Source organism: Pezoporus occidentalis, unplaced genomic scaffold (assembly GCF_034315485.1).
Source record: "Pezoporus occidentalis ecotype Australia unplaced genomic scaffold, CSIRO_AGI_Poc_V1 ctg13, whole genome shotgun sequence".
In the NCBI taxonomy this organism is placed as follows: domain Eukaryota; kingdom Metazoa; phylum Chordata; class Aves; order Psittaciformes; family Psittacidae; genus Pezoporus; species Pezoporus occidentalis.
In genome coordinates, this window is record NW_026913103.1 from 8613212 (window position 1) to 8685300 (window position 72089).

Below are 72089 nucleotides of genomic sequence, written 5' to 3' on the forward strand. Positions count from 1 at the left end.
CCTGGCACTCCTTACCACAGAATTGGAGCCCAAGCATATGTCTTGAAACTTGGGCATTACCTCCAATGTTTCGAAAGGCCACAAAGCAAAAATCTGAAAATAGATCTAGCTTCTGGAGGTTTAGTGTTGATTCTGATGGACTGAAAGATGTGAGATATCAATTATTTAAGGGTCACAAACCTCTGAACATTAGACAACAGGCAAATCAATTTCAGGAGAGTTGTATTTTCTTTATAGCAGTACTGATCTTTTGACTTACTGATGATTCTTAAAAATGTTTACTTTACGGATTCCACATTCTAAAATTGATATAAATACCATGGCTGACATCTAGTAGGGTTATTTACTTCTCTGTGGGTAATGAGTCTTTGCTGTAGAAGTATACTTCAGGGTAATAACTATCAGTGGAGTAAGCAATGACCTCTTCCCATGCAACCTGTCTAGTACTTTTGCATGCACAGAGCCTAAAAGAGGGGAGCAACTGAAGAAGTGATATTTCAAGAAGGGACAGGCTTTCAACCAGCCTGCAGCAGGGTAAGTTTGGCAAGGAAAGACCTAGAAAATTCCTGTCTAAAGCTTCAATATTAGCCTTTTCAGATTAAGAGGATTCAGATCTAATATTTAAAATAGATAAAACTATCCCTATTTGAGGGCTGTATCTTTCTCCACATCCATGAGATTCAGACTCTCATTTGCTGGAACCGCTGTCAGGGCTCTGGGCATCAAATTCTCTGAAATAGTTTTATAGCAAATTCAACACTGCTTTGAAAAAGTGGTGACTTCATAGGTCTTACGTGTTTTTGGGTAACAAACATCTTTTCAAAGCATGGATAGGACACCACTGACAAAAAAGAACATTTAAACCAAGGTGAATTCTCTAGAAATGTTCACTTTTTACAAGAGTGTGTCATCTTGGTAGATGAGAACTTTGAATTAACTGGGTAGCTGAGGAATTTGGTGGAACATAAGGCAGAACATGAATTTTCCTGTAGTTTTGCATATATTAAATTAACATATCAAATTTGTGTTAAATAAAAGGCAAAATATTGAATCTGAGGCTAAAATTAATGAAGAGCTCAACTGACAAGTCAATATATTTTGTCAGCTGAAGTGCAGTCAGCCCTCAAAGACCATTAGCTCATCGTGATAAATAGCAGTTATTGAGATAAAAACTTGGTACTTTGAAGTAAATTTAAACCTGTGTAGTAAATTTAAACATTAATGCCATGAAAGTTTGACAGTGTATTCAAAAGAGTGCAACAAAATACTAATTCTGTATGTGAAGTTGGTACATGAACTTCTACAAGTAGCTACCCTTCAGCATTTTTAAACACATCTCTATACAAACTAATTAGATATATTATCTTTACAGGAAAAACATACCCACAGAATCTCTGAGCTACTTCTAACAATGATTTAAGTTCCTTCTGTTGAACTGCTCTTAGTACAGACTTGCTAGCATTGATGCCAACAATGTCCATGATTTTCAAGTTTTTCCTGTCGTCCTCTGTTGAAGCAGAAATGAGCTCTCTCAAGAGTCCGATTATGCTATTCCAAAAAAAAAAGAAAAGGCTCTTCTCTTATTAAAAACAGAAGCTTTCCTTCTCTCTTGAGGTCTGATATTTATGATCAAGCATTTCATGCCTACTTCTCTTGCCCTAATTCTGGTCATTTGCAACAATGCTGGTGTTAAGTGACTATGAAAGCCTAGTCTCTAAAGCAATCAGATTTTCAGGCTCTGTGCCCTACATCACATGGAAACATTTAGTACAGTACAATAGGAAATAAGACTACTATGCATAACAGTATTTCAGGGGTTGGGGGGGGGAGGGGGGGGGGGGAGGAAGAAGTGTTGCTCACTGTTACAGTGTACCCAGCTGATTAAAGGCTGTGAATTGCGCCTTTAGGAATCAGTGGATTTTTGTATTTAGAAGCAGCAGCACAGAGAGGGAATGACCAAAATAACAGCACAGAGAGAAAATATACAGGGTGGCTCAAGCGCCTGGTCACACGGAAGTACTAACTTCCCAGATCTGGTTGATATAGGGCAGCAACTGTCTTTGCAGCTGGGATAAGCTGGGCTATGAGCAATCAGCAAAGTTCCATTACTGGCTAATGAGCCTAGCAAGCTGCTCCATCTCCTCTTCCCACATAAAAACCTCAGGGCTCTGCTATCAGCCTCAGCATCTCCTTGTACCCAACATCTGTCATGACCTTTGCATACAAATAATAAAGAGGTTCAACGACATAAGGTTAAACTGAACCATGTAAAAATTGTGGACTAGCGAGATCCCTGCAGCTTCTTGTATCTGAAGTTCAGAGCTTACCTTAGAGTCATTTCCTTTGATCTTGCTGAAGTTGTAGAGGAAAGAAAAAAGGCTCAAGTCCCTCAGTTTTCCAAATGCAGTAAAAAGTGTTTGGATACACACTTTAATATATTTTCTGTGGCATTTTTGTAAAATACAGATACTTATAGATATAATGCATATATAGCATTTACTATATTGATAAAAAGATAGTCTTTTCACAATGACACACCAGTTAAGTATTTACAATATGATTCAAATTTAAAGGAACAAGTTTTTCAAACAATATTGTGTGGTTATATGATAAGAATAATTTGAGGAAAAATAAGAGACCAGTTCTAAAGAATTCCCAGGTGATGAAGCACATACTGTTGCCAGGAGTACCTCCATGAACATCCATGCACAAACTTCTTTTTTCCTTTGCAGGAACATGCATGATTTAGCTCTTCCACGTTTCTACCTAGTCACATCCTCTAGAATGACATGGAAAATTATCCTTTTTCAAGTACAGACTAATTGTACTGTGCCTCTCATTTGAAGATTTATCCAACTGCAACATTCAAAGTTTTGGCTAGAGCACACACATTTCTTGTTAATTTAAACCAACAGAGCTATGACAATTCACATAACTAAAATGTTGCTCATCTTCTACACATCTTAGAACCCTTCCACAGATCACAAGTGTGAGGTTTTTGAACAGCATTTTTAGCATCACATGGTTTTGCTAGAAGGTCTGCCTCAAATGACACTGCAATGCCAAAACTAGCAACAGACCTCTTTGTTACTCTCATATATGTACACTACCTAGGCATTCGTCTGCAATGTACTGTCCACAGTACAGTAGCTGTAAAGATGATCTCCATCTTCAATGTACTGTCACCCTTTCCTGTGAGGCAGAGAAGTGCTATTACCACATTTTACAAAAGAAAAAAGTTAGATACAGAGAGGCTGAGTGAATTGCCCAAGGTCACTTTGAGACAGCAAAGAAGCAAACCCACATATCAATTGCATCCTCCTGTCTTTCCAGCTTTGGATAAGAACTTCCTACGTGTCTTCTTTAACATAAACAAAAATGTAACTTATAGAAATAAAGCCTTCTCCTGGCACAGGCTTCAAGTACGCTGTGGTTTCTCTATTGTTCCCAAATACTAAAAGAAGATAGCGAGAGGACTGTTTCTGCATTCATTATCTCCTTCCCACTGAAGAAATATTAGCTGCAATGAGTCTTTCTTGAAGTGGGAGTGGTTGAGACCACTGTTTGCCAGAAAAGACATAGGAACTCTTGAGAAACATAATCCACCTTCACCAAAAAGAAAAAAAGAAAAATCTAACAGAGAAAGACATAAAATATGAAAGGCCTTATTCTCCTTCAATACTGACCTGGGAAGAATTTTCAACTACATTTGTACCCACTTTATAATGCCTTTACATCACCTGCACAACATAAAGGACTTAGCACACTGTTGAAGATGACTTGTTCTCTCAAGCATGAAAATCTGCTTCACAACCTCCGTGTTTCAGCTCTGACAGGAGGGTAGCTGAGAGGCAGCTTTTGCAGCAGGATGATACACACCAGGGCTGTGCAGGTGCAGATGAGGGCAGAAATTTCACCATGACAAGTGTCTACCCATGTCCTTGTCACTCTGGAGAAGCCTGGTCAGGAGCAGGTCAAGATCTCTGTTCTCACAAGCGCCACTGGGAAGTGAACCTTTCCAATTCCAGGGCAAAAACTTACTATGAAACAGAATAGCAGGGTGGCAGCTGCCACAAAGTTCTGCTTCCAGAAACACTTGCGAGAAAAGAAGATCATCTGCCTAATTGGTACAGGCAGTGTATTTATGAGATATTGGGGGTGGAGCACTTTTTGCCTTTATTAAAAAAAAAAACAAGCAACAAAAAACAAAACCAAACACAAAAAAAAAACAAACAAAACCAAACACAACACACACAGAGATGGGTAAAATCAATAATGAAACTTCTCATCCTCCTTGCCTTCCCCCCCCCCTCCAAGCAAACCTGCATTTTCCTTTAAAAAAAGTAAAAATACAAAACCAAAGATACATTAGATTATCCTACTGTCCAGTAAATGTCTTATAGGCAATATTTATTCAGGAAAAAAAATGCATCAAGCCCTTCCTTTGACAAAAATTAAGCACACCGAAGTTCATTCTGTACTAAGGAATGCCTCTTCTTCTGCTGTCGGTTTAAACTACTCCATTCACCACTATCTGAATACGCATTATTTATCTTCAAATACCTAATCATAAGTGTAGGCTAATGCTGAAAGAAAATCCTAGCAAGAATGATGTGCCATTGAAAAGCTGAAAACAGTGTATCATGAGAAGGCAAGCTAATCTTTCTGTTTACTTTGTAAATAATCCATTAGCTAAACTTCTATTTTAGGCTGGATGTTTGATTCTTAACACTTAAAAGTCCAAATACCCTTCATATCCCTTGTAACAGAGAAGAAACTTGTAAAATGCCTTTGGTGCATCAGCTTATCGTGTCAATGTTTTAAAAGAAACTCACTAGTACTCTAGGAAGTGTAAGTGGGCTTGTCTGTGTTGTTTAATACTCCAAGTGTTATTTCATTCTTTAAAGGGGTTAGAACAGAGGAGGGGGAAAGGGGAGGAAGTCTTACTTAATTTGTTGCATATGTCCCAACGTGTTATACAACTAAGGGTATTATACCAGAAAACTAAAGCAGTCTACGCCACAGAAAATTCTGTGTAACACAAAATAGGAGAATAATCTGGCCACAAACAAGTAAAAAATTCAGTGAAACTTCCTCTCATATTATATATATACACACACTTTACAAGCTACACCGAGTGTCCTTTCATATTGCGAAAGAAATATATTGTAGACACTAACATACTGTACTTTTACTTAAAGGTTTCATCAAACCATATGTGCAGACACTTGAGAAGACGAGAGTGTTAAGCTTCCTAGGGTCCTAGAGTCAAAGAAATTCTGCTGCCCCCCACTGCTAAGTAAGTGCACTCCTTCCACGGGGGGCAACATCTGCCGATCCGTCATGGTTCCACTTGGTGAGGACCCCAAGAAACTTCCTTGGGAAGAAACAATTTTCTCAGGACTGGCAGCCAGTTTAGGGGATGTGGAAAAGTTATATCCATAGAGCGCACAGGGACTGTGCAGTCTAAACGTGTTGTAGGAGCCTTGGTGGGTTTGATTAGTGGTAAAGGCATTGCTGGATGGGGATGGCATGATGTACTGGAGCTGTGGAGACATCCCTGAAATCTGCATAGATAAGCCAGTCTGCGGGCAGCTGAATGCATCCCCATCATTGCCACTCATAGACATATTCACAGTTGTGCTACTTGACACACCAACATAGGAGGGAGTCCTTGGGGGTGCAAATGTCTCACTGGTTTGGTTTGTGAGCCTGTTGTAAGTTTCAGCCAAAGAAGTGCTGTATCTGTTCAGGGTCAAGCCTGACCGGGCACAAGCTGTGTAGTCAGCTGGAGCAAGGCTACAGAGCTGGCTAGTGTTGGGACTGAGGTGGAAGGCTGGAGATGAGCAAGGGGAACCCGGTAAAAGGTGAGGGTGGGTAGATGGCACTCCAGTGCCAGATCCCTGGAGCAAAGTAGAGGAACCTGCATTTCCTGGAAAAGAACATTACAGAGTAAGAAGCATGTTGGGAAAGGTTCACTTCCTAGGTGACAGAACAAAACCTTTGCCTTCTATAACAACCCTTGACATGAAACATGACTCGCATTCATTCAAAAAATATTGTACACACATGGGGGGTGAGAGGGGATAGGGTGCATGGCACATGTGTATTTTTAAAGAAACAACCTGGCCAAGAAAGAGGACAGAAGTTATGCTTTTGCACCCATTGCTCAATACTGAGAGCTTCTGCCCAAAATATTAATTACTCATTGACACTGGAAGAGAATGGTATGGCAGTTAAGATGTAGCCAAGTTGAGTATCACACCCCAGGTAGCCTTCTTCAAGATGAAGACTTGTGTTGCTTATGCCCATGCTACACCCTGGAGTGCGTTTCAGGCACTATCACTGTCAGAGCACCAGCTAAGGAAGAGGATCCTTAGCTCAAGCTCCCACAGTTCAACAGCTTCAGGAAAGTTCACAACTTCGGAGTAGAACTTCAGAACAAAAAAAACTTCCAACTTCAGATGAAAAATACTTGAGAACAAAACTTCAGAACAACTTCAGGAAAAGCACAGGCTGAATACTGTGCACAGCTGCTTCATTTCTTGAACAGGTAGGTGAAGATTTAGGTTTGCAGCAAGCTGTTTGCAAGCTGTTCATTTACTGATATCAGAACTTGATATCAGAATATAACAAATACCAGTGCTGAATGCTCCTGAAAACACACTGCTTGCTACAGGTGAAGCCTTTTCTCACGACTGAAAGACTACCAACTACAAGAAATACTTTCTTTTCTTAGATATTTTATCTCCCAAAAAAAGAGCACAGAAAACTAATTTGGGCTTTTCACAGTCTCTGAGGCAGAAGGCACTTAACAAGGAAGACTCTCCACTTTGTGAACCACATTAACAATCAAACAATCAAAATCTTTGATGCTGCAAAGAGACACACACTGTTAGCAGGTTTTCGTGACAGCTGAGCTAATAAAAAGTGAAATACATCATAAGTGAACTCTGCCTCTGTTCTGTTGACAGGACACCACAAGCTCAAAGCACCATAAGACACTGCCACATTACAGAAATACTGGTGTACGGCATACTTATTATTCTTCTGATCTATGTCAGTGCCTCTACTACCTGAAAATGGCCACTTCCAGCACCAACAACCAGGACAAATTTCTAATGGGATCTTTCAGCAATTCTCTAAACCACCCTACTGTCCAAGGTATAGGTGACTAAAGATTTCACATCCTCTGAACATCAACAGCAACTTCAACAAGCTCCTTAATGTCAGGCGACAGCAGAAATGGAAGCAGGAAGTTTATGGCAGCAGTTCCTCTACTCTCAAATAGTGTTGCTACATACAAAGAGGGCAGTACAGCTGGTCTGTCTCCTAGATGGGTTAACTTCATAGGGAGTTGCATTTTAGTCTGACAAGGTATTTCAGGTCTGATGCTGACTTCTCACTACAGGCCTTTTTTATGAGGCTCATCTCACCCCCATGCTCTGCCCAAAATCCTGCCAATCTTCATCCAATGTATCTATGTCTTGGCACAAAATTTTGTAATTGCCCACATCAAGCACTGATGCTGAAGATTTCTCAAAGGAATAGGCTAAGGAGAAGTTGACAACAGCAATTTCTGTGTATTACTGTATTTTCTAGATTTTTGCTGCCAAGATATTTAGCGACTTTGCAATATATTATCAAGAAAGCAGGTAGGATGTTTGTAAATCTGATAGCAGAAAATGTGAAGAACCAGGAATAATGTGTCTGATTTAGTTGGGCAAAGGCCAAGAGATTTTCTGTATGCGTTGGGGTACTTTGGAAATAAAGGAATTGAGAAAAGAGTTCAGAGACTTATCTGTCTGTCTGAACAGGCTTCTTGCACAGCACTATCTCTATGATGGGGAAAGTGGAAACCAAGAGGTTACAAACTGGGGAGCAGGAAAAAGCAAAATGGAAGGAGGTCCAATTTTTCAAGCTCTAGGATGCAGCTAAAGTTTGTTTGGACTTTACTGAACAATTTTTAGGTCTTTAAGAATCAAGAAAGCTTTCCAAGAAAGAAACTCAATTAAGCTTGCTCCTATTTGCTACTATTACTTAAGAGGATATTTCTTCTCTCATTCTTTCTTTTCTCTTAAACACACAACTAGTTCCTTCATTGGAATGTGTACAATAGAAGTGATCTATAAATAAACTTTACTTTGTGTATCTAGCCACAGCATAACACTAAGGAATAGGTTATTCCATCATTAAATAACTGGAGCTCTCCTCCACAAGTGATTGATTTATCTTTAAAACCTAGTATTTTTATTGCCTCAGCTGGTAAGTTAGCATTAGTTTTCTACCTTAAAATAACTCATGAGAGGTGATGGCCTGCACTGGGGGTGGTTGACTGCTTTTTCTCTGCAAGAGACACAATTACCTAGAGTTTTGTATAGCATAATGGGCAAAGCTTTATCTTAATTTTTTTTTGTTTTGAAAGAATATGAAAAAGACAGTTACCTTGTTTGGGTATCCCAGGTATATCTTCAAAGGTCAGTGTTCTCAGTGAAGGTCTCCAGAACGCATAAGACTCTACCAAAGCTTCCAGTCCCATTCTATTTAGAATAAAAACATGATGGCATCAAGAAAGCAAACTATATTATGTCATGTGTCTCTGGATACTTTACCTCAGAAACACTGGTACCATTTCAGGATTATTTTGAAGATTATTTTGATTTTTAAAAAAGAGCCTTACATCCTTATCCGTGAGATCACTGTGATCTGCAGCTGCTGGGCTGGCAGCAGGCAAAGAGTTTTACAATTCCTCAAGTCTGGCTCTCTATTTCAACAGCTTTTGCCTTTTGGGGAGGGTTGTTTGAGCAGGGAGACTTGGCTAAAATGATGTTAGATGTTTTCCTAGTATGACATTTCCTTAAGAGCAACTGCTCTAACTGCCAGAGGGACGATCTCCTGTTTCTGCCTGGAACAAATGTGATCCACTAACAACTTCTATTAAAACAGGATTCTCAGTTTTACCAATGAGTGGGAAAAATCACACTTACAAGCATGGGTGTTCAGCTTTTTGCTATGAACATGTATAAAACTGTGTTGCGACTTGATTACTATGTGCCTTTGGAAACTAAGAATTTTCTGTCATTTTCTTTCAAAAGCATTGTGAAGAAACAGAAACAACTGGGCAGACAATCATGGCAGACAGTATTTAGAAAGATTTCTATTTCCTGAAGGTAAAGGCTCGTTTGTTTTCTGACATAATTTTATGAGTAATGCACCTCAGAGGTATAATTTTGCTGTTATTTTTGGCTCCTGGGGCCCAAAGGCTTGTTAAGTGTCAGCATCAGGCACACACCAAATACAAGTGCTTCCCTTTGAGCAGCAGCACTCTGTAAACTCGAATTATGCAAACAGTCCCATCTGAAACTACCAACATGTTCTTCTGATACTCCTTCTTACCCACTGCATTTCCAGCAGGATCACAAATGTATGTCAGGAAACATTTATAAAGTATTTATTAGCTGAACCTGGACTAAAAAGATAGCCTTCATTTTCAGCAGTAATGGTGAATTTTCATTTCTAGTTAAAGTGGAGATAAAAGCTACCTCCTGGAGGAGTGTAGCCAAGGCGATAATTTATACAAGATGCCTTCGAACAATTTCCACATTTTATCACCACCCTAATTTATGCTATCAAACGGCCAAGTTTATTTAAGAAAACAGTTATGTTTTTCCTGAAGTATTTAAAGGGAAAATTTCTGGTCCTTTCCCGAGTAAAAGTTTTTATAGGGTCAAACTTAAGGCCTAACTGAAGAATGAAACTATTCTCAGCACATAAATTCTGTTGCACTTTGCAAATGCACGGGGAATGCTTTTAAAAGGTGAAGCTACTGATTTCTGTAAAATAGCCTGTGGGACTGAACAAGAATGATCTGAAAGGGAATATTTTTAATTAAACAGAACTAGTGCATGCAGCAGTGCTGAGTAAGGTATCTGCCATAATTAAAGCAACATTAAAAAGTTGGATATAATGGTACCACAGCACTGTTTTTCCAGTTTTGTTGCTGACTAGAATGCCTCAGTAATAAATATACCAGCTAGAACAATGAAGAAAATGGAATCTTAGCATTTAATTTCAGTATTTTGTAATAGAGTAAAATAAAAATCAAATGAGTAAAACCTGTAATTTAAATTTAAAAATTAATTCTGCTTAACAATTAAAACTCTGGGCTGCATTCCCAAACACGCTTATTTAGAACCACAGAGACTATCAAATAAAACAGCAATACTGGCTGCAGTAACCCAACACCAATTTGCAACAGAGAAGAGTTTGCAGAGTCACTTCCATAACCAGTGTGTTTGTAAAATATTTCAGAACTGGCTTTAGATGAGGTCTTAATGCTTTTAGTGTAACAGAGGCTGTCCCTTCCTACAGGACTGGACATCTAATCCGTTGTCTCTCACTTAAAATATCCTGCTTTTTTTCTAATGCCCAAACCAAACTTATTCCTAGCAGACAAACAAAAAACCCTCTCTGGATATCCTTGCTAGGGAGCAGCAAATGCAGAGTGCAATCTGAAAAGATACTTACAGTGAATTCTTGTAAATCTTTATAACTACCCCACCCCTTCTATAACTGTTCATCCTCTAAAAAACTACTCTGATTTGCTGTCTAGTTTCAGCATTTATGTAACTCGGGTGGAAGCACAAAACAGGCTTTAATGCTGCAGTCTCTGCTAAAAGAGAAGATCATTAAAGCAGCTACCAAAAGATACTCTCTGAACATTCCTACCAGCTCCCTTCTCTGCAAAGCTAGGTCATAAATATAGCAGCTGTAGACACTAAACATGATGTGGTCACTGGAACTGATGTATAATAAGTACAACAATTAAATGCTGCTTTTTTTAGCTGAAATGATTTAGCATACAATTCATAACAAGCTTAAGTATTTTGCATTAAACAGGCTTTGGATAAAATAGCTCATGAGTGCTGCCAGCAGGGACTAGACGCAAGTCTCCACTTTGCACACTCAGATTCCCATTGCTATTGGAAGATTCATGAATCAAGAGAGAGCAAGCAATTAATCAGTCCAACTGCAATAGAAGAGGTGGAAACCAGGCTTATTTCAAGGCCAGCTATAGCCTCGTAGGAAAGGCATTCACCTAGGAAGTGGATTTAAAACTCCTTAGTCTAAGGAGATACTTGAACACAGGTGTCCCAGCTTCTAGACAAGTGTACTGAACATAAGGTTACTGCATGACAGAACTTGCTTTCTTCCCCTTGAAGAGAAAACAACAAGCCATTCATCCATTCTAAATGCCACTTACAAGCAAGGGAATCTGGGCTTACAGTTTGACACTGGTATCTGCAGTTTCTCTCTCCAGCCAGGAGAAAGAGGAGATTTCAGAAGCAGCCTGAAATCACAGAGCTGAGTATGTATTAATTTCACTTGCAGCCTTCACAGGATGCTGCCGCTGCCACCAAAAGGAAACTTGAGTACATGAGTCAAGCTGAGTGCCAACCCCTTCTTGACCTAGATGGTCAGAGGAGTAGGAGCAGGAGCCCACCACAGAGAACGTTACTGGGAAGCCTAAGCACTTCCTCAAGGAGTCTAAGTCCTCAGACAGATCTGCCTGTAAACACAGGTGCTCCCCTCAACCAGCCTTCACAAACCAACTGTGCCAGCAGTAACAAGGCCACCTCTTTCCCCAGCACCTACCTGTTACGTCCCGAATCTCTAAAGCCTTTGGCAAATGGATTCCTATCAATCTTCAGACGAGTTATCTGTGAAGATGAGTAGAGATATCATTACCTGCAAATTCATCTACATAATACACAAAATTACTTTCTTGACAGAATTAAGCTGGCAGTGGAATAGAAGCACCTTGACATTTGCATGGTTTAAGATGGTTGTCCTGAAACACAGCAGAATAAGGGCCAGCCTTCCCATCATTGTTTCTGCAAATCCCCAGAGAAACTAAGTATTTAATGCTACCGAATGGCAGGCTGGAATTGTTGAGATCTTCTAGCAAATGTCTTTCTTCACATAAGATAGTACACTGCTTAGTTGCAATAAAATTATATTAACTTTTATTTCTGTACAGGTCAAGACGGAAATCTGAAAGAGATATTATCTCTAGGCTATTATCCTCCACAAAAAAAAAAACAGCAACCCCCCCCCTCCAGCACTTGTAATTTAATTAAATAAATGGGATAGGTGTCAAATAATTATACTTCAGTATTTACATGTCTCTGTTCTCCTTGTAAAGACAGCATATTTCCTGAAATACATCTGCAATTACTTCCATGGAATTAATAAGATGTCACAATGCTAACTAACTAAGGTGTCACTATGTATGCTAGTACTTAAACAAGAGCTAATAAGGGACAAAGACTGGAGTGATACAACCTGTATTTTACTTTTGACTTAGAATCTCTGTGAACCGAGATAAACTGCAATTAACAAAAAATGCTGACTGCAACTTTCTTTAGACCTCAGCTTTTTTGTTAAGTTCCTGGGAGTTTTGAAATCACTGGAGTCAGGAGCAAAGGTGCTTTAAAAATTGTATCCAGATATGTATCCACACTTAAAGGTACAAAAAACACCTCTGAAAATTAGACTGCTCTTCACCTTGTGTTTCAATGTTGTATTTATAATTGAGACACTATGAACTATGTTTATGTATTAGACTGTGCAATCCCCATAACAAGAATGACTTTTCCAATGCAGCATCTAGCCCACATGGCCTCAAGTCTCAGCTATAGCCTCCAGGCACTGCTGCAATACTACTAGTGAAAGCTACTTCTAGCATAAAAAGTGTTTAGGCAATGCTTTTTAATAGGTGGTATAATAAAAGTATCCACTCGGTGAGCATGTCACATTAAAAGTGAGAATCTCTCACTTTTTACCTCTTACTTCCCTGGTCTACTCTGAAAAGCCTATAAAGTGTTAAGCAGAAAGTCAAAGTTACCTGTTGATTTTGGTATGCTGTGACAGTAGTGAAAACTGTCTCTGGAAAGGAGAAGGCTTTCACCCCTTCTCCTGAAGGGACAGGCTTGACGGGCGACAAATCATCTCCACAGTCTTTTCGGATGACATGGACACGAGGCTGATATTTATGCATAGAGTGTAGGATAATCTATGCCGTCATTAAAGAAAAGGGATAACACTTATTAGAAAGGAAACCCTGCTGTTTCAGGACTAATAGCTTTTTGGAACAGGTTATGGTATGTGTTTACCATGCCACTTACTGGAAATCAGATGTTTTCTTTAACCTCTGAAGGTTCTTATTACAGTAGTCTAATCCCTGTGCATTCATGTTATTGCCAACTCTAAGCATTTAAAAATTACGACTCAAGAGGTCCAAATTCAGGGACTGGCTCAATTGAGACTGGCTCAAAAGGAAAAAAAAAAAAAAAATCAGGAGTGAAGTCCTGATCCCACTGGAATTAGTAAAGTTTTGTCACTGTTTTCCACTGGAGCCTGGATTCGATTTAACAGGATTAACAGCAGCAGCATTTGCTTTATGGTTTTGGAACCTTCAGGATGTGCTTGAAGCATTTTTTTTTTTTCTCGATATACCAAAGAGATATCCTGGAAATGTCCCCTGTTCTAAACACAAGCTGAAACTCTCACACTCTGAAGCCGCAGAAACTTAGAGTAAAATAATACTTAAATCCAAAACTCTAAAGTGTTAATAACCCTAGATTTATAATACAGGCAATGAGTATCAATACACAAATTCTTCCAGGCATACATAAACTCAATTAAGAATAAACTATAAATGAACTCACAGTGTATAAAATTATACACAAAAATACCTCTTGGTGTTGCTCCGAAATTTTAGATGAGATTTAAAATACAGAATGTTTCCTCTGTTTTACTCCACCTCAGCTAACCACTACTAAAATAGAAGACTTCAAGGAAAAATAATAATTGAAAGCTCAACTATTATTGTTGGAAGGCCTGAGAAATTAGTAACTTGATAAATAAATAGTCTATGGCTACTGGCCTGTGGAACCACTAATCAACATTCAGGAGAAGCTTTTTAATTTCCTGCTCCTTGAGTAGCCTCAGAATGTGCATATACTCAGGCACTCGACAGAGCCCCTATGCCAGACACTGTGAAAGTTCATTCATCCAAATGACATAGAGGACATTACATTCATTTGAATAAACTAGAGTTTGGCTAGTTTAATACAGCTGGTGCTGGCCAGGTGACATGACCCCAGTATGGGTAAGCCAAGTTCCTGTATAATCACGGGGTTTATTAACCTGTAAGTAAGGTTTTGACAATGACATCACAGGCTCCAATTAATTTGCTCAGGGAGTGCCCTACGGATGTTCTCATATGAAGCCTTTTCCCAGTTTCTGAAATCTTGCACAGAGCAAGATTTTTATCATGCAAATGTGTATTCCCTTTTACAAAACTCCTTTCAGTTCTCTGCTGGCAAAGATCTACAAAATGAAAATGCAGAGAGGACAACACATTCCTGACACTGTTTTCCTGTGAACACCCAGTGATACCAGGGGATATACTGGTGTAACAGGAGGAAAAGTGATCAAGGAAAACTCTGTTCCACTGTCCAAACTCACCTCTGTTCTGTGCCTTACCATTTGCCTGGCTGCCACTGAGCGTGCCATGTTCTGCTCCCAGACAGATTATGTCACCCCATCAGCTCTGTGGTGCAAACTATCAGTTCCCTGCACAGCGGACTTAACTGGTACACAATGATAACCCAAGCAGCTATAAGCAACTCTGCTCATGTATCAGAACAAGTGAAGTCACAGCAGTACAGACATGAACACCTCCCGGTCCTTATCTGGGTGGCTATTACAGCTAAACTGATCCTTTTCACCTCCTAAGAGCAACCTGGTTTGGCTCTGTGCTACACTGAAATTTCTTGCACTGACACACCACTAGATGATTAGCAGATCTATAGCAAGAGTTTTTTGCTTCTTGATGTTGTACCACATCTTGTAGAATAATACCTTTGTTAACTATCAGGACTCTGAATTCTAAATAAGTAATACATAACCGTAGAGCCCTGGTGAATTAAAGAGCAACACTATGAAGACAGGACATAAAAGGAGAGGGAGATGCAACACCCTCTCCCAAAACTGTTTAGTTCTATTACTCTAAGCATCACCTAAAACTATGTGAAGAAAAAGCTAAGGAAAAGGAGATCATGGCTTTTCATTCTGTAGTGCTTGCTCATTTCACAGCACAAATGGGATTGAACAGTTTATTTGCAGAAGCAGCAATTTTCCCCCTTTACCCTTAGAAGCCAACAAAAGAAAACCCCCAACAGGTCCCACCAAACATTAACTGGAATTAGCTTCAACTCACAGTTGAAAAACCTGCCTCTCTCTACAAATCCCTAACAGGAAAAGACCAAAACATTTGTTCGGGAATAAACCTCTCCTGCCAAAGGTAAAATTACACTTTGATCACAGCACTTTGACCACAGCATCATTACTCAATGAAAGGCACAGGTAGGCCAGCAGAGCAAGGCAACAGCCTGACAGAGCAAAGGCAGCCAAAGTACCTGCAGACACACAGAGGTGGGATCACTTTCAAACCATGGCTTTTCAGAGGTGCTGCTGTGATGAGACCTCAGAGCTCACCCTGAGCTTGGGCACTGCTGTAGCACTGCCATCACAGCCAGAACAAGCAAGAGCCCAGTACTCTTTCATGGGGGAAATGCCAATCCCACAGCAGCTCATGGACCACAAAGTCACCTCCCCACCACCAGTCTGATCTTCACCTCAGTGCTGGTTTTGCCCAAAATCCTTCTTTACTCTCCCTGCAAAGCCCATGCATTCCTGCTTTCTGCAGTTAGGGGAGCGTGTAGGGCTAAGAAGCACAGATTCCCTCTTCATAAAAGACAAAAACTGCAAGTGCAAATGCTGATGTTTCCCAGCTTTTCATTGTGACAAAAACATATAACTACCCATTGACTGTAAGCAAAGCTCTCTACTTGGACCCAAGTCTGGGCAGAGTAACAGTCCGCCTCTTCTTCCAGCCTCACCCCACTTTCAAATGGGAAAAAAAAAAAACCATACCCAACCACCAAGGAACAATTAACAGGCTAACAGACTCATTTTCACTAAAAGTTAAAAGATGTTCTATTGCATCAAAAAATACTTAGTTGGCAAGCATGGAAAACAGCATCAAAAATACTGACTTTTCCTCTCTGCTGAAATTCAGATTAAAAACTGCATCGAAACAGAAGAATCAGCCAGCTCTAACCAGCTGGAGGGAAAGACAGCTTTTATAATGCAGCACTTACTCCACAGATGAGAGGGGAATGAGAGGCATTCACAAAAAGTGACCACAGCATTCACTCCTCAGTGTCAACTGCAAAATGCAGGTTTACTTTTCCTCACCATCACAACTCAAATGAATGACATAAATGCTACAGTATGTGTCTTAATGCCTTCATAAGCACACAATCTTTCCAAAGCAGGGAATTCACCCTGAGACTCCTTTTTGAGATCAAACACACACAAGGAAAACATATCCTTACAAAATTTGCTTGATCTCCTCAGCCTGCAAGTGGAACCCATGTATCAGAGAGTGTCCTACGTGCAGATGTACTTCAAAAATCTCTCTGCAGAACAGCTCTCTAAAATTACATCGTCACAAACTCCCACTCAAAATACTGATGAAAATAGCAGCAGGCAGCAAGGAGCCCAGAAAGCATTCAAGCAGCAAAAAAAGTCATCTTGGAGATGACTGATCTCCTTTCACCAGAAGCTAATCCCAGGGCAATGCAACGCAAGGGGAGCTGGCTGCCATGAACTACTATCACAGTATAAACACTGCACAGAAATACTACCTTAATGTCTATTTGCAAATACTGTCCCCATTCCCATGAACATGGGTCACTTCTCTCACCGATTCTGAAAGTTAGTACTCAGGAACCGAATCATCAAACAGGTAAAAGGGCTCCCGTGGAGCTCTCTGTGAGCTCCTTACCTCAGTGCCTGCAAGATCAAAACCTAGCCCTGGGATTTTAACACAAAAATTCTGCAAAACCTATCATGTTTGAGGAGCACAGGAAGAATAAAGGAACAATTTCAACATGGATTAAAGCCCCAGAACCAGACAGAACAGAAAGCACACCCCAAGAACAGCTAAAGCCCTACTGGAGGAGTGACGGCAAAGTGCAGAGACCCCACCGAGGTTTCTCTGAGCCGCTCTGCCTAAGTGGAAGAAGATGACAAAACCTACTTCCTAATAACCTAAAATACACTCCATCACCCATACAGGGTGGGAGAGTCAGAATACTTGATGTAAAAGCTAATATTCGAGGTACAGCCTTGACCCCTTGCTCTTCTAATCCCTCATCCCTTCCCTGGTACCCTCTTGAGAAAAATGGTTCCTTCCTGCTTATGAGAAACAATTGGGTTTCTTTATATTCATCGCAAAATATGATTATTCATTTTCCATTATTGCTAGAGGCATTCAGAGGCTACATAGCTCTTTCAATACAGCATTCCACACTACCATAGCTTTAAAAGAAAAAATGTACCCATTGGAAGAGACACTTTTCTGTTTTCTGCTTTTGCCTTTTCTGGTAATTTTGAATGACATGTTTGCAATTTCCAAGATCTGAGAAATATGAAATTATTTTACAGTCCTCCTTCTTTTGTCCTTTTATTTTAATACTTAAATTTCCATTCTGGGGAAGAGGGGCACTGCTGTAGCTCTGAATCAGTTCAATGTGTCTCAAATCATTGTACTAGGGCTTAGCATCACTAGTTTCCAAATCGAAACACTTAACTAAAGACCAGAAAATTTATATCCCCCCACATTATTAAATAATGGTGTGCTGTGTACACTACACAGGTTTCAGTTCAGAATGAAAACAAAGCTAAGATCTGGGATGGAAAAAACACAGCAATACCATTCTCTACATAGCTGAAATTTTATCACAGAGCAGTTTGGGACTGCAAGTGCATGGGTGGACCGCAGTAGCCACATATCGTCCCTCTGCAATGAATACAAAAATCAGCTGGCCTGGTCTATGTTGGAAAAGTGACATTTTACCCATTTGCATCTGCTTCACTTTTCAAAGCCCTTACAATAGACTCAGGACTCAGAGAAAGCAACTCCCACCCAAGAAGAGTCTCAAATAAATGAATTGTGGAGAAACTAAGGGAACTACGTGTGCTAACCTTAAGCTGAACAGATGCTGCCAAGTAAGACCCTGTAACTGTAATTCTGGAAAGAAATTGTATAAAAAGTCTTTCTTACAAGCCTAAAGAAAAACGAACTTAAGGTATGTAAATACCCCCATGTTTTTTTTAAGGAAGAACACAATAAAACTGTGAACAGTATTACACGAAAGAGAGACTTCTTATCCCCGTTATCTCATTTGTTAGCTCAGTTCAGCCAGTCTCCTCTATTCCTGCTGCTGTAACTTAAAAGTTGTAGCTCCTGCACAACTTGACCGGAGTCTCATGTTAATATCCTTTGCAAACACAAGCGAAGGAGAAAAAAATATCTCAAACTTGGACTACATATTGACAAAATACATGGCTTAATGTCACAGAATTACAACTACACTGAAAAATGGATGTAGTATCTCTGTGCTCTGTGCCAGGTATGTTTTTTTTTTCACTCCTTTCCACAAAGGGGAAAGTATCCTGGTTAAATCAGGCTACGCTAAGGACAATGGAATCCACATCCTGTCTCAAAACTTGCCTCCAACGTCTTAAAACTCTACCACTTGGAATTTGTTTCTCCTTCTAAAAGGAGGCAAACATTTGCCCTTTATTACAGGATTTTGCAAAATTAAAGACTTCAGTCTGACTAAAAACAATTCTCATTTTTTAATTATTTCCTAAGGTGTTGAGTAAAACTATTCTGGGGATTGCTGGAAAGATACTGGCTTACATCTGTCATGTTTCAACAGTTTTGAACAGAAAAGGAAATATTAACATAACACATTTTGTCACATTAGATAATGTCATAACTAAACAATTTAGAACTTGCAAACAGAACACTCATACTGCATACATCTTCGCCAGTTTTTTCCAAAGTAATGAGCCTCAGCTGTGAAAGGGTCTTGCTTCATAAGGTATGTAATAAATCATTATCAGAGCGAACCCAGCTCCCATGTTGTTCGTTTTTGACTGCAATTATTAACACCTCATGGGATTTCACACAAATGTTTAGGTTAAGAAAACAGTTAAGTGTATTTTTATTCACGTGAAGTTATTACACACTATTAATGTTTCTTCTAGCCACTTGTGAATTTAAGCGTCCTTTTTGCTTGAAGCAGAAGTCGCAACTAACACGCTCGGTGGGAAAACATGAGAGCAATTCTGCCCCTTCCTATTAGGCAATTTACCCTTGTAAACTCTTACTTTGCAGAAGGAGTTCTGTTTCTGAGGGGGGAGTAAAACAGCAGGCTCTAATAAGCAGTTAATTATCAGAGCAGAAAGTAAGCAGATTTTAGATCTGCATGGTAAAGTTCCAAAACAGCTTTGAAAAGTCAAGCTTATTTCTGGCACCCTGTAGCTGTATGTCAGAGTTAGGGCTGAGCAATGCGCCTACATATAATACTGCAGAAGAGAAAGTACTCACATGCCCTTGATCATCCAGCTCATTATTGGTAAGCTTCAGTTTGTCAAAGCTGATCACTTGTCTCATCCACGTCTCCCCGGAGGCAGGTGAATCAGGGTGAATATAAACACGAGGGGGTACTGGGGAGTCAGCATTACCAGCCACCATCCACTTGGAGCTATGATAAACATACCTATAAAAAGAAAACAAATACCTGTAACCCCAAATCTCAAAACAATTTAGCAGACCCATTCCATATTAATAATTTAGGGCCTATTCATACAGCAAGAACCCAGCAATTAATAAAACACGAAAGAACAATAAATTTGGGGGTTTTTGTAGTTTCAAGACATAGTTCTGTTATCTGCAAAAGTAAGGCTAAAACCCATGCTCTGATCGGACCTTAGTTTTCTTAATACCAGTAACAGTCTTAACACTATCATCCACACTGAGCTCTAAGCTGGTGTCAGTTCACTGACTGCTACAGCTGTGCTCTGAATAGGCATCATCAGCAAACAGCAAAGACTCCAGTCCTTCATTTATCAACTAAGAGTAGTAATTCTATATTTGGGAGATTTAACATGTTGAGTCTAATAGAAGAGTCTATAAATAAAGCTATTGAAGCAAAAGAATATTATGATTGAAAAAAATAATGAAACTATGTCAAACTATGCTCTTGCTGTTTCTGCAAGACCATATTAATTGTCTCAAATAGTACTGCAGAAAGGCTTAAAAATGAAAAAAACACAGCCCATATTTCATTTGCTAGGTCAACGCTGACAAACTCATTTTCTAATAAAAATAGTGCCTGCTTCAGTAGAAAACTTATTTTGAAGGCAGATACTTAACAGGGCAACTTAAAAAGCACTAATTGAAAACTTCAAGGTATTTTTTTCAAGTACAGTAAAATTTCAGTACTTCAGCTGTATTTTTCAATAAAAAAAGACCGACTTTATCAGATCATATGTTCGTATAATTCAGTTCCTTACTAGAAAAAGACTAACAACATCATTGGAAATGAAAACAAAATGATCCAATACATGCATCACTCTGTACAATTTATATCGACCTGTAAAACTAAGATGTGGAATAGTGGTGAAATTCTCTCCTGGAGACAAATTCACAACCCAAGGTCACACAGTCAACTGATGTAACATTTTTCATTTATTTTATATTTGTGGTCTATACAAAATACATGCATTCCCTACAGAAGTAAATAATGTCATAGATATATATAAAATATTTTGAGCTTTAGCCCGACAGCTCAAGCGCCACAGTTTAAGCTTCCAAATATTTACAGGTTCCAATTTTGCTAGAAATCTACATGTAATTTTCTTCATTTCCACACAGTTTTGCTATCCATTATGACAGCTGAAGACCAGGCTCCATGTGACTGCTGTTGTACCTTTCAACTTTAAAGATCTGCAAGACAGTCTGTGAAGCCACATCAACAGCTGAAGTTACAAAGCTGAAGTTACATTCAGCAGTAAAAAACAAAAAATATTTAAAAAACCCAACAGACTGCGCAGCAAAAAGCGAAAATTGGCAACAAGTAAAACACATAAAGCATCAATATTTAGTGGGAAGAGTAAAGCTGTGGAACTAATCATGATTAGAGAAGTTTAAGTTTGCCACTGAAAAATTACTGCCTTTCATACAGCTAGTGTTCAGTTACTTCAGTTATCTGGGCACCACGTACCATACTAAGCAGACAGCGCAGCTCAGCATGACTGTATTTTAAATCTAGTGAGGTTTAAAGAACTCATATTCAGTATACCTGGTTTTAATTTTTAATGTTAACATTTTTATTCAATTTGGGATAATTACCTTGCTTTTTCTGAGAATTAAGGAATTGCTCAGACCTTCTAGGAATTACATCTTTAGATTACTAAGGAAACACACATGTACAACACAAAGCTACAGGAGGGCTCTCGTTAGAGCTGCACTGCGCTGTTCTAAAGGAAAAAACATTTTTTCTCCACAGTGCAGTCAGAGTGCCTCCTTTAACTGTATGCACCAGACATTATCAGCACTGGTATCTGCACCTTGCCGAAAGCCACAACATCTAAAATGGTCCTAAGAAATATCTTATATACAACACGAGAAAAGGACAAAATTGTGGTCAATGAGGTAAGGACACATAAAAACCATCAAGCAGTGTTTGCTTAGGAAAGAAGGCAGCATTCCTGCAGAACCAACCTTTAAGTCTTAGTCTGTTATATTCCTCGTTCTGCAGTTAAATCCACAGCGGTTTTCCCTACATTATACTAAGTATAGGGTTGAAACAATCAAACCAGCAATTTGTGAGGACCTGATTCTTCCTCCACTGAACTACTTGGCCAGGCTTTTCTTGGCTCCTATGGAGCGTGGGACTGCATCCTCAACTCAAGACCTACCAAAAATCCACAACTCAATCCAATAACTGCTGTGGGCCCACTCCTGCAAACATTTCTACAGGTCCAGTGGCTGCAGCAAGAGTTGAAACATGATTGCCTTCAAAACAGTGAGAGTTTCAGCACATAATTCCTGTTCTTAAATATTTGAAGAACAAATACGTTTGCTCCTCACATTATCCTCCAGACAATAATGCCATTAATTCTTTAAAATACAGTAATTAGAAGTATCACCCTTTGTGAATCTAAGCAACCAAAACATAGGAGTGATAACCAGCTTTTAAATTAAATTATATAGCCAATTTGAAACGAGGAAGAAAACTTGTATGTCATTAAATCAGACATAATTCCCATTAACGTTATTAATGTTGTTTAGTGCTAGATAAATGTGCCTTTTTGTATTTATTTGTTAACTAAAAATAACTCCCACTGGCGTGATGAGGAATAAAAAATGAAAATATTTCCTGACCGCACCATAACTGTATTCTCTGAAAGCCAAAACCTGAGCATCTGCCCATAGTACACACACATCAGTTAAGCATATAAAGAGCTGTAAGAGAAATTTTAGTTGGCTTTGCATACTTTGTAAGATTTTATTTTTTATTTTAATTCCCTGGGATGAAAATAAGAATCTGAAGGAGAATTAAACATGACCTTTGCTAATTTATATAGTGTTAATGCTGTCTTCAACAGCCAAACTCCCTATGGCTTGCATGGTATGGGTTTTGCCTTAAACTCACCGTACCTGTATCTTTTGTTATCCACTGGCACAATATCCATAGCAATGTAATATTGCTGATGTGGGTCTAAACCTGAGATCTTCACTCTCATTGCGGGAAACATCCGCCTGAACATGGAAAGAGAGAGGTCATTTTTAATATGAAACAGACTCGGGACTGGTTGTTTAGGAAAAGTAACCGCTTGGTGGGATTTTTCTCGTTCTTCCTTTTAGCCTAGAGAGTCCTTTTGGACGATTATAGTTACATGGCCATGAAATGGCCCATTCGATATGTCAAAACAGATTTCTAAAGTGCATTTACTCGAACAATGCTTCGTATGTTTGGGATACGCTTTGGGAGTACAGCTATTACCACATCATTTCAACTTTATTGTTAGACAGTAAATCACTTGGGTTTGAGACTTGACTTTAGCAGTATGCTCATTTAAAGCCAGTTTGAGATATTGCTTAAAAATCTATTTCTGGAGATGTGCAAATACCATCTCCACCCAGGCAAACCAATAGTTACAGAAATGCAAACTGCCACTGAAGTTTCAAGTGGCAGCTGCAAGAGGTGTTATCGTTTCTAGAGCAGCAAAAGAGAAAGCCAAACCCACGGTGATATGATTCTAGCCTTGCAAGGATGCAGTTATAAAAGGCAGCGTGCCATGCTGCAACCCAACAATATGGTCTTTATTGAGACAGGACTTCCTGTCTGCAACTTACTAAAGGTGAAGTGCAAGAGCTACTCTGTCTTTGAAAGGTATAGTAAAACTTCTTTATTGAAAGCAGAAACGAATCTACGAGGTAATTTCTTAAAAGAAAAGGAAAGAAAAAAAAAAAACAACCAACAACAAACGTTCAAGGTTTATATTTTCTGCAGGGAAAACGGAGGAATTAACTGATGCAGTAGGTTCGACATCAAAATGGGCTTCTTAGCTGACGTTCGGCATGGCTTTTTTCAGGAAAGTAAATTCCTGAAGCCAAAAAAAAAAAAAAAATCCAAGAAATGTCCTAGTTATGAGCTAACTGCAAGCTAATGAAAGGTATTTCTCTGTATTTTATAAATCTTGAAAACCATTCCAGTTTATTATTTGCTGCTGCTCTAGAAAAAAAAAAAAAAAAAAAAAAGAAAGAAGATAAAAAATACACATATAAATTAAAAGTCGTTACTGGGAAGAAAAAAACCCATCTCCGTCATTTCTAAACAAAGGGGGGGGGGGGGGGTGTCAAAGCCGACTGCGGGTAACTAGTTCTCGCTGTTATTTCAGTGCACCTGTAAGATAAAACAGAAATTCCCCGACTGGACTCTCATAAGACAAATGTTGCTTTGTGCTGTTTAAGACTGCGTTTCAATCATTAATAAAGCCTCTCTGAGAACGCAGAGAGCAGCATATGGATTCAATAAAATATGTTTTTGTAATTTCTAATAAGTTCAGATACTTTTATGCTGCCCAGGTTTTTACCATGTGTATCCATTGGGAAGGGGAAAAGTTTCCCCTCAGAAGGACGCCGCGCTCCCAGAGCTCGCCCAAACGAACATGAAACCAGGAACGCCGAATGCCCCCGGTGCCCGTTTAACATTACCACCTCCTAAATCTGGAGGGTCCCCCGGGTTTCTGCACGCTTCCATGTGCCTGCCCGCCCCGGGAGAACTCCCGCGGGTGCCCGTTACCTTCCCGCCTTGGTGATGATCATCTCGGTGCCGATCTCGTGGAAGCGCTTCCAGAGCTCGGCGCCCTGCAGGTCCACCCGCGGCGCCTGCGGTGCGGCCAGCGGCGATCCGGGCCTCGAGCCCTTCGGGGAGCCGCCGGGGGAGGCGGGTGGGGAGGCCGCTGGGAAGCCCTCCTCGCAGCCGCCTGCGGAGACAGCGGAGGAAGCGAGAGAGGCAGGGGCAGCGCGGACCTCCCTACCGGGGGGGTTCCTCAACACCAGCCGTACCCCGCCGACCCGCCACCGCTCCCAGGAAACGGGCTGCGCCGACCCCGGGCCTGGGCCGCGGCCTTGCGAAGCGGGACTGGGGGCTACCCACGTACAGGGCGGCCGCGCCGGGACAGCCGGGGGGCGAGAGGGGCTCCCCAACGAGGGAGCACAGCGGCAAGCAGACCCCAGAGCTCCGCCGGGCCGTTCCGGGCACACCGCCGTCCCGGGCCGTGCCGAAGCGGCGGGTCGGTGGTGCGAGGCCGGCAGCGCATTTCGTTGGGGAGCGATTAGTGTGACCGCTGGCGGCCGCGGCCTTCTGCCCCGCCGCTGGAGATGCACCCCCGCCCGTGTGCAGTAAATTACGGACTCACATATACATACATGAGCTATACATACATATATACACACACAGTTGCACGACTTATATGCAGTGTAGAAGCGCTTCTCCCCTTCCTCGGCAACAAGCCCCAGCTGTTGCTCCACCGCGCTGCGGCATGGACCACCCGCCGGCACCCGCCCGCTCCCTCCCCCGGGGCCCCGGGATGCGCCAGCAGTTCAACCGGCATCGCCGGTGGTGGGGATGGGGTGCTCACGCCGTGCGGCAGGATAGAGAGAATAGCGGGGAAGCCGGCGTTGAGCTGAGGGAACGGGCCTCCCGCCCGGCAGCGGGACAGCAGGCACCCGCGGCGGCGGGGAGCGGGGTGGCACTCACCGGCGGGGGCGCGGACGGAGCAGCCCAGCTCCATGTCGCCGCAGGTCCTGCTGCCGGCAGCAGCCGGGGAGCTCTTGGCGCAGCAGCCGCTTCCCCCTTCGTCCTCCGCCGCCTCGTCCTCGCCGCCCAGCTTCCTCCGCTTCGGCTGCCGCGGCGGTGGTGGCGGCGGCGGCTGCTGCTTCTCGGCCCCGATGAGCGCCTCCACGGAGAAGGCGTGAGCCTTGAGGCTCATGGTGGTGCCGGGCGAGGACCGCCGCTTGTCGGCCATGCCCGCCCCCCTACAGCCCGCGCATCCAGGCGCGCCGCGGTCGTCGGCGCCGGCACCGCACCCGGCCGCCCGCCCGTCCTCCCGACCGCGCCGGCAAGGGGCTGGGGCTTTTCCTCGCCTTTCTTTTTAAATCCGAGTTATCAGCCAAGTTGTTGTTTTGTTTTGCTTTTTTTTTTTTTTTTTTTGGGGGGGGGGGGGGAGAGTCGATTTGGGTTGGCTTTTTTTAGAGGAAAAAAAATCTACTTCTTTCTGCAGATGCGCTTCTTCTCTCCCCCTCCTCCTCCTCCGCGTTCTGCCCCTTCTGATGGGCCAGGCAGGACTGACATGGGTAACAAACGCTCTGCGGACACAAATTAGGGCTTGTAATTGAAATTTGTTGCCTTGATCTGTCAGCACTTCCAGGCAGGAGACCGGTGGGAAGAACTCGCTCATTAGTGTCACTGCGGCGGCGGGGGCCGGGCGGAGCCGCGGGGCGGGGGCTGACGCGGCCCCGCCGCCCGCAGCCCAATCAGCGCCGCCCCGGCCCCGGGGCTCCGGCCCCGCCGCCATACCTGGGGGCCCCCGCCGCGGCTCACGGGCGACCGGGAAGAGGGGGGAGCTCCGCTGTCCCGCGCAGTCCCGGTCCGAAACAGCCCCGCGCCCCCCGGCAGATGCGCCCCGCAATAAATGTTAATGGGGACACCCCACCTCCCTCTGGGACCGGGCTGGCCGGGAGCCCCAGATCACTCCAGAACGCAGAGAGAACGGGAAGCCCTCCCGGGGAGCTGCGTTTCGGTCGGGGAAACCGTTCTGACTTTTAAACAAAATGACGTTATGCCCTTCCTTGCTGTTAGGGATCAGTAATTATCAGTTGTGTTTAGCTATTGCACTCGGAGATTCGTCGTGTTGTCGTTATTCAAGCACCGGCTGCGGAGGGGGTTCAGCCACGCTCATAGCTCTCTCCAAACCCAGCCAATTAGGCGCTGAAGCGGCAATAAAAACAGAATTAAACCGAACCTTGTATGAACATCCATACATCCACCCGCAGCAACCTTAATAATAATCATATTCAGGTGCATAGAATAGTTACTGGGAAAATACTTTCGTATCTTTCCAGTGAGTAAAACTATTGAAGAGTTGGAGCCAGATACTCTTTTCTTTGCATGCCCAGAGAAATTTAAAAGCTATTGAGATTTTTGTTGTGCTTTCTTCTTTTTTCATTTTTCTTTTGTTACGTTATATACTTCCCCCTCAACCCACCCCCACTTTTTTTCGCAGAACTAAATGGGGTAACATGTTCTGTTGAAGGAAACAATAGAAATCTTCCTTCTGCAAAAAAAAAGTCATGAGGCAATTTTCACGGTTTCGGGAAATGGGATCTCTGTTTAGGGTAACAGACATGAGAGAAATTGGTGGTGTGCGCCGTCTGTGTTACAGCTTCGGAGGTCCCTGTCGAGTGGCACAGCTGAGATTTCTGATCGTAATCTAAAGAGGAAATAGCTGCCATTTAGGAGACGTAACCGTTTCCACTAGCGGAATTTACCTATCCCTAAAATGCAAATATATTCTTCCTTTCAATGGCTGCTTCGTCAGAGAAACTGAGAAATGGACTGATTAATAAATACACCCTAGAGATAAACTATCCCTGCAGGTAAGGTTATCGGGGTTAAAACTTAGATGTGGTTTCCAGGCGTAAAATATAGGTATGTGACAAAGAGATAACTGGTGGAAGAGGAGAGGAAAAAAAAAACACCCAAAAAACAAAAACCCCCAAAACAACAAAAAAAGAAAACAGAAAGAAAAAAAAATAAAAAAAAATAATAAAAAAGCGCACCCGCCAGAGGAGCACTAACTCTCTCCACATTGGAAGAGATGGTAATTTGTCTGAGAAAAATTCGTCACTACGAAAAAACTTCCCCTGCAGTGGCTGTCGTTCTGAATCGATAGGAGAGCAGAAAATGCCTGATGCCTGTCACCGACGAACACTGCTGTGGAGCTAGTTTATCTTTACATTAAATCTGGGACATATTAACTGTTCCGTGGTCTAAAGTCTGTCTGCTCTGCCTGTTCAGCCGTGATTGAACCTGAAGGAAATCAGATGTGCGAGAGTGATCGAAACGTGCTAAGCTAGAGGATCGTGCAGGAGTTTAAACGCCGCCGCGGTGGGGATGAGATCGATAGGGAGAGGAAGGAAGGAAGGAAATGGATGGTATCTGTCCGAGGGCGCTCCGGCAGCCTCGCCGCCCGCCCATCTCCGACGGCAACTTCCGCGGCCGCGCTCCGGCCGCCCTCTGCCGCCGGGCCACCCGTGCCATCGCCACCGGTGCGACGGCTCCGGCGGTGCCCGCGGGAGCAGGTACCGACCCCCTCCACGTTGGCCCGGGGAGGCGCGGAGGAACGCGGGGGGAGGCGGAGGAGGGGGCGCCCGCGGGGGGCGCGGGGCTCTAGGCCGAGGCTGCGCTGCCGGCGGAGCGGGGTCGGCCCAGAGGCGGCTGCCTGGATCCGCCGGGGAGGACGACCTGCCCCCCGCCGCCGCCGGGCCCTCCGCGGGGCAGCGCAGCTTGCCGCGCCAGTGGTGACGGGGCCGGAGCGACGGGGTCCCGGAGAAGCCTCTGGCACAGGGCTGCGCGTCCTGCCCAGTTTTTATCCCTTTCCCTCCTTCTGCAGCCGACCGCCGCTCTTTCCCGCGGAGGAGACGCTGAACCCTTGCTCCGCACCGCTCCGCGGGGTGCGCAGCAGGTCCGTCCTGCGGATGGACAAATGGCCCGGATTATTTCTGCTGCGGGAGGGTGGGTGCTTCTTGTTGTTGTTGAATTATTCCCCCCCCCCCGCCCTTGCCAGATTTCTGTAGGTTGGTATGTGGCATGTTGTTTTCATTTTTTGACTTTTTGAAACAACTGCGTGGATTTAAATTTATCGAACAACCTGTGATCCATATGTCTGTCCGATTAATTTTTTATGGGATGATGAAAGAGAGAAGACTCTCTATATATAGTGATCTGCTAATGGAATAATATATACATCCGAAACACCTTTCTGGAGTTACTTTTATTTCCGGACTTTAAAATGCAGTCCGGGTTTTTAGGCAGTTGTTCGAGGCGCATATTTAGGCTTCCTGGGGGTAAAAAAAAAAAATCAATATTTAAACCGTTTTCCACCAGAAAGACATTTTCCTGCGCTCCCGTCGCAAATCTCAGGGCATGGTTATGGCCGTGCTTCCCATTCACAGTATGATTTCTGAAAATCTTTTTCAACATTAAAGCCGGGTACCATCAGAGAGTAAAATATCCACAGGGTCCATTTCTCTTCAAAGACACGGTTTTCTGTAACTTCCCAGCAGGGAACCATAGAAGCGGTCACTAGAGAAAACGTATTTATATCATTTTCCGCTTCACACCCCCTCAACCCTCACAGTGAGCCTGATCGCTTCACCCTAAGGATGCGTGGTGTGCACAGCTGAAGGCAGCAGGTAGCTGACGGAGACTAGTCAATGAAACATTATCAACGGGAGCAAAATTACAGATGCCGGTGAGAAAATCGCATGTAAACCCTGTTTCTGTGCATCCCGCGTGCACCTACGCCACTGCCTCTCTTCCTTGCTCTTTGCGGTTGCGGCTTAGAGGGAGGACCGAGGGTCCTGACTGTGACTTGTTACTTCCAACTTTCCTATAGCAGGGTGCACAGCAAGCCTGGAGCGACTCTCCCCGAGACACAGATCACATTCAAAACAGGCTCGAGAGAAGGTTAAGTGTGGCTTAATTTGAAAGAGGCAGGGAAGCCCCTTTCAGCCCCCATGGCCACGGCGGGGTATTACAGCCCTCCTGTCCCGCTCTGCCGGGGCCCCTCCAGCCATGCTTCTGTCGCCGCTTCCAGGCGGTCTGTAGCCTGGCGGAGGAAGTGGCATAAGACAGAAACAGCCCCCCAGAGCCGCGGAGGGGATCGCCTGCTTTTTCCCACGAAAGGGCCGGTTCCTGCCCGTGTGTTTCGCCCTCCGCGGGAGCGTAACGAACGCAACTCACAGCGAGGGGCGCAGGCGGCCCCGGCTCATCCAGCTCCGGGCCCAGGCCCGCGGAGCCCTGGCTACCCTGGTCTCGGCTCCCGGCACGCGACCCGTGAAACCGCCCGACGGGCTCAGCTCTGCGGCTGGGCTGGGACTGGAAGGAGCGGGGTCGGTTTCCCTGACACCTGAGACTGATTCCCCAGGCTCGAACTTGACTGGCGGCTCCCAAAAGTAAGGGGCCGAGAGAGCCGACCCGGCCCTAGCCTCCAGGATTGGGGTGCGTACAGCATCCTGGTTCGTGCTCCTAGATCTAGACCCGAGAAAACGGAACCGGGCAGGGGAAGTGAGGGTAGCCCCTCACCGATCACAGCGCCGTTTGTCGGTGACCCGGTTAACACAGACCGCTGTAGCTATCGCGGGTCTCCCCGAAGCCGAACCCAATCTGCCAGGAGCACGGCCACGGGGGCGCGACGGCGGCCCTCAAACAGCCGCCGTGAGTCGAGTTAGTCGGTGCGGTGTGCCACGTTTTGATTCCACTTCAGCACTCCACGGGGTGACCACGCACCGAGGAGGTGAAAGGGTCGGGGCCTGCCCGACCCGTCCTCCGACGGGGCGCACGGTCCGCCGGCAACCGCGCATCATCCCCTGCGCGGCGGCTACCGGCTTTTCCATCCGCACTGCACCGAGACCCTCGGCCTGGCAGTCTGTGCCGTCCGGTGTCTCCGCAGCCTCAGGTCTCGTTTTAAAACTGGGGAAAAAAACATATTCGCTGCCCGTATACTGCTGCGGAGTATAAATAAGATCAACGTACAGAAATAAATGCGCAACCAAGGGACAGGCTTTCCAGGCGGGTCAAAATGCTGGGGAATCGCATTAAAGAACTGAAAACACAGTTTAAAGGCACCTGTGTGAAAATTGTAAGTATTCTGGAGATTGCGTTTTATAACGCTTAAATTACTACCTTAATTTGGAAATACGCGGCCACGAGTATGAATATTTTTTAAGGAAATCTCCAGCCTTTAATGAGATGCTCCCACTTACGTTTACTGTTCGTTTCAGACGAACGATTTTTTAAAATAGCCTTTTCATTATTCCGGTCACAAAATAAAAGTTTGCAAACATTACATGAGGGTTGAAGAAACCTCTGGCTTTACTATTTTTTATTGCTTTCCTATAAATTTAACTCGCATTTTCACTATTGTCTCAGGAAAAACATGAAAATAAGTATGGAATTAAATTAAGTTAGGTAGCCTTAAATCACTATAGTTTAGGGTAGAGCCACTAATTGGAAATATTTATGTTTGCGAGGCTGGGATTTCAGCAGTAAAAAGATACGGTATATCCCAGTTTTATCATAACGGGGATCTACGGGAACGTTTACATCATACCATTGTAAGAAATGATATGTAGTTAAACAGCATTTTTTAAGCAAGGCTTGTGTCTTTTTATGGTAACCCTCGGTCTTTAGTCCGGGCTAGTTCTCATATTACATGAAATGTACTTTAAGAAGTACTACCTGCTCCAGCTGTCCAGGAAAAACTGAATTATGGAACTAGGAAACATATGGCAGTTGCATATTGCACGAGTAAGGTACATATGAAAGTTATAAATTTCTTTTTTAAGTAACCATTGTAAACGCATTTTTATAGGTTTCACAGTATGTATTACATCTGTAATTTTAATTTTTGCAATATACCTTTTTAAAGATACCTATGTTTTCTGTACTCCAGGGAAGGAAATGCAAAGAGACGTTTATGCGTAAAAAAAAATAAATCGCTGCGAGCAAAACAAACAAGCAAGCTAAATAAACGGGGAAGCAGAGCTTCCTTGGGATGGAAAGGACATTATGCCATCTATTGGCAAAGTAGTTATTTACAAAGCCAAGGGTACCCAAGTGAGTCTTTTCTGTTGTTTGAACGCTGCGCAGCAGAGCGTCGCCGTCGTAGTTTTGGTATATTACAAACAAATGAATAAAGACTTTTCCATGTAGGTTCCAGGAAAAAAAAAAAAAAGGAGGAAAAAAGAGAGAAAAGAACAGAGCAAAGACAGTGAATTTATACCTCACAAATTTTGCAGCTAATTGCAAACTCCCTTCTTGGAGCGCCCAAGTGGGAGAGGTTTTGCTTTTTCGATTGTTTTATTACTGAACCGTGTCAGAGAAGGCTTTTTTTTCTTTATTTTTTCTCTTTTCTTTTTTTTTCCTTTTTTTTTTTTTTTCCTCCCCCTGAATGCAGGGTTACTTAAGGACTTCACGGCCACAAAGCGGCCCAATAAGCTGCTTTAGAAGCTGACCTTACAGTCTCCCCTCAGCTAAGGCTTCTCCTGAACGGTAGGCGAGTTCGACCGCAGGATCGGGCCTCCTTTTTCCCAAAACACCACCGCGACCTGCAAGGCTTTGTTGGGAAGCTGGCAGCTAGGGGAGCGGTGGCGGAGCTGCCCGGGGCAGGGGGTGCTCACCGACCTCCCTCCCTCCCCCTCAGTCACTCCAGCCCCAACTGGCCGCCACTTGCTCTCAGCGGCAGAAAAGCTTATCCGGTAGAAGAGATCTACTAGTGCTTGTCCTGTTTCCATGGAGAGGAAGGAGAAGATGGTATTTCCCCACCAGCTATAAATGAACCGCAATAATGGGACAGATGTGAAGGGAAGAGTCATATTTTCCTGTTGCAAGCGCAGATCAATTTCTGAACGAAAGTCCCTGCCTCTCCGCCTTGAACTGGCTTTCTTCCTGCATCTCTCACTTGCTGGCTTTTCCCCTGCCATAATTAGCCCGGTACTGCTCAGTGGGAAATACGAGAGCCCTTTGTTTTAGCTTTCAACGTTATAATCTCCCTTTCCCTGGCCCGCAGTATGCGGCTCTGCGGTTCTCGTCTAGCTCTGTGCGCTTGGGGGGGGGGGGGGGGGGGGGGGGGGGAGAGAGAGGGAGAGAGAAATTCCTGGGAGCACCTGTATTTCTCGGCTCGAAAGGTTAATATTTCCCCACACAGAAAAAGGGGAAAAAAAAAATCCCTAAAAAAAAAAACAATTCCCTCCTTCCAAAACCAGACCCCAGAGGACAGGAAAATATAAAATCCAGACCCTACACTCATATCTTTTTACTGCTCTTCTCGGTGTGAACGTGTGATTAGATGGTGTTTTACAAAGTTGTCTGAATTTCTTGAAAGGCCGTTCCTGTGTTTATATGCGAGGGGAATTGAAATGTCTCATTAACTAAAAAGCACCTTCCCCGGCTAGGTTTTGCCCCAGCAATGCAACGCGGGGCTGGGAGCACGAGGGCTTCGCCCCGGTCCCTTTCTCGCGGGTGGAGCACCAACCCTCTCACCGGGGCAGCAAGAACCCTCGTTCTGATTTCCCCACGCATCCCACCGCAGACACCCTGGAGCCCAGGCGAGAAGCGGGCCGGTGCCGGTGCTGGGGCATAACGCACCCAGCGATGTCGCCAGGGCTTCCAGCGGCAGCCCCGCATCGTGCGGGGGCATCAACACCGCCCGCAGTCGCTCTCCCTCCGCTCCGCCTGCCCGCTCTTTCGGGGATGCTCTCCCCAACGCGGGGAGCCGTCGGAGAACGAGGCAGGAGGGTAGGCTTTAGGGGTGGAAAGGCATTTCTGTAAGGGAAAGCTGAGCTCCATTTTTGATGAAGGCAGCAGATAGGCTTCTCTGCCGGCCGCAGCAGCGAGGGTGCCGGCCGAGCCCCCGAGCACGGTCTGCTTCTCCCGATCACTTGAAAGAAGGGATTTGGCTCGTCAAAATTAAATTCCTCCGCAATCAGCCAGACCAAGATACTTTCAGAGGAACATCCAGGAGAGCATTTTCCCCGAGCTCCCTATCAGGTTTTGCGTACAAAATAGATCTTTTAAATATATTGCTGCTTCGATGTGCTGAAAGGAAGACAGTTATTAAAAACTGTGCGAGCACTCTGCTTGTAATTATCCGGGGAGCGGGGCGAGAGAAAGACGCTGGTGGGAACTCCAGCTCCGTGCCGCAAAGGGGGGATTTAAAGTCACCGTCAAGGTTTGCGTGTGTAAAGCGCCTTGGTGCCTTTTTAAAGAATAAACAAACACTCGTGTGTGTGTATGCATACACATCTACATAATATAAATCGAGATGTATGTATAAACATATATAGATGCATATGCACGTGTGAAGATTGAAGTCTTCCCATTAAATATTGGCGCGCCTTGCGGTCGGGATTCTTTCGCTCGTTTATTTCTGAAGATAAATGTAATTATTTCCTTTGGTGTTTTTTGGTTGGTTGGTTGGTGGTTTTTTGGTTGGTTGTTTGGGGATTTTTTTCCCTCTCCCCCTCCACTTTTTTTTTTTCTCACTTTTTTTTTTCTTCCTTCTTTTTCTTTCTCTCTCTTTTCTCAGTGGAAAGTGCACAGTAAGTGTGAAGTATACATCATCGCCCGAGGAATTTGTCTTGAAAAGTCCTCTCAGCCCCCTGGTGTTCAAAGACTGAAGGATGGTTATTGATTATTGAAGTAGATCATAGCCCGCACTAAAAGCCAGGCAAAGGAAACGGACCGTCCAGGAAGGCCCGGCTCCCTCCCACTGCTCCGCGGGACCATGCAGCTCCCCGGCGCAGCGTTGCGCACCCGCGGATGGCTGGAAGAGCCGCCTGCCCGGGGCGCCGCGTAATGGCGTAAAGTCCGTGGACCCCGCGCAGCCGCTGCAGGCCGGTGCGCAGGGCCGGGGGCTCCGCTCTGCCCAGCCCCTCTCGTATGGGTTTCCTTCGCCCTAGTCCTGGTCCGGCAGCAAAGTGCCCAGTGCGTCCTGCAGCAGTGCCTGGGCTGTGTGTCAGTGCTCAGGTTCCTGGACAGGACGGGCTGCAGAAACAGACCTTGCATGCATGTGTCAGTGTATATATGCAGCTATGCACACACACATATGTAGGACTTCAGCTGGGTGGAAGAAGACATATAGTGAGCTCTTCGGTAGGCTTCTGAGTTCTCACCTCAATAATGGACTCCTGAATCCATCACTTGATCTGTAAGAAGCCTCCCTAAAGGGGCAGCAGGGGATGCTGAGGGTTGGGGTGGGGGCTGAGAAGGCCCCTGCAGCAGGGCAAAGCAGGAACCTCAGTACCAGGGTACAGTGCAGGACAACATGAAGGCCTCAGTTAGCATCAGCCCCAGCACTTCTCTCGAGGGGATGTGAGTGGGTACCCAGCATCCCTATGCCCCTGCCTGACCATGCCTGCCTGGGTGGCTGTGGTTCTTATGGGGGTGCACATACCCTGGCCTTCACCACCAGCGAGGTCATATAGGCACAGACTTCCTCACACGCTTGAGGAAGTGTGTGCGTGTGTTAACTGGCAACTGCCAGCTCCCCAGATCCACTGCTTTTTTTGGGGCAGTGCAAACCAGAGAACCCCTTTTGCCCATACAAACTTGACCAGCAGTGAGGGAAGATAATGCTAAACTTGTTCCCTTCAGCTGGGGAATGCTGATGCTGTTTGGGAAGGGGAGGGGGGGGGGGGGCAAATAAAAGAGAGGTTTTGGAAAGCTCTGTGACCTCAGGCTTTAACTTACAATTTTTGTCTTTTACATAAAGAGTATATAAAGTAAACTGTGGAAAACTTCAAAATACATTTAAAATTTTATTCTCTTTCTTTGAGCTGCAGGCACTTGAATTCATGACAACTGGGATGATTTGCTTTATGAATATGAACATCAACTACTCTATTGTGTACTGTCACAGTATCCTGGTATTTCTACATCCTCTCTAAGGTCCGCTTTCAGACTTGGAGGAATGTGATCTGGGAATTAAGTTTTGGACTGTTTTGTTTCCATTTTGCAAATGCAAAGATGCAACAGTGAAACACACAGTGGTTTCTATTTCTTCCTCTCCATAGGCATATTTAACTCCCATTGACGGTGATGTGAGTTATGCACGTCTAAAAAGGAGAAGGGAGTCTTAGATCTTTTTCCTCATCATTTACACAAGATCAAAGGAAATCAAATAGAGTTAATGAAGGGCCAGATGGTGCTTTATTTGTTTTCTGGAAGACAGTACGAGAGAATGGGAAGGAATATCTGTAGTTTAACCTGGCAAAGAAGAGGAAAACTTACTATCTTATTTAATGGGCACTGAAGCAAGTATGCCATATCTTCAGAAGTGGGAAAACTTTGCTTGTTTTCTCTCTCTCAGTAGATTTTGGATGCAGGGCTAGGGCTGCTTTTGAAAGGCTTTGACTGAAGGGATTCCAGACTCTGAAATCATTCACATTTTGTCTTTTTTGGAAACACAAATGTCTTTGGACCCCGGCAGTTCTGCAGTTTTTTGCTTTCAAGCCATAGGGTATGGGTGCTCCTTTTAGTCTGTGGAAAATGTGTAATCTAAGCTGCTACGAGGAGGCAGGGCTGTAGAGGCAGGAGAGCCTTTGATTTGGATCCTCACTGTGAGCAGGAGTTTGGCAGGAGAGGCACAGGATGCAGTAAACTTTACCAACTGTTCTCACAGACCGACTCATATCCCAGAGGATGCAGATGGAGTCGGGACCATCCTGTGCTATGCCTCTGTGCCAGCTTGGAGCCCTTTCCCCTGGCTGCTGGGCTCTGTCAGCTCCAGCTGTCCCCACAATCCTCAGAGAGGAGATTGTAGCCTTGGGCATAGCTAATGACAAGTTACTTTTACCCTCACTGCTGGTAGGATTATCCAAAAAGAGATAAAAGGTTTGTTTCCTCTATAGACCTTACATAGATCCTGACAGGATCTTTCTGATACAGCATCCCCAGAAGCATCACAACTGGGAACTCTAGGGGAAACAGAACGCTTTTGCTGAGGGCTACGCCAGCCCATGCTGATCTTGCAGGGATGAGTCTGTGGGGGCAGTAGAGGCTACCTTATTACTTGCCCTGTTGAATCCCATCGTTGTAATGCATGACACACTTATTCGAGGATAACTTTGCATCATGCCACAGATTTCCCAATAGCTTAATGTCATGTGCTGGCTCTGTATGATATTGTAATGCCAGCTGACAAAAGAAGTCACTGTAGTGATGTTCCCCAAGGCTCCTTTTGTTGACAAAGTAGCTCTTCAGATTGGGAAGGCTTTGCAGTTGAGCTGAAGGCCTGGAGGCTTTCCTGTTTCAAAAGCAATGGGAAGAGATGCAAATAACATCTGTACATTTGTTTAAGGGTGCCAGAAATTGTTTGTGTTTATGATTTCTTTACAGAAAATTGTACTGAGAGTACTTTAATAGCAGTGTAGCCCCATCTACTCTTTGCCCCCTGGTACAAACCTAACATTACAGCTCCAGCTGACATTATTTCCACCTGCTTTAAATGTGTTCATGTGCCTCTAATCCTGTGTGCAGCTTCACATTTGTACCCATTTCCTGTATTTTATAGGCACATGTGGTATGTCGAGGTTTGGAAATGTAAGCCCTCATTTTGTGCTGCTTGTTTTTTAACATTCATTTTCCCTGGCTGCACTCCTTGCTTTAAAAAAAAAAAAAAAAAGTAAGAACAAACAATTCTTTTTTTCCTGGTGAGGTTTAAGCAAAACCTTGAGAACTTCCTTGCTATTTTATATATCTAGCGCTTTTATTGAGTGAGTGTGCAGTAATTTGGTGGCTTTACTAAGTAACTTGACAGTTAATGGGATACATCTGCAATAGATTCCAAAACAACTGGCTGCTTAGAAATATGGAAAAGACTAGCATTCTCACTCCTTTCTGTTGTTTCAAGAAATTCCTGTCTATCTGTTTCATCTCCATGGAAGTCAAGATTCCATTAAAGATCCATATACGCTGAGAGCTGCTACCAACTATAATAAAATGCATGAGAGCTGACCCTTCCAAAACTGCTCTTATATTAGAAAAAATAGTATGGATTTTAATCTGAAGGTTCTAAGAAGCTACATTAAAAACACACAAAACACACCTGGAGCTACACAGTGGCTTTACAAGGCTTGAGAGCATAAAAGAAAGCTCAGCCGTGGAAAAAGAGTCCAGACTTCATTTTCCACAGGCAAATTATCTGTTTCACATCACTGACCTTTACTCATGTGCTTACTTGCTCCTATGAAAAGGAGAGTAGCAACATCATCAATCCTTCAGATGGTGCCCCATGATCCAGGAGGGTTGGGAACCCTTTGGTGTTTTGGGATGGAGACTCAGTCACCTGGCGGTGGATATCTCTAAGAGGAAAACCCAAACGGGCAATCCCACATCCCTGAGAAAACGTCTGCATTTCCTAAATTGACTTTGTCATAGCAAAAGCAGCCAAGAGCTATTTCGTTCTTTACATTAAGGTTGATTTTTAGGGCTAGCCCCTACTAGAGGGAAACCCATGGTGGTGTGAATCCGTAGGAAGGGGCAGGATGGGGGGAGGAAAACCAACATTTGTGCTGGAGATGCAGAGCCTGTATGGTTGTATCTAGTGTCCTGTGGTTCCTGAGAAGAAAGGAACAAGATGAAGGAAACTGAGCAGACATTTCCTGTGCCTAACATCCCATATGAGGTGTCAGTTGATCTAATATTTACCTTGTAGCTCAATTAATTTCAATTTGCCAAATTTTAGATGGCTTCAGATAGGTATTTCATGGTAATGAAAACAAATGTTTTTGGTAAACAATTGATATGTCAAGATGCCCTCTGTGACTTTAATGTGTTTAGCCTTGCAGTGTATGGGTCACTTTTTACTTGTTGGGGTTAAAAATTTGGTTGTGAGAAGACCTTCATCAGATTCCTTCTGCAATTTGTGACCAAATTCCCAATACTGCCTTGCCAAATGATGTTTACAACCCTGACATGTGTCTATTCATTAGAATGAATGGAAGTGTAGAAACATAGTGCTAATGTTTATGTTCCAATTAAGGAATACATTTATGTTACATCGCTTAAAAATATTCTCCTTAGAGAAAATATGAGCCCAAAGCTGATTTATCAGGTTTAAATTTAAGAAAACTATATTGTCAAAATAACCACACATTCCCTTTTGCACCACTTTTGAAATCTGTTTCCTATTACCATCTCTGCATCAGGCAAATACAACCAAGTTATTTACAGGCTGTGAAAGATACTAAATCTTTTCAGAGTAATATTACATTGGATCACAAATTCTCACTTTTAATAATAATTGACAACAAACTGAAGTGAAGGATATTCACAATTAGTAACAACAGCACATAATGCTCTCCCAGTGCCTTGTATCTTCAAGACCTTATGCAGACATAAGCTGCTGAAGTCTTATTAACATTTACTTTGGAAGGATGTTAAGTATTGTTATCTCCCTTTTACAGATGGTGAAAGAGGCTCAGTAGGATTGTGACTTGCCTCAGAATGGTTTAATTGCAGAAGCAAGACCAGAACTCGCAAGCTCTTGGCTCCCACTTGTGTGAGAGGGGGAATGCAGTTTTAAAAGCATCCTGCGACTTAGGAATCCCAGTTCCAGCACACACCAGGACTTGAGCAGTGCTGGGGCAGTGCAGCTCCTTGGGGCCACTTAGGGCTCCCAGCTCCCATTAACTTTGAGTGATTCTGGAGCTCTTGAAAACTCCTTTCAGTCCGTTGAGGGAAGTGCACAACACCTGTGATTCATACAAGTGGAGTAGAGAGGGGTAGAGCAAAGGCTGGGAGCAATGGCCAGCTCCACGCACAGCTCAGCTGCGATTCAGAAGCTGGAAGGCTGAGAGCTGAGCCTGTCTTCCAGGGCTGAGGAGTCAGGGGGGAGCCAGCGGTGCTGCCAGCTCTTCTCACTAACATGATTTTCTTGGGAGCAGAGCTGGGAAAGATCTAAAGGCAGAACTCCAGCCCTCATATATTTCAGCTCTGCCTTTGGGAGAAAGCCCTTCTTGTCTGGCCCCTTGTGCTTTGCCCTTCACCTGCAGGAGAAGGGAGCAGCTTAGGTGGATGCACATCCCGAGGCTCTCTGCACACCTCTTCCCAGCTAAAGCCTGCTGCCAGGCTGGGAATGGAAGAACTGGGAGCTGGAGGGTGGACAGAGAGCTGTAGAAATCCCTGCAGAAACAGTTGTATTTGTGTGTGTGTCTGATGGGAGTGAAAAACCAGTGCGCATCTGAGGATGCAGCCCCTTGGGACTCGGAGTGCAAAGCGAGACAGGGCTGAGCAGCAGGGGCAGGCAGGGGCAGACCTGAGGTGGGTGGAAAGAGTCGGGCAGCAGCATCCATTGCTGTGAGATGGAGGGGTGCACTGGTGCAAGGCATGCAAGTCTTCAAATGAAGCAAAGGTTGGGAGGAGCCCTGACGCCTGAAGACCTATGACAGCTTCCAGTGTAAGGGCTGTGACTGGAGCAGGCTTTGCAGCTCTCACCCACCCACATGCAGCCTTGCACCACAATGCCTACCACAGCCTTTGGAGATGAGGAAGCAAAAGGCATTCAAGCTCAAAGGAAGGATCAAAGACATTCTGCATACATGTAAGGTGTCCGGTGGCATCTGTGACTTGCCGTTTCCCAGATTTACCTTTTTACTTTGGCAATATCGGTGTGCAACTAAATGGGAGCCTGGAATAAGAGTGGTTAGAGCTGAGGAGGCAAACTGTTTTGTTAGCAGGAGAGAGACTGGATTCTCCAAAACACTGATAAGAAGAGAAAGAAAACAATGGATGGGAGAGAGAATGCTGAGGCATGTGCAGAGAGCTGAGCGAGAGGCAGCTCTGGAGAAGGCAAGGTGTCTCTGCAGCCTCAGCAAGGGTTCAGCCCTCTTTTAAGAACCAGGCACCAAGCCCCAATTTTCATGTCAATGTTTTAAACTTGATTACTTGGCTACGAGTTCCGGCCTTAGACAAGGCTCAAAGGGACGCAGAAACCATTTGCAGTAGAGTCATAAATATCTGTGTCCATGTTTAGAAGGGCTCAGTGGCTTCATCATATTAAAACATTCAAGGAAGGTGTATAGCTAAGTGAGTGCTTACTGCTAAGAAGATCTTGAGATAATTCTGAATAATGAAGAAAGAAAAAGTCCTCCCTTATGTGGGAAAACCTACCAGGCCAGAGGACCCTATTTCTAGGCCAAACCCCATTAAATTGAAGGGAAAAAACAACTTTTAGATGGTCTTGTGCCTACACTTAGAAATTTAATTGAATTTGGAGCAGGCTTTATAGACTGAGCGACTCACAGCATGAGATTAATGTTTCATTGCAGTGATGGCAAACGCAAGCAGTGAACTGGCCAGTTGGTCTTACCTGAGGTATAAAGAAAATCCAGTCAGGGTGGTCAGGATAAAGCAGGTAAAATCCCTGGATTATGGAATGTCATTCCAGGTACCAGGATGGTGGAAAGTCAAGGTCCTCTGGGGAAAAAAAATAAAACAAAAAAGAAAAAAGTTTTTTTTTTTTAATGTTCTTTTTGCTTTAACATGCTAATGTCCCAAAGGCCTGTTCTTTACATAATTGTGTTTGCATAAGATGAAGGGGGTACCACAGCTTTGCCAGCTTCATGTAACTCATTGCAAAATCCTTGAAAATGCTGTTTAAAAATATTTATGCAGCAAAAAAAGTTATTTCACACATCTCTAGTCAGCAGCCAGGTTTTAAAATAAACCAATCTGTCCTCAGAAATGAAACGAAGAAGAAATAAAGATCCAAATTCGCAGTTGGTGTAAATTACCAGACTTCCACCAAAGTCAATGCAGCATTGCCAATCTAAACTAACAGAGAATCCAGTCCAGAGACCATGAACGTCATTTTAAAAGTCTTTGAAATAAGGTCTGAGAAACATTATGTGCCTGTAGGGTACTTTGCAGAATGTCAAAGATGAGGACGGCCTCCAGGTACCACAGGACAGCCAGCAAATGGCATCACTATGACTGAAATTGTGCTTGAGGGATGTTACATCAGTTAACACTTAGTGTTTACCAATAAATAGTATGTATCAATCAATAATTGCTTCTCCATTAAACCAACTGACACTATAACATTTTCTCATGCTAACACAGTTAAGTATTTAACTAAATATCTTAAAACTAATCCATCAAAACTCTTTCTGAAAGAGCCAGCTTATGACTAGAATATTTCTCTTGAGAACCAAATCGATTAAGCTTGTGGCAGTGCACTGATCATGTATTCTCTTTTTACCTCTGTGAGGGTCATGGTGACCTCCTTATCTTACCGTCTGTCATATGTTGCATCCTGAAAGTTTTCTTTCCGTCAGATTTCTTGAGGCTGTGAAGAGGAGGATGAAAACCCTCTCTCAGGGCACAAAAGAGTGGGTATTTGAAGACAGATGTGGCTGGTGTGCACCTACCTGGCAGCTGCAGGGGTCTCCTCCTGCTTGGTACCTCCAGCTCCTCTGCAGACACATGGCAAAGATTACTGCCATGGCAGGGCTGATGCCTCGGCCAAGACACATGGCTATATTTGCTCAGTGTACAGCGTGATGGGATCTTATTCCATGCCTCCGGGTACTACTATAACATTAGCGTTACTGTCCCATAATAATAACAAAACTACACATTTTATGAGAACTCTGCTCTCAGCGCTGGAAAAAGCAGCCACTATTGGAAAGGGAACACAGTTTTTTGGGTGAAAATCTCCTAGTGAACTTCAAAGGAGGTTTCTGAGACCAGGAGCCAGGTCCTCAGGTGACAACCTGGCACAGACACGCTGTGGTTGACCAGGTGGCTCTGGCTTACGCCTGCTGGAGGCTGGGCTCCTGGTACATAAGGATTAAACAAGCACTGTCTATGATGAATTTGCTTTTGTTTACTGCAGCGGTCACCACCAGGCAGCCCAGAGAGGTTTTGAAAGGGACTCTGCAGGCAAAGTCTGAGGTCATGGGAAGATGTGCTTTCCTGCACCAAACACTGGGCTCAGCTGGAAGCGTGGACACTGAGGTTAGCCTTATACCACAGGAGGCGGGCTGCAAACCCATCCTCTGACTTCTGCCAGAGCTAAATTTAAAACCCTGAAGGCTTAAAACAGTTCTGTGGTGACAAAGTGGTGGGTTTGAAAGAGGATGAGGAAAAACAAAAACACAAAAAAAGGGAAAAAGAAAAAACAGGGAGAAACAGATACAGAGCTTCAACATAGAATAATAGAATCATAGAATAGTTAGGGTTGGAAAGGACCCCAAGATCATCTAGTTCCAACCCCCCTGCCATGGGCAGGGACACCTCACACCAAACCATGCCACCCAAGGCTTCGTCCAACCTGGCCCTGAACACTGCCAGGGAGGGAGCATTCACAACTTCCTTGGGCAACCCATTCCAGTGCCTCACCACCCTCACAGTAAAGAACTTCTTCCTTATATCCAATCTAAACTTCCCCTATTTAAGTTACCCCTTGTCCTGTCACTACAGTCCCTAATGAAGAGTCCCTCCCCAGCACCCCTATAGGCCCCCTTCAGATACTGGAAGGCTGCTAGGAGGTCTCCACACAGCCTTCTCTTCTCCAGGCTGAACAGCTCCAACTTCCTCAGCCTGTCTTCATACGGGAGGTGCTCCAGTCCCCTGATCATCCTCGTGGCCCTCCTCTGGACTTGTTCCAACAGTTCCAGGTCTTTTTTATGTTGAGGACACCAGAACTGCACACAATACTTCAAGTGAGGTCTCATGAGAGCAGAGTAACTTATTCAAATAAACTTGTATATAGGACATTAAACTCTAAGTCTTTTTATGACCTTGTCAAATCTACATGCAGTTGTTGTCTTTCAGGTACTAGTTTGTGCCATTTCCTTCTGATCCTAGATGATACCAGGCCTCAAACCTTTCTTTGCCTTTCCTCCTGTGTGTGCATCTGTCTAATGTTCCCATTGACTTGTGTATTTCAGAGAAAGACCTCTCTGGTGCTTGAATCACTTTCTGTTTTCATTACAAGATGGTCCCAGCCACTTCATAGAGACGGGCTGACCTGTTCATTTGGCTTTAGCTGGGACTAGCTCTACTATTTCACATTAACTCTTACTGATCTGGTTTATCTTAGAGCATGGCAGATGCAAATAAACAAAGTATTTGCTAGTGGGGAGTACAGAGCCATTCAGCCATACAAGCTTGTTGGCTCTGGAAGTAAGCCTGAAAATTAAATAAGCCAGAAGAATGGGCAACTCCCCCTGCTAGCCCTGGAAAAATGCTTGGCCAAAAAGGAGATCTGGGTTTCTCTTCCCAGTGCAGCCTCTTTGTTGAGCTCCTAGAAACCCTGGGAGTGGGTTCCAGCTCAGCTGGATAGTCTCTGGGATCCAATTAAAAATAAGCAAACATAGCAGCATCTACTTTCCCTGCTCTAGCTCATTCTTCTTTTGGGGTGTTGCCTATCTCCAGGGTGCTAAAGAAGCATCCACTTTTTCCTTGCTTATTGCAATGCATCCATGAATATTACATTTCCCTCTCTAAATTACATTTAATTCTTTATCAAGGTTATTTCAAAAGAGTTAGAAAGCACAAGTAAAATCCATGTATTTTCTTTTCTCTCTGTTTCCCTATACCATCTCTTGCTTATTCAGTTACCAAGGTTGATCTCTGGGAGTCTGGAGCGACTGTACCTGTTTCCCAGTGACCAAAATGGAGAAAACAAGACTTGTTTGTGGGCAGCAGGTTCGGAACACAGCCTGGAGGCGAACCAAAGGCTGCCTGCACTTGCTCACAGATGGGACATGTGTTCCTGCTTTCAATGAGGAGCTTGCACCAGCCACCGCTGGCTGACTGAGGAGAGAATTTCCTTGAGCATGTGAACTCTTCAGGGCAGCAAACATTTTGTTCTTATGTGTTTGTGAAGGTCCTGGTTGCTAATAGAGATACTCAAGCACCAGCAAGATGGCTAATACTGAAGAACCGTCTCCAAAGATCAAGGTCTAACATGGCCAGTTGTGCTGGTCAACAGCAAGCATTGTCCTATTTCTGTAGTGAGAGGCTGACTGAAATATGCATTATAGGAAAACATCCTCAGGGAAAGTTTTATGTATTCACCATGAAAAAAAAAGAAACATCGTCTCTCATATCAGATGAACTTTGGGATATTGAATGGTTGAATGCTTTATGTTACAGAAGTAAATGTTTCCCCCATGGAAGAAGAGTGCAAATGTTTGCATTATTTGTATGTTATCCAACTATCTGGCCATATATGTGTGGTATATTTAATGCATGCTTCCCAGTAATGCATTCATTGCGTACTGCTGGATAAGGTCACAAATAGAGATTTAATAGGTACAGAGTATAAAACTCAGACTTCTAATTTGCCATCGTTTTATCTTAAGCTATAACTAATAATTATAAGAAACATCTGTGTCCTAACTGTTCTCAAAGGAGGTTGCTGAGCAGATCTTCACATTTTAAAAAGCTGTCCTGAGAACCTACTTGTTTCATAGGAGAAAAAAAGAAAAAGAGAAAGAGAAAAGGAGATCTCTCCTACCAAAAGAAATCAATTAGCTCATTGATTAAATGTGTCTTCAGACACCCATGCAGATGGGGAATAATATTCTTCCTTTTCTTGGAGAAAGTTTTAAGACACAAATTCTGTTTCTTGAAGTGTAGATACTGTTTGTTCTTTGGCAGAAGTCCTTTAAAAAACGCTGCTGGCACTCTGAATATCAACTGGTAGATTCAGGATTTAACAGTATCTAGGAACTGTAACATGTTATTTCCCATTTTTCATGAATGAATAATACCTATGTTATTATAGAAAACAGGACTAAAGCTTTCTCTCTTTCTCTTTAACTGAACTATTTTTTTTCTTCCTTTTTTTTTTTTACTGTAATTTCTTACCTCATGACCAAATAACAGAAGAGAAATGATAAATAGAACACTGGCCATGAAAAGCATTCCCTGGAAGCATTGCCTAAATATCAAAAACAAAGATGGAAGATATGTAAACCAAAAAAGAAAAAAAATCAAAACATGAGTAGTACAGTAGGATACTTAATATTTTCTTTGCTACTTTTATTTTAGACATATTCTAAATTATAAAATGCCAGGATAGTAAGCTTTCCCTTGAAAGTCTGTTTTCTGATTTGGCATAATTTCTCATTTTCTTACCATTCTTATTGTCAGATGGATACTTGTTCTTAGAATTTGTCTGGTGCTATTGGTGTTATTTGCATGAGTCTGTATTTTATTACTGTGACTGAATTGCTCTAAGGCTCATTAAATTTATTGTAATATTGAAGACAATTTTATTGTCTTTTTGCATTTTTTTTTTTTTTTGCAATTTTTTTATTGCATTTGTTTCAGGATTCAAATGCTATTAATTTGGAAAGGGATTTCTATGCAGTCATCCCATCCCCCTCATGAAATCAGTAGTCTTAAGCAGTTCCAGAAATTTTTTTCCTGATAATTCTTTACAGTCACTGTTCTGAGTAACAAAGGCTTCGATAAGATACAATGAAATGAATCTTGCAAAGCAAAAGGAATGACTTTTGCTGATTTTGGTGGAGATACCACAAATGTCATCATGACTGAATGAATCTTCTAACAGAAACCAGCTGATTTTATAGACAAAAGTCCTGATCCTCACTTTGATAAAGTTTTTCTTATTTGAATGAATATTGCAGTATTAGACCCACATGGAACTTGGTTAGAGGCCAGCATTTTTTCCCCTATCTGATGTGCTGAGAATGGAGACATTAGTTTGCGATTAGAAATCTGACTCTATTGTTGTGCAGATTTATTGTAGCTATTGTTCTATAAGAACGAAAAGGGGCAAGTGAGGTAAAAAACGTTTTCCCTTAATAAGAATTATTCTTCAGCCATGCTCACAAGGCACCTACATGCTTGTTTACCCGTGACCTGTTGGATGTGAATGGATGTATGCTTATATTTGTGCAAAGATGGTAGTAATAGCAGCACATCTGAAAGTGCACATCACGCTCCCGTAAATTCCTTGGGGAGGCTGGGAATCTGGTTCAGATGCTGTTGTCAAAATGTGCTTGTGCATGACAGTCATCTGTGGTAGGTATGCCAAAAGTATTCCAGTGCTCTCTGCAAGCAGGGGAGTGCTCAGCTGGAAGATGGTGGGACTTCCACTCCTGCACCTCAAAAGGTCCCTCTCAGCCATGGGGTGACTTTCTTCAGTGTTTAACAGGATTCTGGGTCAAACTTGAAGAAGACAAAATGCAATTAACTGTTTCCCTGGTATTTAAGTGCCAAACATTAAATATTTTGCAAGACTGTCAGCCCACAAACATTCTCTGCTATATGGAGATTTAGGGGTAATTGGGGTTTTCTGGGGTAATGTGAATTTTTCAGTTCTTTGTCTCCCCTGGAACCAAAACTAGGAGCAGATTCAACATTGTATCTATTCCCAAAATTTAGCTGTCTGAGTTAAATGGGCTCTCAATCAGTGTTGCAACAACTTCCACTGACAAAGTGTGACCAAATACCTCTACTACACGACCTTACAGGTATTGTTCATGTAGGACAGTGAATAATACAGAAGTGGAAATACCAGCAGATATCTTTACTGACTATACTGGCCCATGAAGACCACAAATAAGCATTTGATAATTTGTCAAAACCTTTCAGTATGGTAGGAATATTGTTGAACTCCACCCAAATTACCAGATTTAGATTTTAGAAGGCATGCTGCATTCATTAACAGGCAGTTAATGAATAGTGGTGGCGTGTTTGTGGAAAAGCTACTGATGTTTAATAAGCCTTTTGTCTCTGGCTTCTATGATGTTGTGTATCAGCAGAAGCACGATGCATCAGCTTCAGGAAGCAGTGTATTGACACATTTCTTACTACATGGCTACTGTTGAAATGGAATCTATCTTTACTGAACAAGAACACACTTGTGCTTTAAAGCCCATTGCGGATTAGCATTTACCATTGTGTTTTGAGATGTGTGCTATAAAGGAATACATGCTTTGGTATGTATGAGTCCAAAAGGCGGAAAAAAGCTATGTTCTATGGAGTGCCTAGAATGAAGACTGCATTTAGTGATGTCCAGAAGAAAAGTCAATTGGGTCAAACTACTCTCTTGCTCGTTCTCAGGCAGCTGAGTAACCACTTGCATTTCTGTCATGTCCCTTCTCCCTCCCTGTTCCCAAAGCTTCAATCTACCCGAACTGTTATGAGTGTTTAATTTCCCCACTCAAGAGAACAGGGATGCACTTGCATGAGGGGACAAGTTTGGCTTTCTGTGGGTATTGAACATGAATTGTGAGCTATCCTTTAAGGAAGTACAGGTGCACAAATACCCAGGAAAGCAAAAAGGAAAACTACATCATTATTCCTTACCTCCATACTATGTGGGCTCATGGGAAGTTGACAAGAGTTCAGCTTTTACAAATTTAAGTATTTATTTCTGCTACATATGCACAGTCTAAATTTTGGGTTGCCCCTTTGACCGTATTTAAACCCTAAAGAAGCTTTTGGAAGTGGCACAGTCTTAAAATTTTTTCTTTTGCAGAATGAATAAAGTTTGAATATGGAACAAAACTCCTGGACCAGGAATGTTAGCAAATTATAGATTTGTAGGCTGGTTAAACTATTCTGGTTTTCAAGTTGCCTTCCTATAATTGACTTACTCCATAGATGTTTATATACTTTTTCATGCAAGATGGCAATGGTTTCTTTAGATCAATGTAAAGCCAGGAAGATTATTTTGCCCACAATATTAACATTACAAGAGCTAAAACTTTTCCTGATATCACTGTTTAAGCTAAAGAATGTTCTTATGGGCAGATAAAAGAGGGAGAAAGTGGCTGTTGTGAAGAGCAATAAAGACCTGCTACAAAATCTTTGTAGCAAAAGGTGATCTACATTATCAAAGTCCCTGAGAACTCTGCTTTATGGCTTAATATATTTAACAAAATTTATATATATATAAATATTTATGTTCCAGGCTTTTGTTAGTCTCTATGCAACCTTAACAGTAATAAGAGTTTTATGTTTTAATTTCCTTAAAGGAAAATCTTCCTTGGAACCCAGGAATGTTTCAGTGTTTTGGGAAGATCTAAATATCTGTCCAATATCTTTTGAGACCTTTTTTTTTTTTCATCCACTCAGCAATCATTTTATGTATTATTTTGAGAAACAGGACTATACATACTGTAAATAACACAGAAAAAAATGTATGTATGTATTATCTGATAAGCTGAAATAGCTCTGTCTGTTGGTTAATTATCCAAATACTAAAGAAAACTTAGGTTAATGATTTCCAGACAGTTGTTATGCCATATCATCTTAAAGCAGCTGTTAACCATATGCACTACTGTAGTACTGCTTATATTAACCATTATGAAATTTTCCTTGGGGAAAAAATGCTCACGTGCTTGCAGAGAACCTCTCTGCCCTCTTTTTAAATGAAATAAGTTCGTTATTCTTAGAGCATGGGGAATAATTTGTAAAAAATCACTTGGTGATTTTCTCCTGCTTGTGAATAGAGATTGTGTTTTCCCAAAGCCACCGTGCACCCAAGGAACTGAAGTGGCAGCAGCAGTCTGGGACATCTCTGTACCTTGCAACAGAGCAGGGGTTAGTGCAGTGAGAGCTCCAAAACTGGCGCTGATGTAACCACAGCACTGCAGCACTGACTGGTGGACGCGTGGCTTTGGGATGCAGGGCTGCATTTGCTCATGGCACTGCATTCTGCTGTACCAACCCACCAGCTTGTCTGAGGCTAACATGGCAATCCCTGACAGTGCTGTTTTGCACAGGGATATGGTCCTGCAGTGGGGTAGGGTTTCATCTGATCTTTGTATTTTTGTCTTTTTGAAAGAGGGACAGAAAGAGTGATCTGTGAATTCCTAGGAGCTTATGGCAGCAAATGTTATAGTAACAACCACCAGAGAAACAAGATTTGTGGACAGAGGCAGTCTGTTTTATTAGGGTGACTAATGTAGTTGGAAAAAAGAGACAAACATTTGGGTCAGAAATGCTTTTTCAGGCCCAAGGTAGAAGTGTGTGTTGAGGACAGCTTGTGTGAATGACAGTTTATTTGTTGTTGGGTTTTTTTGCATGCTTTCCCCCTGAAGTTAGAGCATAAAATACGCTGTCTTTTCTTCAGCAGTGTTGCTTATTTTCCTTAAAGCATTGAAACTACATCATATTGTACATCTATTACCAGTTTAATGAGTATCTACCAGTATTATCAAAATTGGAGAATGATTTGTGATCTTGAGTTGTCCTAAGGAAGGGTATCTCAATTAACTCAGAATGAGACTACATTTACAATTATTTTAGGAGTATTTATCTGAATTTGTTACATCTGCCTTTGTGTCCTCAGTTGCATTCACCCTTCTGTGAGAATTCAAACAGATGTTCACAAAAATAAATTAACTTCAAGATGAAAATGGTTTTATTGGATAATGATCACAGAAATGTTTCATCTTAAAATACCTACCCTGGTCACAGTGTGAAAGATTCCCATCTCATCTCTCTGCCTCCCAATCTCATAGCTCAGAATGAAGCAATTGTACAGGGATACCACTTGTAAGACTTCAGACATTATCCTTCTGTTCAGTGTGGGTAAACTCTGGGTGTTGCACACCAAAAAGACATAGTGGATGTAGACCAGAGGAGGGCACCTTTAGGTCAAAGGTCTAAAATTACAGTTTACAAGTAATGGCTGAAGGAATTTAGGTTGTTTAGTCTGCAGAAGAATAAGAAGGAATTGTGATAATAGCCTTCAGATACATGAGGGCAGTGGCAAGAAAAATGGAAAAAATTTTTTTTTTCTGCCCTTTGTGTGCAAAAAAGGAGGCAATTTAAACAAGGAGTAATTCTCATAGATACTGGAACAGTAAGAATATTGTCTCTATTGTAATAAATAAACAAGCATTGAAATAGATTGTGTAGGGAAACTGTGAAGCTGAATCATCAAAGGTACTCCAGATTTGGTTAGAAAAGAAAACGGTAGCAGTGGTGTACATATAGTTATGCGCACTACCATGGGCAGGGATAAATCAGCTAGGTAACTTTTTAGTGCCCCTTATAGAGATTTTTTGTATGATCTCATGATTGATAACTCAATGACGATTGCAAAAAAATGCATAGAAAAGATGTCCTCCAAAATTCCTCAGCTTTCAGTCTGAGTGAATGACAGTGAATCAACAAAGGATTTCTTCCTAAAAAATTGTCATCATTTTTCATCTGGGATCTGACTGTTACGATATAGTGATGATATACCAGCACAACTCAGCCACCCTCAGAATGACCTGTAACTTAATTTCACAGGTGTATTATTAGATTATAACAGTAGCAGATGGCTGAACAGAACAAGCCCACAGACTCGATGCAGAGAATCATCCAGATTTCAGGAGCTTGCACTGTAGCCTAGTAGACATTTCTGAGCCCTAGCACTTCCCCTCAGCAACCCAACCACTTGCTCTAATGTCTGTTCCTGCTTGTGACAGATGTAAAAAATCACATTTTGCAAAGAGACCAAACCTGCTTAGACAATGACAAACAATTTGAAAATAACTGGTCTGACCGGGTGTTTGAATTGTTGACAGGCAGGAAATGTTCATGTGTGCAGTGATCATGAAAGATGAAAGCACTTCCCTGGTGCTCTTCTTCCACTGAAGCCCTGACTCTGACCTCTGGCCTCAACAGTTGACCTGTGAGCAGGGAACAGGGAGAGCAGTAGAAAATAGATTTTACTAAGGCTCCTCTTCCCAAGGAAAGTCTGCCACAGATGCTGCAGTTATATCTTTCACATTGCCTCCTAAAAATCTGTAAAAAGTTAGTAAAGTGGTCTGGAAAATCAGGGAAATTTGCTTTTTGGATACAGCAAAACACTGTATCAATATTTATAATACATATTTATGCATTTTTCTCTTCATACATTCAGACCCACGCAGGCCAAAATCTGCAGGTCTGGGACAGTTGTGTACATCTCCCTCAAACCCTTCTAGTGCCCCTTTCTTCAGTTTTCCATGTTGTCTCATGGCTCTAAGGCCAAGAATTTTGCTTCTGTCTCCTTAACTTTTCTTACTAGGTGGGAACTCTGGGCAACCTGACTCTTGCCTATGGGCAGCTCCTGGCATGGACATTACCTTGCCTGTGAAGTATTTCAGACTCACAAAGGACTGAAAGTATACTGGGACAGTGACCACTTCTCGCTATGAGCATCTAGAGTGTTAAACATGACGATACTGCTGTCTCAGTTCAGAGCTATACCCCAGTAAAAATAGCTTCCAGAACTGTATCTGTGTCTGTTGGTCTATTAGTCTTGTTTGTCTCAAAAACCAGGCAGAGGTTTTTATCAGATGTTTCCCATGGGGAAAGAGCTTTGCATGGCCAGATTATTTGGAGATACTGCTTTAAATGACCTTGATCCTGCAAATCTTTTTATTTTATTTATTTATTTTTTTAGTCCATTATGATACCTTTCTCACAGTTTAATCCAAAAGAAACTGCATTCCAATCCTTTTCATCCTGTCCTCCAAACTCTTTACCAGTGCAATGGCCTGCTGCGGCTGCAGCACAGTTCTGGCTAGAATAAGTCTTAATTAGCTGCCAATGATGTCATGTCCATGTCTGTGTTAAAGGCATAGGTCTAAGTGTTCCTCCTTATTTAATGTACTGTAGAAATTCCATTTTGGGATAGCATTAAGATGCTTCAGAGCCAATCTTGTATTTCTCCCGTAGCTGAGGCGCTTGGACTTCAGCCTTCTCACTTCTGACACTACCCCAGTTGTGCTATAATGGCCCAGAAATACACTGCCTGTTGTGTTTTATTGCTTATGTGAAAACTGTCCAACTCTTTGTCAGTTGACAAGGGAGGAGCGTCGCATTGAAGGATTGCACAGCAGTTTGTCTGGGAGCGATGTTATTTCACACCAGCAGCAACCTTTCAGTGTTTGCGCGACAGCCCAGTAGAGCCTTGGTGCTCTTGCCATACAGCAGAGAGCAAACCCCATTGTAGTCACTCTCTCTGCCAGAGAGACTAACGCGTGTTGCCAAATATCTCCCCTCAACACATTTATTGAACATTAAAACAGCAGAATAGCATTGAATGAAGTCCAGTAACTTTATAGGATATATTTTAGTCACTAGACTTTGAAGACTAGTCCAATGTTAATTATAAAGTTTCTGTGTCTGGATAACATATTGTTAACAGTTATTTTGTAAGTGCTAATGGCAAGATGGAAGATTTCCAATAGTTTTATTGAGGAAATGGCAATTAAAATGAGCACTGCAACATACATACAAAATAAAAATAATCCTGCATACACAGCACTTTATGTCTAAAAAAAACCCCTTAAACCAGAAAAAACCAGGGGTGAATATTTTCTTTTGAAATAAATGTAACCATTTTATTTCTTAAAAGTTTTGCTTTTGAAAAAACCCCCCAAACATGGATCTACTTGCCAACTTCAAATGTCGCTAGTCTTGAACAAGTTTGACATTGTTTAAAAGCACATCGTGAAACTATTAAAAAGCTAAGACAAGTTGCTATGTTGTGTTTTTCCACACAGAGAGCAACAATATGTTCTCAGTTTGAGTAACTTCTTTTAGATTAAGGGAAGCAAAACAAGAAAGAAGAAAAGCAAAGTGCTCACAAGAGCGTGTGGAAGTGTCTACACGGGGCAATATCTGATATGACTGGGAAGAGGTTCTCTGCCACAGCTACCATGAGGTCAGCTGGGCACACTGATGCTCCTGCCGCCCTGCTGCTGTGTGCAATCAGGAAAATAAAAAGGAACATCTATGGCTCTGCATTGTCCATAAATTAGCAGGCTCGACACAGATCCTGCTCTGCAGAGCAAATGGCTACCACCTGCTAAAAGGAGCCCTGGTGGGATCTAGAGTGGAGACAGGAGTCCAGAAGCACTGGGGTTGGTTTTTAGCATGAAGTTGGTCAGTGCAAGGCACTTAATCTGAGCAAAGTGAGCAGGAGCTGGGGGCTCCAGGCATTTGAATGGGTTTGGGTTTGCCTGAAATGTACCTGTTTTTATCTAAACCTGCTGCAGTGGACAGGTTTTAAGGCCCTTCCTTAGTGCTTTTCCAGACAGCTCTGTTTCCAGACAGCTTGGTAAGGCTGCATTTCACATCCTTTTCTGGCCGAGCAGATGTGAGCTCACAGCCTGGGGGAGCCAAAAGCCGTTCTGGGCTCCTGGGGCTTGTACCGTGCTCCGTTGTCAGTGCCAGAGCAGGTAACATCCTTGGTGGCTGCAGATATCTGGGGAGAGTGAGGAGATGCATTCCCTAATTTTCCAGGCACTCCAGACCTCTAACCACTGATCAGCCACAGAAGAGCCACCCTGGGTTTCCCTCTCCTTTCCTTCATCCTCCTCCTTCTTTCTACCTGCTCGGTGGCGCCGACATGACCTTGGTATGTAGCCGGCACCACCTTACAGGTGGGAGATTATTCTGTTTCCAGTTCAACGCCTCTCCTGTTGAGAAAAGGTGGATCACAGGTTTTATTTAGCATTTTGAAAGACAGATTTATTTTAGGGTAGGATACAATGAAAACCACTGGTGAACAAATCCCAAATTTGGGCACTTGGTTGAAGCACATTATTCTGTCTGTTCTCTGCACAGCCTTTGGGAAGTGAGTGGGGTGTCTCCAGGGGGTAAGTCAGCCTGTCTGAGATCTGAATCACCTCTGGGGAGATCTTTCACTCTCCACTGCCTACGGGAAAATACATTCCTAGCCCAGGTGCAATTTGTGGGGCAAACCTGACCATCAGTCCTGAAGGCTGCTTGCTTGCTTGCTTGCTCAGACGAAAGCAACCTATGATGTGAAGATGCAGTAGCACAGCAAGAGGTGTTTTGTTAAAACAAACAGTAATTAAAAAAAAAAAAAGCATAAAGTGAATAAGAACCCAAGACTGAGTGTTCCCTGCCTGTTTTTCCTACCTTTTCCTTTATATTTCCACAGGAGGAAGAAAAAATAAACAGGAATCATTGCACTTGACATCTTTTCTTTTTTTTTGTTTTGCCTCTGCTTTCCCCTTTTTGCATGGTCATAAAAGGCAGCAAGGGGACTCCTGGCCAGCCTGAACATCCTCGCGCTGTGCATGGCTCTCCAGCCTGACCGCACATCTGTGTGTCAGAATGCAGAGACTGGATCTGCGAGTTTCTTGCGATCCCAAGCTGTAGCAGAGGGCATTCAGCTTCCTCTAAACCGGAAAGTTGTGATGCATCAGTGATGTCTGGCTGGACACATTGGAAAGATGTTAATGTATTTCTAAAGGAGCCCAATCCTGCTGACCTCCTGTGAGATCCTAATTATTTTTCAATGAGCTTTTAAAAAAATGTTACCTCTCATCTACAGTGCAAGGCTGTCCAAGTGCCGCTTATAGAACAGCATTTGAGGGCTGAGCCCCTCTGAGCATTGGGGAAGTCTGACTTCACACCTTGCCTGATGGCTCAGGTGTACCTCTCATCTAGCAGTAGTCAAACTTTTTTAGCCCTGTTTCTAATTTTTCAGGGAATGTACCCTTCCCCACAAAGATAAGCCTTCTGGCTTCAGGAGGTTGCCTGTTTTCATTACAATATCCAGGCCCTTTCAGAGCAGTCTACAAATTCCAGCAGGGCTGAGACCCATCACACATTCGAATGCCACCTCAGCTCTTTGCCTTGAAAATACTAAGGTGTCTGATTTTCTAACGCTAAACTTCACTCTTAGAGGAGTGCCTCAAGATTGCTCACAGCAGAGGGGTAGGCTGCTTCACAGGGAGGGCGTCTGGCACATCCTGCCAGCTCTCATGACCACCTCCTTGCAGGAAAGGTGGTCAGCTTTTGTTCCTAATGGCCCTAAGCCCAGCCTGAGCCACATGGATGAGCAGCTCCCACCTCTGCTGCTGCTGTTGTGGGGAGCTGCAGGAGTATCACCTGTCAAATGCTTCCTGAATTAGGCAAGGAGTGTCTGTACTGGGATAAGCACTTGGGGTGCCCTCAAAGAGCATGCTTCATATAGCTGCTGGGCTGCAGAAAGGGACTAACAGGTATTAGCAGTTATGTGGAAAATCCGATAGTGATAAAATAGCACTTTTAAGATGTTCAGCTGTAAAACCTGCCACAGCTGCTTTTCTAAACCAATCCAAGCTTTACGTATAACTTGATAAAAGATTTATTAGGTGAGGGATAATAAATATATAGAAAAGAAAGGTATAGAAAATAAAAGTAATATACCTGTAAATGGTCTGCTATACTGAGCTTAACTAAATAAGAGCTTGCCTGGGACAAGTTGCCCCATACAAGCTATTTATTAAAAAAGAAAGAAAGAAAAAACAAAAGGAGCAGTAAAATGATTCCATGTAAGTTCTGTGATAAAGAGCAGCAGTTTCTGGCCATTGATGCTTTGCTTCTCTAGCTGTTTCCCCAGGATCTTTGTTAGCTTGAGAGTGGACTTGGACGTGTTAGGTGTCTGTGTTTGTGCTGTTGCTCACAACAAGTCTCAATCACACTGCAGTCCAAGATAAAAGGCACGAGGCAGAGGCAGCAGACTCTGGTCAGGAAACACAGATCACTGAAGTAAATGCTGGATGTTTTGTGTGAGTGGTTAAATATCGATCTCGTAACTAATGGGACCTTGATGCTGTAAATTACTGTTATTAAGTTAGGAACACTGGAGGGAGCACTGAAAACTTCCCAGGATATGGTTATACTGGTACTTTCAGTGCGGCCTCAGTAGTGACTTGAACGCTATATTCTTCAAAGAATCATGCAGACCACTCCAAAAACTGTGCCAGGATTGAACTGGTGCATAAAGAGAGAGACTCCAAGAGCAAAATTCCCTATTCATGGATAGGCTTCTCTACTGATCATGTCAGCATTTTTTACTGAGAATGGTACTGTCAGTAGAGAATCTTCTCTATAAAAAGCCAGCAGTAACGAACATTTATTTTCATTATTCCATCACCTAAAAATGTCAGCAGTGGTTTCTATGCCATCCTTCTTTGTCAAGACATATCTGTTCTATAGGGAGGCAGTGAAAACACTTAACACCAAGTAAATGTTCATGTATGTGACTGCTCATGTCATTATACTTTATTATAACTATTCTCTTCAAAGGTAGCATATAACATTAAATAAGCTGGTTAGAAAACAGTGTGTCATTCCTGATTTGCCTCTGCTCATGGACAAAAGGTTGATTTTTTTTGTTGTTGTGTTTTTTTTTTAACATTGGACTTCAGCCTAAAATGAAACAGCACTAGAACAAAGGTCAAGAACTTGGAAGAATTCGTTCAAGGGGAACCAGGTACAGCTTGATTCAATATCAATATTTCATATGTTCTGAGATTGTGGTTCAAACTACAAGATAGCAGAACACCATTTTTATAGCTTTCCATCTGTGAGAAGTTATTTCTCAAAGCACTCTGTATGAACAATCTAACAGATATTCATTTTTGAGATCATATATTCTGCTAAATGGGATCTTTTTGATGCACAATCTGGCTGTGATAACGATTTAAAACTAAAGAAAGAGAGTCTTAGAGCCAGATTCATAAAAATGAATGTCTTCCACGCAAAGTTATTTTCCATGATGCATTAACTCCTCCTTTTCCAGGCATTTGAAGGGAAGTAATATACTCAATATTATATACTTGTGGAGCAAAGGGAGAATCAATCAGTGCAAGAATCATAAGGAGATGATAAAGCTTATATTTAAGTAATAAAACACACATAGCCTTCCTTTCAAAAGTATTTTCTTGTTTATTTCAGGACATAAATACAAATACTTTGAGTTTGAGAGCAGCCAAAACTCTTTGATGACACAGCATGAAGACTTTTTTTCACTGATGCTCTTCTAGTTAGGCTGTGTACCATGTACCTTGTATTTAAGGCACTTTTGAAATCCTGGAAATCAGTTTCACGTATCCAGTATCCAGGACCCATCTGAAAACAATTGTCTTGACAGGCCAGGCTGGATAAGGACCCTTGTTTTCTGTGGCCAACAGAGCACTAGCATGGCTAGCATCCCATGTCACTATCTTTTATTTCCCAATCCAGATGAGGAGGAACTGATTTAGAGCAGGAAAGACTGGTGGTGGCCTTGGTTGTCAAGTTGTAGCCAGGCTTGCTACTTGCCTTTTGGACAGACAGTAAGGTTTCTCAACCACACTGCTACCCCACCCCTGGTTTCATCTTACCATCTTTTGCTGTGGTACAAGAAATCACCAATGAATTTGTAAAAGCTGCAGTGCTAACCCACCTGGTTACCTCAGTCATGTATGTCAGGAATGAATTTGAAGCTCTGTGTCTGGTGAAGAGCAACTTGGAACTTCTGGATAAAACAGCTTTTTCTGGCCTTATCATCCATGGTCCTTTTGAATTACAGCAACAGAATTGTCTGGAGGTGCTATCACCTTACTTGTGACATTTCTATGAGATTCTGACTCACACGGCAGAGGCACATGAACTTCCAGTCGAGGTTGCCTTGTCCTTGTGTGTGTGGATGATGGGCCAGGCAATTCTCACTCTTGCTTCCACCATCCTTGTCCGTTCCAGTTTTGCTTGTTCCGGCTCAAAGTGCTTTAAGCATATTCTAAAGCTAAGGAATGAAAACTAACAATCAAATGCCAGAGGTTAAATCCTGACTTTAGCAAAGGCATTGGAAGCTCTGCCACTGTTTCTTGTAGAAGGCTTTTAGCTCAAATTGAGCCTGCAGGGAAATCCAGGTTTCTTCACTTTGGTTTTGGTTGGGTTTTTGGCTTTGGGTCATTTTTTTTCCCCTCCAGGGTGGCATCCAAGTGCAAAGAGACCAGCTTCCATATACATCTAGGGTGTTTGGAAGCGCCTCTAGCTAGTCATAGTGGTAGCATTTGCTACCATAGCAAGTACCACTAGCACAAGCTGTTGAATACCAGGAATTACCAGACTTTTCTAACGTGTAAGTGCTGACCAGTTCGATGGTAGATATGTAATAAACCCCCTGTTTCTAGAAGAGCCAGCATTACTACATGTGTTCTGTACAATTGCCTAACGTGTCATGCACACATGAACCTCACAGTGCATGCATGCAGGATGTACTGGAAGGAATTGCCAGATGCATATCACCCAGCCAGGAGCAAGTGGCAACCCCATTTATGCAGATGGCTCTCTGCTGAAAGAGGGTGACTTTGATGTCTTCTGTGGGTGAAGAAAAGATTATCAGAGTGGTTAAGAAAGAGACCTTTTACCATCTGGGGTGTTTTGTGAGGCTATAAGCATCCATCAGGGAAGGCTTACATGACTTCATTTGGGGTTTAATAAGGAAACACATTTGTGTATCAAGAAAAAGTGAAGGTTTTTTTAATTTTTGCTCTTAAGAAAGGAAATAACCCACTCACTCATTCAAGCCAATTAAAACTAAGACATTACCCTATTTATTTGCTCCAGAGCTTTCTTCATCTACTCACCTCTATCCCCATGCTCCACACACTTCAGTTTTCATAAGTCCAAATTTTGAAAGAGAAGTCTTGCAACATGGTCTTGAGGCAGCTAGTCTCCATTTAACTTTTACCTCCTGCAGTAAACTACTTCCACAACAGGATCTCTTGACCACAGAAGCTATTTCTTCCACTGTTTTGGGTTTGGTAGCTGCATTGACCTAGAATAGTACAGTTGTCTTAATGGTTCTTGGACAATTTAAAATGAAAGCAAAACAGCAACAATAAAAACTAATAGCAAATAATATAGCAAATAGCTAACAGCGAAAGCAATAGTGAATGAAAGGATAAGGTAGGAAGTCCTTATGATGACTTATATTATTACAGGAGAGAGCTGCTGTAGTCTTCATGACCTGGAAGCTCTCCACTGCGGTTGTGTTGAAACTCAGACTTGAAGGTTGGTGGCTCTCATTCAAAGAAAAAAACCATGATATGGACATACATGAGATCTAATAGGGGTTTTCTGTTGTTGTTTTCCAATATTCATGCTTTTTCTTCTATCTAAAGATTCTTCTCCGGCGGGAGCATGGAGAGTGGTCTGAGGTGGTACCTGCTGTATGCAAACATGCTGTGAAAATGGCAGCAGATTGAGTGCAGGGTGTGAAAGGACACCAAACATGTGCATGGCATTAAGCCCCAGATCTCACCTTTATAATTTAAAGTGATGAGATCAGCAGAGCTCTTTGGAGGTATAACTCCAACAGGCAGCACTACAGGTGCTCTGCCCTCCCTTAAAGAGAGAAGGCAACCCAGGCTGAGTGGGATCAGGGGGTTTAAGGTAGAGGCTTCCACTGAAACAGTCCCAGGAATGGAAGCACTACTGGGTACTAGGGACTCTCCTCAGCAGAAGAAAAAAGATACATTTTGAAATGTATGGGGAGACATTTTGTATTTATCCCTCTTCAGATGACCAAACACGTGGAAAGAATCAATACAAGTCAGCTTAGACCCAACTGTGAAACCCTTCATATAGGTCTCCATTACAGGAATCCTCTGAAACTCCATGTCTGGGAAGTCCCCTTTGGCCAATCTAGAATAGAAATGAGCCTGACTGAGGCTCATAGGCATAGGACTGAGGCATAGGGCTGAGCAGCAGCATGGTGAAAGAGGCATTGTAGAACTCGGAAAACAACAGAGAAGATAAGGAGTGTTTCACACAAGCATTCAGCTCTAGAGCTGTTTGTTCCTGCCTCTGCCTCTCTGTTACTTAGTGCAAATGTTGCAGAGGTTTGGAATGGCACTACAAGTGCAATGTGTGGATGCACTGATATTTTCCAATGGGGCATATTAAAAATGGGAAGAAATTAGAAACTCATATGTGGCTTGTAACTTCAAACATTTCAACAGGATAAGAACATGCAGAGTGCTTAACAATGCTGTGCAATGTTTTTTTGAAATATATACTCCCTAATGTACTTCTAAGCAGGGGGAGTTCAAGCAGCAATCAGCCAAAATTGAATAGGTACACTCCATCAGAATAGATTTTTCTTATAGTTGCCCTCAAAGCAGCATCATTTCTCATACTACTTCAAGCTGATTTAAGTGTTGGGTCTGTGCCAATTACTTGTTAAGCCTTCTGTCTTTATTTTATAGCTTATATGACAACTGACCAACTCACGGAAACATCTGTTGCATGCAAAGGCAAAAAAGAGCTAGGATCTTACTAATGTTTAGATGACCACTTTGTCCTTTTCCTGCCATCATTCTGAGGCATTTTGAGGGTGGCCTCAAATGCAGATTACACTCATCTGAAATGTTTTGTTCATTTTGTAGAGGTGGGAATTTATTGCTCATTTAATCTAAGTCGATCTTTGTTAGCTAAGTGTACAATTAAAATTACAGTATTTGATGTAGATCTGAGTGGCTTATAGCACCAGTCTCTCACTTCTAAGCACAGAGTTAAAGTTCAGCCAGAGGTCTTGCATAATATGAGTTTTCAGGGATTTTAGCATAGTCCCCACTGGAACGTTATCTACAACGCAAACAACTATACATCATTTGGCAATTCAGAACAAAATTTGATTAAGGGACACCCTATTCTAGCTGATTTTAGCATACTGAAGAGTATTCTCCCTTTGCACAGCAGTTTTTTCTGGCAAGACCTGAAACTGTTAATGAAGAAGAGATTTGCCATACTATCTAGCCTTCAAAATGTATCAAATTTGGCACTTTTCTTAACAAATATATAGCATGATACTTCACCTAAAAGATTACATTGAAAGGTGACTGACCCAGTGCCAAGGAGGAGATCTAAATCTCTCCCTCAGAAACAATTCTTTGACTTTCACTATGTTTTATAGGTTTTTGTTTAACCCAACATTTCCTAGCGCCTTCAGTGACATATTCTCTAAACACCTTGTAGCAAAAGGCATAATTTTATGAAACAGGGTCCCTTCCTTGTCAAACCTGTTGCCCATTTCAACAGTAGGATTCATTTTGCCTAAGCTTATCAGTGTCAAAATTAATTGTCTAGTCTAAACAAGCTCCTCCTACAATAAATGGAGCAGCTAAACTAGAGTGAGGTACTCTCATACCAAGTTCTTACAAAAAGTCTCTCTTCAAGGTGTTTTCTTCACTGATAGATTATGAGGGTTATAGCCTAAAATGCTGGAAAGGAAGGATGTCTTAATGATTCAGATTTATAAAGCTTTATCACCTTATAAGTCCATCATAAAACGCAGTTCTTTGATGAATCAGTAAGACAGTAAGTTGATTTCAGCTGGACTCTGCAGACTATCCAGAGCATAACTTCTCTAACTTTTCTGGCTGTAACTCTCTTTCTTGACTTCGAACCCTAATGACTGTTAATTCCACACAAAGACAACATTATGCTGACACCTGTAGAAAGAAGGCACTGAAATTTCTTCCATAAGTTTCAACACTGAAATCTGAAAAAAAAAAAGAAAAATCAAATTTGAAAATGGTTCAAAATTTCAGGATGCCAAAGAAGGGCTGGAGCACCTTTTTTATGAAGACAGGCTGAGAAAGTTGGGGTTTTCAGCCTGGAGTAGAGAAGACTCCATGGAGACCTTATAGCAGCCTCTCAGTACCTAAAGGGGACCTACAAGAAAGCTAGAGAGGGACTTTTTAGGAGGTCATGTAGGAATAGGACAAGGGGAGAATGGCTTAAACTGAAAAAGGGTAGATTTTCAAGGATCACCTGCTACAAACTCAGAAGTGATGCACCCCAACTAGAAGGAAGTGCAGCAGGAGGGCCAGGAGACCTCTTTGGATGGATAAGGAGCTCCTGAGGAAAATGCAATTGAAAAAAGAGGCTTATAATAAGTGGGAGCAAGGACAGGTGGCCTGGGAAGAGTACAGGGATGTTGTCCGAGAAGCTAGGGACCAGGTTAGGAAAGCTAAGGCTCAGTTAGAATTAAACTTAGCTAGAGGTATTAAAGCTAACAGGAAGGGATTCTACAGGTACATAGCAAATAAAAAACAGACTAGGGAGAATGTAGTTCCCCTCAGGAAGCTCTTGGGAGAACTGGCTACCCTGGATTTGGAGAAGGCTGAGGTTCTGAATGACTTCTTTGCCTTGGTATTCACTGGCAAAGGCTCTGGCCAAACCACCCAAGTCTTGGAAGGCAGATGCAGGGACTGTGAGAATGAAGACCTTGCACCCACTGTAGGAGAGGATCTGGTTCGAGACCATCTTAAAAATCTGAACGTGCACAAGTCCATGGGACCTGATGAGATCCATCCACGGGTCCTGAAGGAGCTGGCAAATGAAGTTGCGAAGCCACTGGCCATCATATTTGAAAAATCATGGCAGTCAGGTGAAGTTCCTGATGACTGGAAAAAGGGAAATATAACCCCCCTTGTCAAGAAAGGGAAAATGGATGACCTGGGGAATTACAGACCAGTCAGTCTCACCTCTGTGCCTGGCAAAATCTTGGAGCAGATTCTCCTGGAAGGCATGCTAAGGCACATGAAAATCAACAAGGTGCTTGGTGACAGCCAGCATGGCTTCACTAAGGGGAAATCCTGCCTGACCAATTTGGTGGCCTTCTATGATGGGGCTACGGAACTGATGGACAGGGGTAGAGCAGTTGATGTCATCTACCTGGACTTGTGTAAAGCGTTCGACACTGTCCCATCCTTGTCTCTAAATTGAAGAAACATCAATTTGATGGATGGACCACTCAGTGGATAAAGAACTGGCTGGATGGCCGCACACAGAGAGTTGTGGTCAATGGCTCAATGTCTGGCTGGATGCTAAATACTTGAGACCCATGGAGTCCTGTGCACCTTCCCTGAACACCTGATGCTGTAAACACAGTTGACAAAGCCTTTATCCTTCAGCAAAACATTCCCATTCTTTTTCCATTTGTTGTCCTCTCTCTTTTCCTCCATCTGCTCAGTCTAAGTCCTTCACCTTTTATCTTCCACGTACTTCTAAATATCAGTCTTATGCTTTATGGCAGTTTGTGGCATACATCGAACTGTCAGCTTTGTTGTCAAATAATTACATGGTATCTTTTATTTTGATTTGGAACCTTCTCACAGCTTCTTGTTTTAAATAGCCTATAATTCATTAAATTAGATGAAACTTAAATTTCATTTAGTTTTCTCATTAGAATTAATAATCTTTTTCTGTTGGCTGTTACCTAATCTTTGCAACAATGAAAATGATGTTTTTTTTCCCTAAGCTTTGGATCTTAGTGTGTTCTTTTCTGTCTCTTCTAATTTTGTCTGCATACATCCTCTTATTGAACATACATGTATATTAAGATGTACTGCCTAAGATGTCTATGTGATGGAATGCTATACCTACCTACATGTCATTCTCAGCAACTACCGGTGCCTGTCAATTGAGAAAGGTTTCACAACTGTCAGTCCCCCTTAAAAGAGCAGACCAAATTCAGAGGATTTCAAAAGATGGTTGGTGCCTCAGAGGTACAAAGTGCCTTAAGCCATTTTAGATGTAGGTACCTAAACAGAGGAGGAAGATCTTATTTAGTACCTCCATCAAGACATGCAAATAGAAATGAGCCTGTGATGGCCATGTGTTGACTGATCCGTCAGTGCAATACATGATGACAATTCACTAGGGAAACAGGTAGACATGGGAGGACTATTGAATAGTGGAGGACAACAGGGAGTTGAGAATGTTGGAAAAACTAATAAGGTGCATAGGGCAAAACTTTGTGGGAAATCAAGTTTTTTAGCTCTACTGTCATGGAACAAACTGTTTACTGTAGTTGTTGCTTCTGAAGAGCTGTCACTGCTGCTTTGTGCTTCCCTGTCTCCTTAGTTTTATGTGATAATTCTCCCTACATCTCATTATCTCCATCTGACTGCTACTTAGTTTCCCACTTAATCATATAAAGTCACCTATGCTAAAACCAGACATGGCTGAAGTTTTGTTTCCTTTTTCATATAAAAGAGAGGGGGAAAAAACTCAGCTTGCAACAAAACCAGACCGGTTTATCAAAGCTGCCTACCAGCCAGCCTGGGGACATCTTATTCAAACAGGCACTTCCAATATTTCATAAAGCCAGTTCCTTGGCTGATGAGGATTTACTAAACCACTAAAGAAAAAAAACACCTCTCTTCCTCCATCTCTACCTCTATACAATTAAATTTTACACATTGAGAAAATTGAAGGAATTTTTTCTTTTTCCTGCAACAGAGATACTGAAGGCACTTAACAGGCTGCAAGACACCAAGTCTTATACAGCACTATAATGTGAATGTTTGTTGCATTCAGGTGACTGACCAGTACAAAACAACACTTTGAGGTAACTTCTGATTTGGGTTTGTGGTCAATGTAGTGAAACAAGCTTTGCATTAGATGGCTTGTCTGACTTGCAACAGCAAATCTGCCATCTCAGAACTATACTTCTTCACCAGATTAACACATTAGGAAAAGCTTTTTGCAAAAGAAAGTCATAATATAAGGAAAAGGAAACAGAGGCAGGAGCACAATTCAATATTTCAGGAAAGATGAGACTGAATATCGATAATCATTTGCAAAGGACACAGCAAAAACTTCATAGCAGAAATATCCACTTGAAACAGAGACTGGAAGTCAGCCAAACCCCCTAACCTGCTGACGACAAATCATGGTTGCATAAGACATCCCCCAAATCATAGTCGAAACTAAACAGGGGAGTGAGCAGAGCAGATGTTTGGAGGTCATTAACAGGAGCTCAGTTTTCCTTGCCTAGTGGCTACCTCTAGAGATATCTGATTCCCAGAAATTTCCTTGACCTCCGAACATCTGCTCTCTTCTCCTATTTTCTGTACATCCATGCAGCAGAGAGCCTCATGCGGTCATAACCTTTTCAGTCCTTTCTTATAAAATGTTTGTATCTCACTCTCCTAAATCATGAAGGAAAGTATTTAACAGGTCTGGACCTATCATCATTCATGGTAGGACCTTCATGTTCATTGTGGTTGGCTTTTCATTACTTGGCTTTGCATTTTTTGCTACACTCTGTGAGTGTGCACATAAACTGTAAAAAGAAGCTAATCTAGAGTACTGAATTTGATTTGAACGCTTAGACACTTTTTTGTAGTCTATATTTTGTCATTTTACTACATTTCTTTATCTGCTACCCTTCGTCAAGTCCTCTGTCTCCATGAGAACTAGACATGCCTGAGACAGCTTTATTACTTTGCAAAACATGGGAGTCAAACACATATTTCCAAGAATGATTACTACTGCTTTTCCTTACCCTAATGGTCAAGCATATCTAGTAAAAGTTGTTGTGTACAGTGAGCTCTGGGATTGCTCAGGAGTCCATTATCTATAGCCATTTAAAATGTTTTCCCGTGGGACAATAATAGTCAGGGTAGTTCTTCCTTTTTGGATGAGTAGTACTGTATTTGTTCTTTATTTTTCTCAAAATTTCCCATAACTCCCAATTTTCCTGGGAATCAAAAATAGATTACATGTGCAGCAATAAGCTTCCTTGCTAATCCCTTCACATCCCTCAACACTCACATCTAGCAGATAACAAGTTCCTTGTGTGATTGCACACTTTAAGCCTCTCCCGCTTACTAACAGAAGTTTCTAGAGTAAATATTTTCGCTATATTATTTAGTTTAATATAGAGTTTAATCAGATTTTTTTTTTAATTCTTTTTTTACTGAAGTTTTTGTTAATCTGTTTCTCAGAAAGCTCTTGGTATCCCAGACATTTTTGAGCCATTGTTCTCCATTCCTCTGCTCACACTGTTGCCAGAATAAGGTGGGTTTTGGATTAAGGAACTGATTTTTCAGCACAGCAATCAATACACCTGCAGCTTGAGAGAGACCAAGTCCTTTTTTCAGTATCTGGATCCATGCAGCAACCTTGCCAGTTTAGAATTTAGAATTGAAGAGGACCTTGAGTTAAAAACTGCAATCCTTACTTAGCAGTCTAACTCAGTGACTGTTGAGAGAGCTCAGCAGTCAGCAGCCACCCCCAGCTTCCAGGCTATTTTGTGGTTTCTTCCCTCCTTTCTCACTCTGTTGATGCCCCTGGGGGTTCTCTCTATGGCCACATTTTAAAGTTTCCTTTTACTTGCTATTCGCTAATATTGTAAAATGTTCACACGCCTTTTTTACCATCTCAGTGATGAAATCACATCAACCATCCCTCTTCCTAATCAGTCAACCTCTTCTTAATTAGTCAACCTAATCTGAATAAGAAGCAATTTCCTACCTGTGAGGGTAATTAAACATGGGAGCACTTTACCACAGAAGACTGAAGACTTCAGCGAGCTTAGGTATGTTTCTGAAAAGCTTGACCATCTGGCACTTCTGACAACAGAAGGGATTGGGTCTAGGTTTGCAAAGGGAGCAAGGAGGTTAGCCTGCATGATCCTGATGGTGTTTGCTGATCTTGGACTCTGGGAGCTGATGTGCTCTTCTGGTGATGCCATTCTTCCACGGTCATTGTGAGGAGGAGGAATAGTCTCACAACACTTGCTTTTCTTCATTAAGACAACAATTTAAATCAATCTTAGGCTTATAAGCAGCAGACAGCAAAAAACTGCCTAATAAGTTATGACCTGAATGAAACCTGGGAATACTGTGAATTTGATTTTGCTTTCCTCTGAAGAAGAGAGGGATCTGGTTTCTCTCTGTAGTGACCTTGTCTCATGCTGACCTGAGTTACTCTCAACTAGACAGTTCCAGGGCTTCAACAGCATGGAGAATAGGAAAGGTTTTGGGAAACTGGGTAAATACTTAGTTAATGCAGGCTGAGTTTACAGCTAGCAATGGACATGATAGGAGAGGACAGAGCAGCACACTAAGCTGTTGTAGCAAGACTTTGCGGAAAGCTTAGCTCACAGGGTTGGGCTCGTCTGTGCATTTACGTGAGGAAGGGATTTTTCCTTTCCGTCTAGAGATATTTTGTCTTTTTCTATTTCCTATGGTACTGATTTGTCTACTGGAATAATTTGGACATATCCTGCCTACTCATGTCTTCACAGTACAGGGACCTTTGGTTGATTTTATTCTCTGCCTGCAGTAACTTCTCAAAGCCTGAAGTGCATCAGTCTTTGAGCAAGACCATGAAGTTATCTGAATGGCCTGGAGCACCCAAGAGAACAAAGTGAGTCATTGCATGGTTTCTTCTGCCTTATGTTTTATGGAAACAAGAAAGCTATGGCTAAGTCATGATTAAGAATTGAAGGATACATTTTTTAATCAAAGGTTTGAACTACGTATCTCCACTGTTTTTTCAGTGTTGGGTTTCTTTTTTATATGTCCTCTTTCTCTACCCTGGGAGTTCAGGGGACTATTTAGTGAAAGGGTGGTTTGTCCATTTGTCCAGAGTATTTTGAGGCAGTATCTGTGAAGAGAGTCATGAAGAGATGGAGGCTGGCTGTGCTGCACAGCAGGTGTTGACTGTAGATGCTGGTGATCTGTAGGAGTGTTAGGGAGGAGAGGGTGTAGACCTGAAATGTTCTGAGTTTTGGAGGGGCTGGGGAAAAAGGCTAAAGCAACAATTACATATGATGTGCTAGATTATGAGGCCAGCAGAGAGAAGTCAGAGAAAAGGGAACGAGAGGGAATCTGGTGTGGTGTTTGGAGCAAGGTGGGAATAGATGTGGCAGGACTGAAGAGGCTTTGGGTTCAAGGGCTTCAGGCTCTTGAAGTCCCTCAGAAATTTTGTGATCGGAATGGAAATTAAGAACTTGGGTTTCATGCTGTGGACAGTCATGGAACACTTGTCCATCTGGAAACTACTAAGAAAGACCCTCTTAAGGAGGTATAGACACAAGCAGAATATCTTTTTCCCCTCCCTGTCAGTTACCATGTGCTTTGTGAACATGACAACTGCTGCACCGTCTTCACTATATTCAGGTAGGACAACTTTGCCAAAAAGGTTGGATAGATCCAGACTCTACCAATCTTCAGGAAAAACTGGAAAATGAAATTAAAACTTAAACTCTTCCATTTGTTCTGTCGCATCAAAGCCCACGCTTTCATCAAGAAGTAGCTATCAAACAGAAACAGCAGTCCCTGAATACTTGGATGAGATTTCTAGTGTTGAAAAACAAGGAAACATGTCCTGAAAAGCAGATGAATATACAGAAGCTTTGGCTCTTAATTTTTATATGATTGTGGCTACAATGATATCTTTCTGGTTTAGCCAATCTAATTTTTTCCCCTCTCTGTCTCACTCTGGTCACTTTTTTGAGAACTTCTTTCTCCATAGCACCCTACATTTCATGCTGTCAGAGTATCCAAGATCTGATCACCTTGTCTTTATTGTAGCAACTTCTACTGCTACTGCTGAACCCAGGACACCTCATTTCTTGCATGTAAGAATACAACCTGAAGAATCGATCTAGGTTGTTACTGAAATGGTTACATCCCCTCCTTCTTTGTTAATTCTGCTTTAAAAGCTGTTCTGCTAATACAGGCCATCATCTTCAGCCAGTCACTGCTTGGTCAGATCTGATTGCTTTTCTTCCTCTTTCATTCATACATACATGCATCTCACTATATTTCAGTATGAGGGAAAGTCTGTCTTCAACTTCTCCGCTATATATATATTCTTCTTCATATGTCTTCCCTGGGATTCATCAACTTGTTTATAAATTGTGGTATTGTTTTTACTGCTGCCAGCACAGGCTCAAACCATCGCATATAGTAGTACTTCCATCTGATGATTACATTCTGCATTATTGATATATATTGCTTTACTTGTCCATTTGTATTGCAACTAACTCTTCATGCCAAGCACATGATCATCTCTGGGTTAACAAAAAGTCCCAGAATACACAAAGGAACTCAAAGCCCTCATTAAAAAATGACATGGTATTTGTCAAAGGAATGAGCCCAGCTAATTAAGTCTTGCAAAATTCAATTCTCTGAGCAAAGTTCTCCGGACCATTTATTTTAAAAATCATAGTACTTTATGTTTTAAAATGTCTTAATATCTTTGAATTTTCCCTTTGGCCACTGTTAAGTCATATTTCAAGTTCCTGGCGCTCTTATTTAAGTCTTCAATAAGTTAAACTGCTATTAGGTGTATTTGGGGTCTGTAATACTTTCTCCAAGTATACAAGGAACATAAATCCAATATTCATCATATAATAATGTTTCAGATAGATAATGTTTCAGACATGTTTATGACAAATTTAGATAACTTTCATTAAGGAAGCTGTGGGATTAGAAGTGAGATGTAAAGTGTGGCAAATCAACTATTTTTTAATCAGTTTTATCAAAACATTACAGAAATCATCATGTTTAAGTTATGTCTCTTTGCTTTTTGGCCTAGCACTTTTTTCCCTACACATCTTTGAGCTTTGTTACAGGGTATTTTTTAGCCTGTGCTAGAGTTATGTTTACATGTATGCATAGGTGCCTTCATTTGTTATAAAGTGTTGGATTTAGTCAGAATTGTTGAATATGTTCTCAACAACATTAAGACTCAACAAATGATTTCAAAACAAGATGGTGTCTTCAAGATTTCCTTGCAATACACTCTAAGTTTAAATAATTTGCCACAGAATAAGGGAGAATACAGACGGAAGCCACTAATACACTTCTAGATGTCAAAAAAGTTATTTTTATTCTCCTTCAAACATATGTCAAAGTCTCCTAAATTATCAAAATTATGCAAAATAGTTTGGCAAATAAAAAGAAGAACTGCAAGAGAAAGTTTGAGCTAGACTATATGTCCTGATCTTTCCTTCTTCCTCAGGTGTCCTTCTGCAAATTATCACCATGACCACTCTACCAGTGAAGTGTTCTTGCATCTAGCAAAATAGATTACAATGCCCTGGGATGCAGTATGATGTCTTGAACATCTCAGTGGAACTGGATTTGTGCCATAACTTATTTCACTGTCAGCCCCAAAGTAAAAATAATTTCAAGGTAAAGAGCAGAAACAAGCATCTTCATAATTCTTGTCTGCTTTGCCTTCTCTGCCCATTGTTTAGCACTGGGAATAATTTTAATCAGTGGTTTGGTGTTCAACATGTGCTAACATGCACAAAATCCAAATAAATGGGAATTATCTGTGAACATTTTTCATAAGGTAGCACCTTTCTGGGTAAAAAATAATTCAGCTGGTGTACTTGGTACCACTCCTTGTGTTGCTATGTATGATCTATCATATGCATATGAGAGTTTGTTTTGAGGCCTATTGAATGTCTAGAGAAGTTTGTTTTCCTGACCAGTCTTATTCAGCAACTTCCTTCTATGAAAGGTTTATAAACCTACAAAATATGTAGCTGGGTGGTTGGTCAATGATAGCCCATACCTGAAGCACTCGTGTCCAGTGAGCATGGTTTGGTTCCCTGACACTGATAAGTCCCCAGCAGTGCACCTCATTCTGAAGAACTAATCTGGGACAGAGGTAGATGTGACATTGTAATGGAGCAGATACTTTTACCTAAGGCAGTCACTACTACTCTGTTCACTCTGCTCTTTGGTAGGAGTTTGCCAAGTGAAGGCAGACATATTTCAGTTGCCTTTCCTACGCAAATATAAGGGACAGTTGCCCCAGTTTGTAGCCACAATGTCAGGGAAAACTTTGGGTTTCCAAAGATGCCAGGGGTATGTGTTCCCTTTAAAATGTTATTTTGCCCTCTCCGCAACAGCTGTGTCCTGTATGATATGTATATGACCCAGTGCAAAGCCACTACCATCAACACTAGGAAAAAAGAAGAAATTCATCCTCCACATCCCAGCAATTTAGATTTTGACCACAAAAGGGTTATTGTTATTACTTTTTCTGTGTCTAATGCAAGTGTCACGACTACCACCACAAGTGAGTTAACATACCAGCAGGGCTTGGATAAAGGGAAAAAAAGGTGGCTGTACTCCAAAGGACACATTTCCAGCAAACACACCCAGCTGAGAGGATTCAAAACCAACTGGAACATCTGGTTAGTGTTTGAATCACCTCATAGGGTGTCATGCGTGGCTTCTTCACTGTGCACAGTAGTAGTGACACATCCAAAGGCTCAGGAATTCAAGTCACATTTCTGCCATACCGCTTACTTTCTTGATTTGCATGGAGTTTCTTTGATGAGATCTAGCATGTCAGGTACTGGAGGGGTTTTTGTCCCCAGAACCCTATCCAGAGTTTCCTTCCTGCTGCTGGGGAGCTGAAACTGTTCACCTGTGCCTAGAAGCATAGAGTAAAAGGACAAAGTAAGTAGGAGCCATCTGTATCAGTAGAGCACCCAGACTTCCTGCAGGTAGAGCAGGACCTAAGCAGACACAATATAACAACTACCTTTTCTCCACTCTCCTTCAGGTCCTGTTTCCGCACATCCTTTGCCCATCCCCAGCCCTTTTCACATTCTTGAGGATACATGAGAGGGTGCAGTGAAATAGCATCATTAGTGTGAACCTGGGGATAAGGAGTGGAATGAGACCTCCATTGTCACATGTGTACCCTTCTTTTCCACTCTCTCTGTAATCCTGGATCTTGGTGTGGTTGTAGTGTTTGCATGCTTAAAAGCTACATGAAACTGGGAGGGTTGGAAAGCTGTCAGAGCATTCTATCAAGTATTTAATCTCTGTGGTATCTGTGAGCAGCCTTCATCCATGACTACTTATAGGGAATATAGGAATGTTCTTTGCTTAGTTTCACTTGTCAAAGAACTTCAAGATCCTGGCTTGTATACACAGACCTTTATTAAACCAGAATTTAGCCTACTATGTATTTAAATGCATTCGTATTGACATACACATATAAAATTATATTTGCACACCCATGTATATATTCACTATATGCTAAATATGTGCTGAACATATATTTAATGGACATTTATTTTGAATGTTTGATAAATTAAGTGAAATTATCCAGTGTTTGCACTAGAAAGGAAAAAAAGATTCAGACAAAATAGGCAACTTGGCTATAGTCACCTAAGAAAAACTATTAATATTCCACTAGATTTCA

General features: G+C 42.3%; 1 protein-coding gene across 2 annotated transcripts; it reads right to left on the reverse strand.

The window, feature by feature from the left end:
- Positions 1–4219: 4219 nt before the first annotated feature.
- On the reverse strand, positions 4220–25969 carry TBX18 (T-box transcription factor 18). Of its 2 annotated transcripts, XM_062608329.1 has the most exons (9): positions 25220–25969; positions 25055–25071; positions 24300–24483; positions 22652–22753; positions 19535–19706; positions 12908–13075; positions 11656–11720; positions 8446–8540; positions 4220–5932 (listed from the first exon to the last, which is right to left on the reverse strand). In XM_062608329.1, exons 1-9 carry the CDS (start codon positions 25525–25527, stop codon positions 5208–5210), a joined length of 1836 nt encoding a protein of 611 aa, XP_062464313.1. In that variant the 5' UTR covers positions 25528–25969; the 3' UTR covers positions 4220–5207. The 2 variants fall into 2 exon arrangements, with proteins under 2 accessions (XP_062464313.1, XP_062464312.1); XM_062608328.1 differs by lacking the exon at positions 25055–25071 and having other exon boundaries at positions 25260–25968.
- Between the last annotated feature and the right edge of the window lie 46120 nt (positions 25970–72089).

Bases quoted from the DNA above. Each gene is read 5' to 3' on its own strand.
- TBX18 (XM_062608329.1), bottom strand. From the start codon at position 25,527: ATGGCCGACAAGCGGCGGTCCTCGCCCGGCACCACCATGAGCCTCAAG. The intron at 19,707-22,651 runs GTACGGTGAGTT...TTCTTTTTATAG, and splicing joins GTGGATAACAAAAGATACAG to GTATGTTTATCATAGCTCCA. The intron at 13,076-19,534 runs GTGAGTACTTTC...ATGACGGCATAG, and splicing joins AGCTGGATGATCAAGGGCAT to ATTATCCTACACTCTATGCA.